Genomic DNA, 72089 nt, shown 5'->3' with positions numbered 1-72089 from the left:
GGCCTATAGTACCTTATATGAAATTAGTCTAGAATTTGCCGTAGAATTAAAAAATGCATAAATGTACAGAGTGTCCAATTTAAAATAACAGAGTTGATAATCCTACTGGGCCCTCTCCGTAATACACCCTGTATATTTACTAAAAGTCTCTTTTGGTATCAATCTAGTACTAGTAAAATTTTTATAATCGAGTGTTATTGTTATCTGTTAGTGATTAGTATTTTATTAGAGGGGCGTAAAGGATATCCTATTGAAATACGGTGAATATAGACAAAATGCTGCGTTCGCAGAATTAATGAACGAATCACTTTCATTCCACTAAGTGTTGCACAATTTATACACGGCTTGTTGAAACTCATCTTCTCCGCGAGATGTGCTGATCAAGAAAAGAATCCGCAAAGTAACTATGAGTGACATATGTATACACTGTAAAAAAAAAATCACTCATATTTCACTCAATTTTACTCAATAACGTATCAGTTTCTGTAGACACCCGATTGAGTGACATTTTCACTCTATTAGTATGAGTACAACTCAGTTCAAATATTGCATCAGAAATGAGTGAGTTTTACTCAAATTCGAGTTACTGCTAACTTATCAATTGAGCGACTTTTGGCTCTATTCTGAGTATATAAAACCAATTTAGAGTTGACGTTTTCTCTAATATGATTTAAATTTAACTATTATTGAATCATTTTTACACAGACTTGTTTTTTCATAAACTAAATAGGGAGTGCAAAAATAAATCACTCATAAATGATTAATTAAGGATATACAGTGTTGAAATTAATTCACTTGGCGGGGCCTCCTGTCCTGGCTGAAACCCACCAGCTGAGCCCCGCCGCTGCTGGCTAAGGCCTGTTCTCCTGGCGATCACGCCTTTCTGGAGCATCTAACGGGCCCCTATCAACTTTGGTCGAGATTACAGAAGCAATATGTAAGTGGTACTCGAAATTAATTGTAGTATATCAACCCCGGGTTCGATCGAAAAAAATATAAACGTAGTTGTGGCCAGAAATATGTGATCGTCATGAGGAATACCTACGTTGTATACATCTATTTTTAATTGACCGGAAGTCGCTGGCTACTAACTTTAAAGAGGGGAAGTATGGTTTAATTTTATAAAACAAAAGCAGAATAAATACACCTAACTTTATTATTTACGTACAACAATCTTCAATTTAGACATGTGACAAATAGAAAGAACAACAAAAACATTAACAACCATTTAACATAAAATGAGAGTGCCAGGCTCACCTAGAGCTCCTGTGGGGAAAGAGCATGGCAGAGAAACCCACGATCGTTGCTCTAACTCTAACCGACAATAAAAGGCATAAATTAAGATCCTTTGCTAATGATAAATAAGATCTGACTCATTTAATGTGTCACTAAATGTCACCTCACTCGAATTAGACATACACACTTCCAAGTAAAACTGAAGAGGTTTGGTGTTAGCCGGCAGGGCCGGAAGGTACTGGAGTCCCATACGGGAGGCAATCCAGCTATAGTTGAGATTTCGGAAGATCTGTTTTAGCAATTCTTTTTTTGTATTTAATTATTATTTTTTTTCAGATTCGTTCCTCACGGGCGAAAATGTTAGTAAATTCAACAAGGCTCTTATATGCGTATGACATAAAGTGAGCACAAGAAATGCTTTATTATTTGTTTTTCGACCAACTTAATCATGATAAAACAAGTTAGATGTGAAACAAAGGAGTTGTTATTGCAATATCTGGGCAATAACGACAATATATACATATTTTAACATGTAATAAATAATGAGCAATCTTTAATAATAATTGTTAACATGTAATAAATAATGAGCAATCGCTAATAATAATGGTAACAATTTTACCTTAGAAAGGTGGCTAAACATACAAATAATTATTATCATGAAACGTCTATAATCATCACAATCATAAGATTATATATAACAATTAACAAGAAAGTACTTAAAGAATAATTACCTGCTAACTAATACCGGTTAAACACTTTTAGTCTTTCGCTACTTATATATTTTCACCGTGCACCGATCGTCTTACTTTTCACTCTGCGCTATCCTCACTTCCACTAACTAGGCTTCCTTTCAGAATTACGCGCTTCGTCCCGTCACCAGCTTCGGCTCTGTATAGTACACATTAGTTCTTCTGGTAGTCGACATACTATTTCAAGGAAGGATTATTAACTAAGTTTTTGCCAGACTTTGACATTCAAAATTAAGAAATAAATTACTACGTGCTTCCAGTTAACTGTCGAAAACTTGATAGCATTTAAATTACTTCGGAAAGCTGACGAGCAGTTAAGCAGGCTCGTCACGTCTGAAAATTAACGATTGGCCATAAATTTAGGGAGTACATCTCTGCGTACGGCGTCATCCCCCCTGCTAAATAATGAACTGGCGGGGTTTACATTCATACAAGTTTTATCAGCACGCAGATAGATGTATATATTATACATGGCCGATGTAAACAGGAGCGTTGTGTGCGGGGGTCACCGCAGTGAAGAGCCCTCGGCGCGAACGCACTTCATGCTCATAAGCAAAATACTCCCCAAGATCCCGACTACACGCCGACTCGTTGCGGGGGAAACGGGGTCATCTGAGATATGCCTACCTACAGTTTTTATCTAACACAAAAGAATTGAGAGTAATATTAAAATCCAATACTTATTTTATTGAGCCATCTTCAGTAAAGTACTGTGAACAAATGTGAGTCAAAACTTTATTTGCAAAATAGATACACTAACTTATAAAAAACAATATAAATATATATTTCTAAATTTAATCTTTATCCTAATGCACTATAAAAAAATTCATTCAGATTCAATTTCAGTGGCCGAAAATATGTAAGAATACCATTGCTTTAAGAGTAAACATTTTTTTGCGAGCCTGTGCACTGTAAAAAAATTTCACTCAAATTTCACTCAATTTTACTCAATAATATATCAATTTCTGTCCACACCCGATTGAGTGAAATTTTCACTCAATTAGTATGAGTACAACTATAATTTTATAAGTGAAACTATTGCAACAGAATTTTACTCAAATCCGAGTTTCTGCTAACTACCAAGTGAGTGACTTTTAACTCTATATGTAGTATGTAGAACTAAATTAAGAGTTGACTTTCTCTAATATGATTTAAATGTAACTATTATTAAGTAATTTTGTACTATGAAAATATCCAGGGGGCGGCGTCCCAGAGCTAGAGCCAAATATTAATCGGGACTCGATATATTATTATTTTTAATTATTGTAATCAAATATTGCATTTAAACGTAGTTTTCACCAAAATAACCGGATTAACGGACACTTGTCCAGCACTAGACGCCACGAGATTACCTAATCGGGACGACGGGAATAAACAAAGACAACGCACGACAACCATAATGAGGACATTTACTCAGATTTAGCACCAAATATCTGCGGAATTTATTTAACGGGTAAATACCGGGTATTTGAGTGAACATACTCAGCTTTAGTTTAAATATTATCTCAAGTGAGTAAAATTATCAAAATACTCAATATTGAGTGAAAATGTACTCAATAATTTCACTCAATGGATTCACTCCGTACCTTTATTTCTTTTACTCACACCGATTTTTGTCATGTCTTATTAATTAGCGTATCTTCTCTTGTTAATCTTGGCAGTTTTGTCTTTTTTATTGTTTTTATTGTTGCTGTTCTGTATCAGTTTGTTCATCGAATGTTGTTTCTATAAGTGGTTTTATACATTGTAAAAAGGTTTGTGTGAGTGAAAACAGTAAAGGTTCGGAGTGAATCTACTGAGTGAAATTATTGTGTATATGTTCACTCAATATTAGGCATTTTGATCATTTTACTTATTTGTGATTATATTTAAACTAAAACTGAGTACTTTCACTCAAACTATAGGTACTAGTGAGTTTAAATGTATATTAATTTCGAGTAATTTGAATGGCGCCGTGAAGATGGCACATATTGCTTCTGTAATCTCGACCACAGTTGATAGGGGACCATTAGATGGTCCAGAAAAGCGTGATCGCCAGGTGAACAGGTTTTAGCCGGCGGCGGCGGGTTTCAGCAGGCGGATCTCAGCCAGGACAGGAGGAGGCCTAGTGAAATGAATTAATTGCAACACTGTATATCCTAATTAATCATATATGAGTGATTTAATTTTGCACTCAATATTTAGTTAATTAAAAACCAAGTCTGAGTAAAAAATTACTCAACAGTTAAATTTAAGTCATATTAGAGAAAAAGTCAACTCTAAATTGATTTTATATACTAAGAATAGAGTCAAAAGTTGCTCAATTGATAGTTAGCAGTAACTCGGATTTGAGTAAAACTCACTCATTTCTGATGCAATACTCGTAGTTTCACTCAGTTGTACTCATACTAAGTGAGTGAAAATTTCACTCAATCAGGTGTGGACAGAAACTGATACATTATTGAGTGAAATTGAGCGAAATTTGAGTGAATTTTTTTACAGTGTAAAGCAATGGTATTTTTGCATATTTTCGGCCATTGAAATTGAATCAGACCTCTGTCAAAACAGAGTATCTTTTGTAAATTGCTAATTGATATGCATATCTTGTAATGTAATATAAAGCTAACAATTGTTTTTGTTTAATTTTTTTCACGAAAGTAAGTATTTTCTTTTATTTGATAACCGGTATCTCTAGATGAGATTCTGTTTCGGATGATTTCTCGTTATTTTATTACACCCTCTATAAAGGTTAAGTTTTGATTGTTTCGTTGTTACCAAGCAATGTTCAGAAGCAAGCAAATGAAGTAAAACGCGATCGCCAGTCTCCCCTACCGTAGCTCAAAGGGAAAAATGCACCGCTTCCAGTTAATTTGGTGGCAATCGCACGCGTAAAGAAAGAAACCCTACGAACACTATTAAAAATGTAACAATAAAATATAGCATAATAATTGTCTTCAAAGCTTTGAAACGTGCTTTTAAACATCACACAGACTCTCAAGCACCGTAAATTCAGCGCAAATTATATACTAGAATTAGAATTACATATGCTGTTTTCTTCAAATAAAAGAATGAAGATTCCGTTGTTTCAATTAAATTTCTTTGTACCTGCGCGTAAAAAACTATAAAGGCACGAAGAATTTCGCAAGTGCGCCTTTCTTTTATATTCTGGATGGCATGCATCAAAAGTTTTATTCATAAAGTAAGGGGTGCAGGAATATATATCTTTTTTGTACTTCTCTGCGCGCTTTTTCCTCTTTTAAACCAATAATAGAAGCTGAGAAGGGGAATAGTTTGCTGGTCTTTTCGTTTTGTAAAAACTTGTACCACGAGAAGTATCAAAAAAGATATCAGTACAGGATCTGAGGATGTACGAAATCATTAAACAGCAGAAATTGTTTAATAACATTGTTACAAGAGTTCTTATGCCAATTGTTTGTCTTGACATAAAAGTCACACGGTGCAAAATATGGCGAATATGGGAAGCGGTTGACAGTTAAAATGCGATTTTTGGTAAAAGAATCGGTTAGAAATGTCAATCGATGAGATAGCGCATTATCGTGCAACAAACACCGACTTACGACGAATACGATGCACCAATCTCTTCAAAACGTAAGGATGGAATTGTGCATTAACGGTTTGATCCGGTGGAACGAACTATTTGTAGACAGTGCCTTTGGAATTGTAAAAGCAAATCAACATTGTTTTCACTTTTGACTTTTCCAAACGAGATTTTTTGGGTTTTGGCTCGTCTAGCGCATTCCAATGCTTGGTTTCTGGATCATATTGAAAACAACGTTTCATCACCATTCACAATGTTGTAAAAGAAGTTTTTATCATTTTTAGCCTCCTTTCGAATGTTGATTTATGAGCAATTTTTGGTCGTCAGTCAACTTGTGCGGAACAAACCGTACGCACACTTTTTCGGTAGCCTAAGATGCTCAGTTCCTGTTTCATGAATTTCAATGAAGATTTTGTCCTCATCACCGTTCTTAAACCATGTATAGCATTGATGAATGGTGCGGAAGGAGAAGAATGGCCAGATGAAATTGAAAACCCACCTGCGGTCATGGATTAGCAGATTGCCAATCAGACTGTAACTGAAGATAAAATAAGATGGGCACTGCAAACCTTATCATCCTTTAAATCGCCAGGTACTGACGGCATATACCCAGCCCTTTTACAATGGGACATGGATGCCGCACCTAGAACGGATTTTTAGGTTGTGCTTCGCACACCTTTATATTCCAAAGGTTTGGAGGGCAGTGAGGGTTGTGTTCATTCCCAAAATAGGCAGGTTGGATTACACCTCCTCATCAGCCTGACCTCGTTTCTGTTGAACACGATGGAAAAGCTGTATGAGCAATATATAAGGGATATTGTGCTACTGGATAAATAGCCACACCCTAACCAACATGCATATACTCCAGGGCAATCTACCGATACTGCCCTTCACCAGGTGGTGAGCAGGATCGAGAAAAGAAAGAGTCCACCCTGGGGGTATTCTTTGATATAGAAGGGGCGTTTGATAAACCGACCTTCCAAAAAATCAACTCAGCTCTCATGAAGAGAGGAATTTCTCCTACCATCTGTAGATGGATTTCAAATATGCTCACTAAAAGAGCTATACAAATCAGTGTGGGGATGCCTCCGCGAGAGGAATTGTTGTTCCGGTCCCTCCAGTGTGCTTTCGATGTCAGCACTTATTGGAATTATTAAGGAAAACATCCACAAACAGTTTATGAAATAGCTATCAATTTGCTAAGGTGTTCTTAGTATACCTTAAGCTACCTGGCCATATGTCTAGATCAAATCTTTGCCTAGTGAAGGTATTCAAACTGGACACTGCTGGCTAAGGAAGCACCATGGGGAAGTGTGAAACACCTCTTTGTAGGGATTGTGAACAGGAAGACTAGACTGTGCTAGGAGGAAGGAAGTACGAGTTTCCATATGGAGTTACCGTTCTGTATAGTAGAAGAAGTTCTTGAGGTAGTCGAAGTACGAAACAAGTGGAATTAAAATGATTTGTTGATCTGGTTTAAAACCATCCGTTTGCTCGTGTACAGTTTCTTTTAATATGCCATTTTAATATATATTCCGGTGTAATTTCTTGTTTGCAGTTGGAAATTGGTCGTAAACGCCGCTAAGTGCAGTTATAGTAAATTTGTAAATTTTATCTCCACAGCCGCACACGTAATTTTATTGCTCGTATTAGGGACTTAAAAGCGTCAACTAAATATGAGCTATGTATTCCAGCTTTGTAATTTGTATTATAATGTGAATATGTAAATTGTATAATAATTCCGATACATTGTAAATTTATTGCGTTATTAAATTAAATATGGCGAATTCTAAATGAATGCTACTAAATTGTATGGAATATTCTAGATTTTATCGCGTTGGTGGTAATTATAACAGTAATTACAGACAGTACTTTCGACAGTCGAATTACGGGACATTAATTTCTAAAATTAATATTAATATATTAAATTTTAACATGAGCCTTTTGAAAAGCTAACAACGGCACCTGAACGGGATATTTGATTCGATATAACGGCGTAATGTAACAGAGAAATTATCAGTTTTATCTTTAGTGGTTTTGTTTCTAATTTTTCACCTCCTTTAAAATAATAATCCTCATGGATTTCCTAGAAGAGTAATAAACGTATTTACTGTCCTTTGTAATTCTAAAGAGCGTTCAAATAAAAACGTGGTCGAAGTTGGCTCTGACACATTGGACGTAGGGAGTAGCTTATAGCGACCAACTTATCCTCATTTCTCAACGAGGTGTATAGCAGCTGTCAGTTTCAATAACGTTAATGACTATATAACTTTATTTTAAAGAATAATTGTGATAGCAATAACAAACAGTTAAAGGAGCTGCGGAAAGTGTCCCCCTCCTTGTTATAACAATAAATTAAAGCAGCCGCTGAAAGTGTCCCCTTCCTTGTTCCAAGCACTTTTCACACCTGTTCCTCAAAGAATTAAAGACATTTTCTAAGATGCTCGGGGTATTGTTAATTTCACGAATCTTGTCTATAAGTCGAGCCTGCAGATGGTTTAAATCAGGAATAGGCAGTTCAAAAATAGTGTTTTTAAGGTAAGGCCACAAGAAGAAATCACACGGCGTAATATCACATGACCTCGGTGGAAATTCATGTTCAGCATTGAGACTTATTAGTCGATTTTGGAAAACTTCCCTCAACATATTCATCGTCTCGCCTGCCGTATGTGCCCTTGCGCCATCTTGTTGAAAGTAAAAGTTTGTAATTTCGTTTTATTCCAGCTGGTTAACAAAAGGAGCGATAATTTCTTCTCTATACCTTTGCGCAGTAAGAGTACCATTAAAAAAAATAGGTCCATAAATCCTCCTTCGATTGAGAGCGCACCAAACTCCAATTTTCTGAGCGTGTAGAGGGCCCTCGACAAAAAAGTTATCTGGTTTTTCAGAAGACCACATTCTCATATTCTGTGAGTTTACGTAACCACTTAAATGAAACCAGGCTTCATCAGAAAAAAAGGTGATATTATGAAGTTCACCGTAGTTGTTTAAAAACCATTCACAAAATACAGCCCGTCGCGGAAAATCAACTTCATGAAGTTCTTGCTGACAAGTTAAACGATAGGAGAACAAACGCAAATCTTGTTTTAACACTGTGTGGCAGGTACCGACTGATACTCCCACCATTTGTGATAAAACACGTACAGAAGTTCTTGGCGCATTTTCCATTATTTGTTGGACATTTTCTTTTAATTCTTCAGTCCGCTTTTTAGGTCGGCCGCTTCCTTCTTTTCTTGTTACACTGCCCGTTTCACGAAAAACATTAACACAACGCTGAACTGCACTTTGAAAAATTTTGTACTCAACAACGCCGGGAAATTGATTTTGAAATTCTATGAAACATTCCTCAGTAGAATACTTCCATATTCCATCAATCTTGCGTCCATTTCTAAAGTAAGACTCTATGATAAACACTTTTTGTTCTTGAGAAAACACCATTTTAAACGCTTTTTAAAACGAAAATATTCAAATTGATAGCGGCGATATAGCGCTTTGACAGATGACGTTTAAGTTCATTTGCTATACGCTACGCCCTACGTTCAAATTTTCAGAACCAACTTGACCAAGTTTTTATTTGAACGCTCGTTATATACCTACAATCCGTACAATAGAATTCCAAGAAATTAATAAGCCAATAAAGTTCTGTTATCGGAACTACTGTAACAATTTACCGCGGCAGGGGAGTACCTTGAAAATTTCCGCATTATTTTCGGAATATTAAAAGTAATGCACATTTTAAAAGTAATTTGACTTATACACGGTGATTAGTTTTCGGAGGGCTGACCAAGATTGTATTTTTTAAACGGAACACCCAGTATTTGAGTGGATATTTATATTTTACATAGAATTATGCAACTATTTCTTAAAAGTACTACTAGTATGTGTCAAAAATCAGTCGGTTCAGATATATTAATATTTTAATATAAAAAATTACATTTTCGATGTTACACTTGATCGTTGCTGATATATTCTTTTTTTGAGATACGACCTATGCAATCGTCACACATATTGTACTAGGTTCACCATAAGTTCTGAAGTGGTCACTGTTTTTAAATATCATACAAGGTGTTCACAACATCGTAACAAATGTTATCTTTTTCAAATGCAAAAATTTTGTTTTTTTCAAGTGGATCACCCTGTATTTTTTAACTGGATCTGGGCCTTCTTAAAATCTACTTGGTGTTATTGTACATCAGTTCCTCATATTTTACGGTATATTTAGTAATTTCTTTATTTTTTATGGCATTGATATGGCAGTGAAACAAAAGAAATGTTTGTAGAGGTCTTTTAAGGTGGCCATATTCCCGGCCGAGAAATAGTGAAATTTCTGGCGTTTTTAGGTACTGAAATCTTTGAAAGTAAAACGTGTAGAACAAAAGTAAGCACAAAAATAAAATCCTTGATGTTTTGTTTATTCATTGTTACCATTTAAATTTACTCAATTAAAATAATAACTAAAAAAAAAGTGTTTGTAAAACATGCGTTTACTGTTACTCTAACCCCACATTTTAAGAATTATTTTCACGTACTTATAAATAAAAGTAATCAATTTTATATGTAGGACTAAGCAAGTAAATGTTATAAGAATATTTACATGTAGAATTATATATAAAAAAGTTAGTATTTTCGAAGATTTCAGTACCTAAAACCTTGATGGTTTGATCGTTTTTTGCACCTGTTTATTCGTTTTACTGCGGCGTCTTTGAAAATACTCAGGTGGCATGACATAACATTCCTATTATTTGATAAGCTTTAGATTATTCAGTTATTAAATGTTTGAAATTATTTGTCTTTGCGGAAAACACTATTTAAAGAATATGGGGCCCTTAATATCTCATGAGCCGCGAAATGCGCGAAAGGCGTGGCGTATCCTCATAATTCTTCTAATAAGCACGTTGTGAAAACATTGACTCAGAACTAGACCATGTCCACCATTACAAGTAGACATGAACTAAGGCGCTCGGGCATCAATAAAGTCAACTGGCGAACGTTCGTTATATATATTTTTATTGTTTAAATTAAATAATAAAGAATAGGGCATTTTATTATGATATTTGTAATCGGATCAAAGGTTTATTTACGCTAGAGCTCGAGAGAGACTGTGAATAATAGGTGTAATGTTTTTAGGACGTAGAATAATTTAGGCGACGGTCGGAATTATGTTTCTGCGCATATGAAGGTCAAAGCTCATAAGATTTTAAAACATCTCTAACTGTCAATAGTTTTTCCTGTCATTAGCTTTGACTGTTGAAGTAGCTTTTTTCTGTGATTCAAATAGTTATTCTTAATTAATTAATATTGTTTGTATGGTTTTGTTCTTACTTGTCCGTAATTAATTTCTCAACTCTTATCCTAATAGATGGATGGATTGGTCAAGGTGGGCCACCGTCATGACCTCCTAGGTCATATGGCCTTACACCACTTGACTTTTTTTTTGTGGGTGTAAAAAGGTTGACGATAGGATAAATAGAATAAGATAAGCTTGTCTTGATATTACACCAGAAATGGTACATGACATTCACATTGATATCGTTCGCCGAATTAACTTGTGTATTCGAGAAAGAGGAAATATTTTTGAGCATCTATTGTAACACTTAATAAAACTTTGTTTTATCAATAAACATATATTTTGCTGTATAAATCTCGTTCAATAAAAATTCAATAAGAATAAGAAAGATGCATAAATTAGGATCATTGCTCTCTGCAAAAAGTGAAGATACATTTTAAGCAATGCTTCTTTGCTTCAACTCTTTAGCCCTAGTATGTCGACGCGATTTATGATAAAAAAATTAAAAATAAAGAAATTGCGAAAAATATCGGAAAATACGAGGCACTGATATATAACACATATTACGAAAGTTGTAGATTTTGAGAAGATCTTTCACATCTGTTAAAAAATACAGGGTGTTCCATTTGAAAAGAACAAAATTCTATGCGAAATATAAATATCCACTCAAATATAGGGTGTTCCATTTAAAAAATACAACTTTTGTCAGCCCTCCGAAAACGAATCACCTTTTATAAATCAAATTATTTTTAAAATGTGCATTTCCCGCACCTATTTTGAAATATTTTGCCTCAATTATTTTCTAGGGATAAATCAATTTTGCCACAGGTTGACTCACCCTGTATATATAAAGCAAATTTTTTGTATTAAAATGTGTTTTTATTGTGTGCAGTACAAATCATAAATAAACGAGAAGATAATACAATTATAAATACGCTGGTACAAAAATGGAATAATATAACATTTATTGATGCCTTTTTTTGATGATCCCACAAGATTTTATTATTTTTCGTCTTTCTTTTTTGACAGCATAAATCAGTAAATATATATGTTACAATTTTTTTTTAATAATATTGTTTGGAAGATGCCTAGAAATACGTCTTAGTTTTAATTTCGGTAAGGGGAAAAATTGTCTATAATTTTTATATTGTAGGTAAATTAAAATCTCCACAAATAATTTTTGTTTACTAACAATCGCTAGAGACGAATGCAATTGGGATCCGCGATATATTTCCGTAATTAAGGGGTCCGTTTTAGCAGTGAAATTTAGCCATTGGTTGGTTTTTGATAGTACGACTCTCAACCCGTCAGCATTTTGCGGTCGACAATACAATTAACAGCCTCCCCAGCCAGCCAGAACCTTCTACAACCTCCACCACGCTAATTAAAACATCTACAAACGAGATTTTTAGGGTCGGCGACATTGCCACTATAGCCGCGAATCTCAGAATTACACCAGACATATCTCTGTTCCCCGCCAACAATATGCGCCGTTGGATTTTATTTAATGTAGTTCATAATTCTCTTCGCGGCTAATTTAAAGTTTTTACTTTCTATATTTGTTTTTGTTTTTTTTTTATGTAATTCGTTTAACTTGTTACGTTGGTCTCTGAATTTTATTATCCCTTTTCAGATCAATCCAACAGAATGGCAGCACCAACATATTGAAATTCAGTAAACATTTACCAATAAAAGTGATTTGGTTACCCATTAAATAACTTCAATTGTCAATTTTTTGAGGTTAGGATTTTGGAGTTCCTTAAAATGGTTGTATTATACAGAGTGTCTGGGAAAATGTGGGAAATCTCTCGGGAGCAGATAGAACCTGAAAAAATAAGATGACAATTTCCTATAAAATATTTTAAATATTTTCGTACAGGCCCTCCCTTCGGAGAAATGTCCCTGAACGACGCCGCTGGAAATCGGTTTTTCTTAAATAATTTTTAAAGTACTTAATATAATTTAATAAAAATTTTATGTGATGGACACTAGTAAGTACCTCTTATTTTTAGTTTACCAGGGGCGGACTAAGCTTTGCAACTTAATGCCTAAATTTTTAACACCCTGTATGATAAAGACTTTAAAATAATAAATCTGCGTAGCTTCAACCTTAGACTAAAAAATGGTACTCTTGTTTTTTGGCTGAAAAATGAACCGTTTATGAGAAAAAGAATATTAAACGAATTCATATTTTATTTTTTATAAAAAGGACCATGAATTATATTTTTTCATTCTCGACAACAAAGTGCGATACGAAAGTCATTCAAAACACAGGAAAGTTTCATTTTAAGATGTTTAATCCGAAAAAATACAAAATTAAAAAAAACGTAGTGGTGTCCTAGGAGGCACCTTAACGAAATTAATGAAAAACTTCATTAGTGGGTTCAATATGGACTCCGTGAAGTCTGATACACTCGCGGGCACGATAAATTGAGAACTACTGTACACGCCACAATAACTCAACATTGTTCCTTGTCACATCACAATGAAACGTGACTCTCTGTAGAAGTTCCTTCTACACCAATTGTTTGAGGTGTTCCCAGAGGTAAAAATCCAGAGGCGTTAGGTCGGGAGATTGAGGGGGCCAGTCAATAGGTCCTCCTCTACCTATCCAACGGTTTGGATAGACGTTATTCAGGTGCTCCCGCACACCAACGCTGAAATGAGGTGGTGCCCCATCGTGCATGAAGTACATGTTTTGGCTGATTTCAATTGGTAAGTATTCTATTAAATCTTGAAGAGCGTACTGAAGGAACTCCAAATAAAATTCGAGCAATACGAATGGTCCAATAAAAAAATTGCCAATGATTCCTACCCAGATGTTATTTGATTGCAACTGATGTTGATGATGCGAAACAATATTGGCATGAGGATTTTCATCAGCCCATACATGTGTGTTGTGTAAATTGGTGATACCATTTCTGATAAACCTTGCTTCGTCCATGAAAAGAATAGTGCTAATGAAGTTTAGATTATTTCGTTGCTGATCTAATAGGCAGTTTACAAACTGCATTCTACGAGGAAAATCTTCAGGAATCAGTTCATGTATTTTTTGCAAATGGTATGGATATAACAGCTGTTCTTGAAGAACATTGTTTTCGTAGTATTAAACTGTGCTGATAATTTTCGAGTGGTCGATGATGCCTTCTACAGCAATTAAAATATTTTCCTCTAATTGCGGCATACGTACGGTTCTTCTGAGACCAGCATCAGTACTATTTTTTCGAAATTTTCCTACAAATATGAAGAAAGTCAATAATATGTATTACCTTATTAACTGGAATCGCCCACCATTCTCCCTTAGACGTTATATCACCACGATATCCAAAAATCGGTAAATTAATAACGAAGTAAAGGATCACTGTGTCAGCGATCTCACTTTGTTGTCGAGAAAAAATAGAAATCATGGTCTTTTTTATTAAAAGTAAAACATGAATTCGTTTATTATTTTTTTTCTCGTAAATGGTTCATTTCATCGACAATAAACAAGCTACCCAGATTTATTTTAGTCTTGATCATACAGGGTGTTAAAAATTTAGGCATTAAGTTGTTAAGCTTAGCCCGCCCCTGGTAAACTAAAAAAGCTAAATATATTTCAAGGATACTATTTTACAGCAAATATTCTACATAGTTTGACGAAAGTATATACATTTGAATAGAATAAAATAACATTCATGGCAAATAATTCCATTTTAAACTATCTGCTCATTTAATCCAAATACTTTTTTTTTCACTGCAGGTTTCGTTTTAGACATTTTTTGCCCACTGCTGTACGTAGTATTTTAGTAGTAGGGTCATATTATTAAAGTGTTTATTAGCAAAATAATGCAAAACTAGATGGCATAAAAATTTTTTAAAAATAGTAATTTTGTTCGTTTTCATAAAACCAATTTCTCATTGAAAAACCGGAACAATTCACAGCCACACACAAAAAAAAAGTTGGGTATACTTTTTATGCGACATATATTTTTCGTAGTAATTTGGCCTTTCAGGTGGAATCAAATTTGTAGGCAGAGTAATAATTTTAGGCCGAGTAGGCGGCATTTTTTCGGCAAAGTCACATTTTTAGATTGAAGGCATAAGCAGATGCAGTGATGTGCTGTGTGGCAGTAATGTGTCCTTTTCCTTGAACTTTAAAATTATTAAGAAATAAGAGCATCTAAATGCCATAAGAAAACTGCATAGTAGTTAAAAAAATCTGATTGGAAAACCATAAGCCCATGCACGACTAAATAAATGAAAGAATAAGGTAGAAACTTGTTTGTCTTGTCCCATGGAAACAAGCACATCACACTACACATCATTACATGTGTAGAGTCCTTAAGTCATTTTTTTAAGCGAAGTCACATTTTTAGACGGAGGGGAATCTTTTACCTTGATTTATGAAAATCTGGCTCCAGATGTGTGATTAATGAAGGTGAGATCAACCAGCAATCCTTATGATGCCAAATTTTACTGAAATCGGTGGATTTCAAAAAAGTACACCCGCCATATTGGATCAGCCATCTTGAATTTTTACAATGTGAATTCTAATTTGTAATCAGCGACCCAAAAAACCCCTTTATACAAAATCTGGTCAAAATCCGCTCAGAATTTGAAAATAGCGATTCCTGCTCGGTTTTTTGAGGTTAGAAAAAAAACCACACGTTCTAGCTCAATTCTGACAGTGGATTTGAATTCAGCAGAGTCTTTTACATAAAAATATACTATTTGATGTGGAAATAATTTTTTTTCCAAATTTTCTCAGTAAATTTTCATCAATTTTCACTATTTTTCGCAAGTTTTTTGAGGTTAGGAAAAAATTGTGACGTGATGGGCCAATTCTGACCTCAGATTCGTTTTCAGGAGGCCAAATTACTACGAAAAATATATGTCGCATAAAAAGTATACCCAACTTTTTTTGTGTGTGTGGCTGTGATTATTATTAAGAACGCAACTCGGAAATAAATTATGGACAATAAATTACTCTATTGATTATAAAATGAATATAATTCGTTATAAAAAGCGGGGAAAATAGAATTCTATTCTTTGGTCACAGAAACTTAACCTCACGAAAGTTAATAAAAGTTTCCCAATATATATTCCGGGGAAATATAGAAATTGTATCGAATATAAGTTTTCATTCTTATATTACTTATTTTTGTTCTTATTGTAAGAACAAGACATAGAAAAAGTATCCCTCATATTATATGTTTTTTCCCGTCACACACAGCAGGAGGGTATCTAATACTGAGTATATTGCGAGTTGAAAAATCGATATTGGGCCTACACGGGAAAGAAAGGGTGAGAGGCTTGTGAAATATAAAGACATAGGCACGCGGCAGGAACTACGTTGCTTTGTTACTGACCTGCCTTCGCGTCGCGGCGCTGCCGGCGTCACAGACGACTCAACAACAGCAGGCCTTGGGCTTTGATCTGGAACATAATGAACTGATCGAGAAAAATCACGGGCGTTACGGCTTTTTCGTATGAATTACGCCGTACGCATTTTTTCGTTACTTGGTATCGTTCTCGTAAATTTTGTACGTTTTGAATAGAAATATGTAAATACGTCGAATTTTTATTATTTATTTGGAGAACTACTCTTAATGTTAAAATAAATTTACGGAATTGGTGCTTTGATGTTTAACATGATGAGTCACGTACGCAATTTTATGTTTTCCTTAATTGTAATCAAACAATTTATTTTTTCGTCCTGGTCGTTTTCAAGTTAAATGTTACAGAAGATGGTAATTCATAGTTTTTCAGATCTCTATAGATTCTATTTATAATACATGAGTCCTAATATTAAAACAATTATTTTGATTCTACATTTTCATTCTAAAATATCAAATGATGTAACCATCAAATTTTTAATATCTTGAAATCGACAAAATTATAACTGTTTATAAACCGTAAAGAGTTAATTGCATAAAGTACACAATACATTTATGAATTTATGACAGAAAAGACAGAAAATGGCGATGTATTAATTTCTTAAGAAAAAACAAAGCCCAACCGATATCTATTGAACGTCATGATATTCAAGACTAATAATTGTTCATATGGATGAGACGTACATTTATTCTTCGCACACTCAATGCTTGGTATGATGAATGAAACATCCTGTAAAGCTAAAAATGTTTTCTTTACATGATCCGCATGTATCCAAGCAACTTTTATTCAAACCATTTTTGTATAAATTTTACAGTTGCAGAGGTGTAGAATCCGTCTTAGGTGGAACATCCTGTATAGGTTATGCTGGATGGGAAAATGGTTTTATACCAAACGCGAAAATAATTTTTTAGACAAAAACCAAGTCATGGGACTATCACGGTAATATTGAAATTATAAAAACTGGTACAAACGAAACTTATGCCTTTGCTGCCATGATCTGTGGTTGACTATGTTCCACAAACAAATATTTAAGATTTTCCATGCCAGGGCTTAAGGATTTTTTTTTCTTATTTGACTTTCACCTTGGAAATTTTCCGACAGTTCCATTCTTATACCTAATAACGAATTGGGTTCATGTATTTTATTGAATATCCTAAAATGAATAATGTCTGATTTTTCTCCATGTTTCTCTTATTATTGGGGCTTAATTCGGAATATATGTAAAGTGATTAGTTTTAATCCATTCCTTTATTGTATATATGTAAATTTTGTTTTATAGAAACTTTGGTATAAGCTTAATGCTCCATAATCCTAACGTAGCAAGCCATTTTTATCGTATTGCCTGTGCACTGCCAATATTGATTAATTTTCCCGGAAACTCAACAGTACAGTTGATTTTTGTGTTTGTTTCGGTTTGGCATGGAGTTATTATTGCTTTTTTACCGGCGAACTAAAAAATACAAACAGCGACTACAAAGTAAAACGTAAAAATAATTTCTGATAAATTGAATATTTAAAAATTCTGCTGTATTGCTGTTATTTGCGAACCTAATGTGAAATTTCTGTGTGCAAAAGAACCGTATTTTTTCAGCTGTGACTGTAATCAATTGCATTGCATACTGTTTTCCAATCTCGTTCGTTTTTACTTACGCGCACTTGTTGTTTTGAAATGTTTCATTTTCGAGAAAAATATTGCACGTTCTCTATGATGGCAAAATGTTATTTTACATCTGATATATTTGTTAGATATATTAAACTAAGTAAAATTTCTTTGCAAAAATTAATTTTAAGATTTTCTTGTATCGCTAATAATAAAAGAATATAAGATTTTTGTAAGAAAAATAGTTGGTAGCATCAGAAACGAGACGTTTAAGAAATATAGAGAACAAAACTATGCTGGATGAAATTAAAAATGAAACACTGATACTTTGATCACAAAACCAATAGAATGAAAATAACAAAATTATAGTGACATATTGACTTAAGATAAAATAATACTGCTGCGTGGTATATAACGTTCTATCGCTTCTTTGTGGTTCATGAAATAAATGTTAGGTTCTATTTTTTGTTATTTCTTAATCAGTTGAGATTGACATTATTCGAAATCTTGCAAAGTCGCTTGGTTGTTTGGATTTTGTCATTTCTAAGGTGTTTATAAACAAAGCTGCATAAAAGTTGCAATTTTGCTGGGTTTGAATTATTATTTCTAAATTAGTGATTTTCAAATAGATAGTGCAACAAATGCTGCCCGCGAATTTTTATTGCCCGAGAAAGTGCGCTACGGATGAGCATATAGAAATTTCAAAGAATGGTGCCAGAACAAAAATACTGGTGTTTCTGAAATGTCACTGCTAGCATATTTCATGGAGAAGTCAAGAACTTTAAAGTCACTAGCGAGTTTGTGGAGTGAATACTCAATGATTAAGTCAACCATTTTCATAGAGGAGAACGTGGATATATCAAAATACCCCAAGCTGAGAGCATTTTTGAAACGTAAGAATGACGGCTATACACCTAAAAAGTGAAACGTTTTTACAAGAGAACAAGTCGACGATTTTCTCGTTCAGGCACCCGATAACACATATTTCCTAATGAAGATAGTGATGGTCTTAGTCATTGCAGGAGCATGCCGTTCTGATGAGTTATGCAAATTTACTTTGGACAACGTCCATTTCAAAAATTCTGGTGACATTATTGTAGTTACAATTCTAGATTTTAAAAATGGTATGTCACGTACGTTTACAATTACTTCTCGTCTGGGTTCTGTTTCTCACATAGAAATTTTCAAGAAGTATATCAAGATTAGATTAGAAATTAAAACTGAAATTTTACGCTTTTTTATGCGCTATCAAGCAGGTAGATGTTACAACCAACCAGTCGGCAAGAATACCCTTTCTATGATTCCTAATAAGATTGCACAACTAGAACATCCTGAAACATATATAGGCTATTCATTCCGAAGAACATCGGCAATTTTACAGGAGTTGATGTATCAGCAATCAGGAGACATGGTAGATGGAAATCAGCCACAGTTGGAGTAAGTTATGTTGCTGACAGTTTAAGTAATAAAAATGAAATAGGATTCTTTACAATGACACTTGAACTCCAGGTTCTAGTAGTACGTCGCATCATGCTTTTTTAATGGATCAGTGAGATAATATTGAGCCTCTGGTGACTGAAATGGAGTGGTCAAATCATTTTGAGAAAAATGAGACAATTAGTAAACACGAGGGGAATAATTATCCATATTCTATTAATGTTACTAAATGTAATAACTGTACTGTTACTATACCTAAATATTTATTGATAATACATAATTAATAAAATGTACAACTGTCATGTTGATGCTGTTAAATTGACAGGATCAATTGTTTTTTCGAGAAAGTGATTTCGAAGGTGTGGACATGCCGAATCCAAATTGGACACTAAAAATTCCTTTTTGGTAATTCCAAGAATGAATAATGTTCCAGAAAACAAATTTAGACTATTATTTAGACTGAATCGTGTTCAGTGTTCGGTCCAAGATGAACTGCTGGTGAATCAATCATTCTCTAACCATCAATTTTCGATATACACTAATTCGGTCATGATACAGTGTCGATATGACAGCTGTCAACATTCAAAAGTCATTTCCAGTGTATAATTTGGAATCTGCAACTTCAAAAACCCATTGGAAAAATATTATTTTGACAATATCGATTCCTTTTTATTGATTAACGTCATAAAAACTATCGGAAATGACTTTCTTAGAAAGAAGCAATTCATTCTCTCATTTTGACAGCGACGATATGACAGCTGTCAACTGCCAAGAGGCATTTCTGATATCAAATTCAAAATCGACGATGTCAAAAACCACTTTCCCAGCAAACATTATCCAAGATCTCGAGTCGCTTCGTCAGTGCGATACCTTTTTGGCAGCTGTCAACTGTTAAATTGTATTTTTGACCTTAAATTCGTAATCAGCGACCCAGAGAACGTAAGGATCTGTGGCGGAAATGTCACCACATTCTCGTGCTTCAAATAAATGAGAATTTTCCCAATGATGTCGAATTTTAAACTAAGATCAGTTAATTTAAACAAATACTGTATATTTTTTAGAATGCATAGGTATATTTTAAATCATCCGACAATAATCAAATTTCTTTCATAGGTTTTAGGTAGTTTTAAATGTCTGTCGGGATATTAAAATATTTCAGCACTGACAAATTTTTTACTATTATAAAATAAGTATGCGTGGATTATTTTTTCTTTGGCAACATCGAAACGCGGGTCTGGGATAAAATAAGATTAAAAGTGTTTATTTAATATAGTTAAAATTAACGTGACTCATCATAACGAATGATGTATTATGCTTTCAGCATTTTTCAGGATTGTAAGGATGGAGCCGACAGTGTTTGCATATGCAGTTGTTCGTATCACATACATGTACATAAATCGTTATGCATCTGGAATAAATATACAAAATACATGTGCATACATATGTAAACGTAATACTATAGTCAACGGTGATAAAAATGGAGCGCATGTCGCTGTAAAAAAGCTAAAAAAACACCGCTTCATTATCAAAGTGTCGAACCGTATTGAACATGTATGATTCATGTTTCAAAACGACAACTTCAATGCAAAAATATGCACTTCTCTTGTCATAAACAGGACATATATTGCACTATACATTATTAATACGCTATGAAAAATGAATCAAAAGATCCATGCACATCCACTTCTTTGCAGTCTTTTGTTTACCTTTCAGCGACTCCCTTTTTTCCATTTTGCCTGAGACGGAATACGACCAACTAATTAAAAACGTAATCTTACAAAATAATAAATATAGTTTCGTTTTTATTGTTCCACTGGAAACAGTACTCTTTTATTTTCAGTCTCTACTAATTAACTGAAAATATTTTAAAAGTTCGTAACACAATGTAATTCCATAACGTCAAATTCAAAAGGAGCTTTGCTTCGAATATATTTTCATTGTTTTCTTTAATTTGTGACTTCGAATGCAGAATATTTATGCGCATTTTGTCCTTTTAAATAAAAATGCGTACAATAGGGTAATTCTACCTAATATACACTTAACTGTAGATCGAAAAGCAGGCTTAACCCTATTCAGTAAGTTTATGCGAATACTTTTCAGTTCAACTCTTTTATGCGGGTAGAAACCGGGTTTGTATGCAATTAAATTTTCACCGTAACTAATTAGTACCTTCAAATAAATATTTTCATACTTGTTTTATTAAAACACTGTATTTTTGAGGCATTAATTCAAGTATTATTATTATAAACAAAATACTGCAAATATTTGTTATACTAAACTAATGCAAAAAATTAAAGGGTCAAAAGAATTTTAGAAATTTTTCCGTGATTTTTGACAGACTGTATTTAGATGAAAAATTGTCGTATCGGGAATATTTTGAAGCTCTAAGATTCTAGTTTTCAGATCTTTCGCTCGAAATTTTTTAGGAGCTACGGTTATTATGGAATTCTAAGAAATAGCACGACAAAAAAATTATGCAAAGTCCACGGACTTGGAAAAACTTTTTTCAGCTAAGCCGTTGCGTGGATCAGATAGCTTGATTATTCAGCTTCATTTTCCTTTTTTTTTTAATTTCGATACGACCATTTTTCATCGAAATATTGAACTTTTAATGGAAAAGGATCCTTTTGTCTTCAGTAATCGTTATCTCGGCAACAAATGATCGTACAGAGAATTGAAGGGCAGTTTCGAAAACTAGAATAAATTTCCTATAACATGCTGCCGAAGTCCGAAAATACCTATGTAACAGCGTCAAGAAGGCCTTGCAATTGTTTTAGTACAACGTCGATACATAGGATTTTACAAAAGCACGGCACAGCACATCCTTATCGCATTTAATTACACCAAGAGTTACTAAAAGTAGACTTTCAGCAGAAACTGAAATTTTGTCAGTGGACACTTGATATGTTAAATCAAGATGATTTTTTTTAAAACGGGTCATGTTCTTCGATGAGGCTACTTTTCATAAAAATGGTTTCGTTAATAGTCATAATTGCCATTATTAAGACACAGTAAATCCTCACCAATTCCAGACAACTCATAGCCAACGATGGTCTTTGAACGTGTGGGGAGCAATTTTGGGAACCCATGTCATTGGACTATTATTTTTTGACCAGCATCTAACCGGACCAGTTTATTTAAACTTTTTAACAAACACTAGAAGATTTGTTAGGCGACATTCCTTTAGTTACACTTCGAAGAATGTGGATGCAACATGACGGTGCTCCACCTCACAATATCGCTGCGGTTCATCAGTGTTTACATCCAACAGATGGATTGGGCGCGGGGGACTAGTGAGTTGGCCTTCAAGGTGTCCAGATATGACTTCTTTTTATGGGGATTTATAAAAAGTTTACGTTACACCACCAACTACCACAGAAGATATGTGGCAGCGCATTACAGTAGCATTTCAAGAAATTACGCCAGACATGCTGACCAATGTTAAACAGTCTTTTAAAAACCGAATTCATTTGTATATTAATCAAAATGGAGGACACTTCGAGCAATTGATGTAAATCATCAGTCTAAGTACTCTTCTCCTTGTTGTGTTCCTAGTTTCAGTTTGTTTCGTTTTGCGTTTTGTTTTAGTTGTTGTTAGTGGTTTATTTTTGTTTGTCAAACCACTTTTTAAACATGCCAGTAAATATTGACACTGTCAGTTCCAGGCCTGATAAAATGTGAGAGAAAAGTGGTTTACAAGGCTTTCTTGACGCTGTTACATAGCTACTTTACGGGCCTTAATTTTTCTGGAAACTGCTAGAGATAAATATGGACAATCTTATATCAGTCGAAAGGGCATTCAATTTTGCATTTACCCATGACAATTAATATGCGTCTTCCACTTGGAAAAAAAAATTTTCATCTCGTAAGATTATTAAATGTAGGTCTCAATATTTCCGAGTATGAATAACGAACACGTTTTGTTGGCAGATGACAAGATCGAGTAATTTCAGCCAAAACGAACTGTGGAAACTGCAGGTTTAGATGCTATCTAGCCTCATTTAGAGAGCTTAAATTGTGTTTTTTTTCAAAAACAACTGATTATCTTGAAAACGGTAAGCTTTAAACACCATAGACATTTAATAAGCTCTACCTAATATTAATCAATGAATTCAAAAATGCAATAATATACAGGGTGTTCCATTTAAAATAACAATGTTATGTAGCTCCCTTGCGAAATGGAAAACTGAAAATATTTTCTTTACATGGCTTACATGATTCCAGACAATTGTTATTTTTTTTTAATTTTATAGTTACAGAGTTACAGAAGAATCCCTTTTAGGTGGAACACCCTGTATAAATAGGTATTGTGTAAAAAAACCTGCTGTGGTAAAATCTAGATTTTTTCGTATAAAATGTATTAGTATTTATAAAATATAATGCTTTTTAGCTAAAAAATGCGATTCCTGAATTCGCTGCTAATATACCTAAATTAATTCTTATTTTTGTACCTATGTTTTAGCATAAAGTATTAAAGGTTCATTTTTAATATAATATCTCTCTTTATCTCTATAAAGTATTAAAGGTTCATTTTTAATATAGTATCTCTCTTTATTAAATATTTACAATACCAGATTTTTTTCGATAAAAGTGCAATGCATAATTTCGCCAGTATAAATTAATTGTTGTTTTACGTAGATGGTTTCATATGGAATATTAAAGGCTCATTTTTAATACAGCATCTAATTCCATTTGGGTGGTCGATAAAAAGTAATTCCGAAAAATAAGTGGAAATAAATGACTTGAAACTGAGGCGATATAATCCCCTTTAAAATTAGGATTAAATCATTCACAATATTTACATTAATAATCCTAAATCAATTAGGTCGGCCATGAAGAAGGCAAATAAAAATTAATAATTAAAATGTAAACAGTAATTCTTTTAACGAATATTAAAAGTATTAAAGTGGATGAGCAAAGTTATTCGGTAAGAGAGGTAAATTCTGGTTAATATTTATTTCACATTTATCAAATTGAACGTTTCCACAGGGAATTGAACTCCGTTCGGTGCGCTTCGTATAAATTTGTATTCTATATTTTAAATTAGAATATATACGCAGACGAGGGCACATATTTCATGTAAAAACGTATCTTGGAAACTTTCGAAAGATGTACTAGCATTTGAGAAATTTGCATATTATGGTGAAACTTTAGAATATATCTTTAAATATTAGCGAGAAGTTTTGAGCGGCAATATATAATGTGTATTGCATTAGTTTTAATATAGTACGGCAAGGAAATTACCCCGTCTAGGACTCCGATTGTAAATCTACTTAGTATCTGCGAGTGCAAGCGGCATCTGCACGGATTGTAGATCGCTCAACGAAACAATTAAAACGTTAACGAGCTTCTAACTGAGAGCCTAACGACCCGCTCAAACGTGTCTTACGGGGACGGCCAACTATTGATGACGCTGTTGCTTATAATTTTGCTTATACTCTTCATCCAACCCATTTATTGGAATCGACAGTGCAAACCTCAATATGTCATGTACTCTGTCCTTTTTTTCATTTCCGCTATATTTTATTAACAGACTGTAATTTCACATTAAAATTTGTCCATCTTTCTAACTTTCCCAAAGTCTTTACAACTCTGGAAACCTTTTTGCAAATTTGACAACTAATCTTTTCAGTTGTTTCATTCGCAGCGTTCCTTCTATCGAAAATTCCACGTAACTCTCGCACAGTCTCAGCTACACACTCTCCGTACTTGTAATGAATTCAAGGATCAGATTCGGTCTGTACAATTTCAACTGTGACAATTTGTTGCGGGTTGCCTAAATATGTGACGTCACACTTAAAAGTCTCTTGCAAAATTCAAGAGGACTGTGGAAATCAGCTGTTTCAACGTTCGAACACTTTGCAGTGCGCCGGCTGGCGCGTTTCCTGTTGCGAAGTAGGACGCCGAGTTAACGGGAGTTAAAGGGTAATTTACTTATTTTTTAAAAGGTCGAGTAGTTTTATTTCTGATTTTCCGTCATTTTTTAGGCCTTCCGAATATGTGGTGAAAATTAATGACGTTATTACTGAATCACTCTGTATATACTCATTTCCAAAACCGTCTGCTGACGGAGTTGCACCACTTTAAAAGGGGAGGCTAAAATTCTTACAGTTGCAGAAACATAAAATGCAATCTCATCAAAGACTTTCTTGCATCGATATTTTTAGTCATCTTATTTAATTATTTGGTTGTTTAACATTTAATAAACAGTTTTGTGAGTGCATGTTTGGATTAAATTTTTCGGAGTTGTAGCATGGTTACAAGTAAGCTTATATACATATTTTTTCATAGTGAACTTTAGTTCAAACTCTGTTTTTTCGTTTTTTAATTATATTTTAGACGTATTTTAGATATTTATTAATCGAAAATGAATAAAAAGGGGGTAGTAAAAGTAATAAACTTTCTGAAAAGAACTCAATTAAAGCACCGTTAATTTTTAAAGACCGAGCGGGTGGGTCACTCGATGGCTCATATTAAAATTTATTAATAAAATCGTGATGAAAGAAACCGCGACGGATATATTGCATATCTGGGACAGTTTTAGGTTGGCCTAACATGTCATTAAAATTCTTAGCAAGACCAGTGAGATGAAGAAGTAAAGAATGCTATTGCTTCTAATTACTGAAGGATCTAAGGAGTTTGGTGTAAACTCAATGATAGATCGTTGGGATTCCAAGAGGAAGCGCTAGCGAGCTCCACCCCACTTAATTACTGCCCGTCTTGGATTACGGAGAAATTAATTTCTCGGGAGAGCTGGAGCATTTCTCTATATAATATATTAAATATTGCATTATATTAAATTTTCCATCTGGATATTCTCGACGTAATCCGCTTCGCTATTGAAAGTTTTAGTTCGCTCTGCTCGGGCGCAGTGAAGTTGTTACTCGAGCATTCGTAATATTTTAAGATAATGTGTATCGTTAATGCCGTACGGTAGAAGGGATCCGGGAACATATCAGGTATTAGGGAGGGAGCTGTAAACTTCGTATTACACATTTTTAGATTAAGCTGGTGGGATTTACCTTTCGGTTAATTACTAATTCATATTAGGACTCCAGTTCTAATAGGTATTTGTAAGACGTTAGAATTCTTAAAAGATTTCTCCACCTTAGATTAGATAATATTTGTATGACCTACCTGAAAACTGAACTGAAGTTTTGTCACCTCATTCATTTTTTGTGAATTATAGTGCAGAATAGACAAAATTTGTTTTTCTTATAGAGAAATAGCACGTTGCTATATTTCTTGTTATTTGAATGTTATTTAATTTAATTTTAAAGTTATGTAAACCACAAATTAATGCTAAACTGTTATATGAATCACTAGTACTAGTAAATATTTATTACTAGTAAAGTACTACTACCTTTTTAAGACTGAGAATGACTCAGACTAACAAAATTAACGTTATAACAAATTCATTAGATATCATAAACATCTAAATATAAAAATATTTACATATAGACATTTTTACAATTTTGCAAAAAAAAATTTAATAGAAAGGGCTTTTTATAGTGTAAAAAAATATCTTGAGGATAAACCGTATATATAGATGTTTATGATGTCTTAGACAATAATATGAAACATTTGTGTTTTTAATAAGTATTTTCTTTTTTTTTCTTTTTTCTTCGACATTTTTATTTCTGTTGTATTTTAAACCAAATTTGTATTTTATTGCTGTATATTTTTAAAAATTAAAAAATCAGATACAGAAAAATATTTTCTGTATCTTTTACCTACCTTTAATATCATTTCTTGTAAATTATGACATAAATGTACTTATGTATATACAGGGTGTTACGAAATTCGCGGACACGAACTGTGGGATCATGTTAAGCTAGATAAGGTCATAAAAAATGTCTCTATCATTTTTCAATCAGACCGATATTTTTCGAGATACAGCAGTTTTAAATATCCAAAAATAATAAAAATTTTCAATTTTTAATCATTTGATAAACAATTATGACAAACGAATTGTTCAAAATTTCCACCACCTGCTGCTAAACATGCTTCAGCACATTGTGCTTCTGCTTGAACGGAGTTGCGTACCATCTCTGGCGTTATTTGTTGTACTGTTTGAAACAGACGTCTCTATAACAATTAATGACAATTCAGAAAGCATTTATCAATACTTTGACATCGTTAGAGTACAGTAAAAGTACCTGTCAATACAAACTGCAAAATAATAGGCCACAATTAATTATTCAAATCCTGAATATTATGATACGAGTATGGCTCTCGGAGCTTCAAATAATCGTACAGGTGAAGCAGTGCGGTTGGCTTGGCAGAGGCCGTCCATTTGCTTAGCCACCTCGTTCTCCAGACCTAACGCCATGTGATTTTTTCTTTTGGGGCTTCCTAAAAACGTGGCAAATTTGAATGAGTTGCAGAACCGCCTATTTCAATCAATACAGCAAATAACACCATAGGTCAGGGGTCGGCAAGTAATTTTAGGCGGGGTCCAGATATTTTTGAAAATTTTTAACGAGGTCCAGAAAAAAAATTCATATTTCTTATTTTTATTTTAGTTTGGACTCAAATTTAATCTGCTTACTAACCATTAAGAACTCAAAACACACAATTGTAAAATACTAGAAAAAATAAAAAGATTGGCAATTAAACGTAAAAAACATTTTTTAAATAATTTATTATAATTAATAATTTGAGTAATTTATACTTTCAAAAAAATTTTGGCGGTCCAGTATTTTACCCTCCGCGGTCCGGACCTGGACCGCGGTCCGCCAGTTGCCGACCCTTGCCATAGGTGATACGCAACTCCATTAGAGCAGTGGCACAATGTGCTGAAGTATGTTTAACAGCAAACGGTGGAAATTTTGAACAATTGTTGTAACTCGTTTGTCGTAATTGTTTATCTAATGATTGAAAATTGAAATTTACACTGAAAGAAATGCGTTTTATTCTTTATTAGAATTCTATATACCATTATAAGACCATTGTATACTATATGTGACAGTTAAACAGGTGAATATTGGATATAAAACGCGTATTGCTAGCACAGTTGTATAGTGACTATAAACCTTATTCTTTATTAAATTATTGTATAACTAGTATACAACGTTTTTTATACCCTTTACGAAATAATAGCAATAACTGTTATTAAAGTGTTCCATATCGTTATTAGAACATCTAGTACTGGTTATAAGTTTTATAATAATAAATGTATTAAACTGTTGTATACTCTGTATGAGTTAAAAACATATGTCATTAAGTTTTCAGAAATTTTATTGGATAACTGTAATTACAAGCTAAGGTTCTAATGTAAACATACATAAAACATACTTTTAAGCATTAAAAATGATGACAAATCGCTCCCAAAACTGTCCAGTTTATTTTCTTAGCAACGATGCACCCGTATTTTCTTGTATTACATGAGAATTTGCACTATAACTCTTCCACCTTAAGAATGAAGCATCCCCAGAAAGGTTGAGCTTCTTTCCATATAATTTTATTTCCTCTGGTTGATTGACTTTATACCCATGCTCTTCTTTGTCACCGTTAACCTTCTGTTCCTCCATCTTATGTAAAACTTAACATCAGCGATTTCTAATAGGACCTACAAAATAATAATTTTTAAGATTTAGACAAGATTTACATTTGAAAAAACAAAACAATTACAAGCCATAAAACAGTTAGATACTTACATAATAATTTTCCATTTCACACAACGCGATATGATCATGTATCCCACAAAACATGTGCATATACTGTCCATTTTCATCAAACTAGACGTGTGTAAGTCGATGCACAGCGGACTGTCGGAAATTTTACGATTGTTGTATTTTCTCTTCTTGAATAAAGATAATAAAAACGTTGTGGTTTTGTGTGTTTATTTTGACAATGATTGAACATCTATGGACAATAAAAGTGGACTGTATAAGATAGTTGACTGCCGTTCTGCTTCATGCATATCATGCTAATGAAATCTTAGAAGTAGAAGGTATGAGCTCGTGCGGCGAACCCTAAATCAGCGGCTGGAATAGCCAGGTTTCTTATTGAGTCGGCGCACTTCGCTCTCGGGTCTGACATATGATTATTATTACAAGACTATGAATATAACTTAACAACGATCATAACCGGTTATGCAGAGGTGACGAACACTTAACCATTATAAGATGCGTTTTACACGTTAAAAACGGAAACATATTCAGTATAAGAACGAATAATTCTGTTAATACAATTGTTATATACAAATTCGTCTATAACACCTAATAATGTATAAGTAATTCATTATAACCTTTATTTCATAGATGCATAAGGTGTATTAAGCACATTGCAGTTAAACTGATTGAATAATGAGTATGGAGATGATTGCTTTTTTTAATAAAAGTTATATATTGGTTATAAAAGTTTTAATATGCGCTATACACATTATTCTAGATAAACAGTTTAATAAGCCCATTTCTTTCAGTGTATTATTATTATAAATGACAAGACACATGAAACCTTAACAGATTGAAATTATTACATATCTTCAAAATAATTATTACCTGACCTTTTTTTCCAATTGCTGACATTAAAACATTCCGATAATGAAGAAATAAATTCACTAATTAGACTTATCGTAGCTAAATTTTACCATAATCTGTATAAAGTGATGTTATAGTAAAACCAGGAGATATTTTCGCAAAAGTACACATTTATTTATCTAAATGCAAATACACTGTCTCCCAAAATGATGGAACAAAATTCATTCATATTTTTATTCTAGTTCAGATTTTAAAAAATTTCTCCTGAAGACGAATTTAGCGATATAAGGTTATACCTACCTTTTTGTCACAGTTGTAAAAAAAAATGTAAAAAATTGTCTTTTATGTCGTACTGACGACTATTTCAAACAAGCATAATATCTTCTGTAGGTGCTTTAAAAATCGTATCTACCTACTCTTTATGAATATTTTCCTATTTTCTTTAAAGCTTAAAGAATCACATAATTTTCACTGACGAAGCAACTTTTTGCTTAAACGGAAGCTTGAACAGGCAAAATACTAGGTTTTGGAGCCCAAAAAGTCCGCACTGGATGCAAGAAAAACATACACAACGGCCGGAAAAGAAATTACCTTCATGGAGTTTTCCCAAATCGATTGATAGGCAGAAGAGGGCCACTTGAATGGCCACCACGCTCCCCTCTAAAAAGCAAAGTGTATTTGAAATTTGAACAGACCAGACACTATCGAAGGATTGAAAAATCGTATCAGAGAAGAAGTTCGAAACATAACACCAAATGTTATTCAAAATATAATTGATAACTTTGAACATTTGTTATAATTAAATAAAAAGTAGACTAAATTATTGTCTTCATTTAATTCCTCCATTTTTTGACAACTATTACAAAAAACTAGATATAAGTATATTGATACTATAAGATATAGTGTCTTATTAAAAAAAATGTCGGTAATGTTATAGGTCTGTCAAACAAGACTCAAAAAATAGAAAAGGACAATTTCTGTTTTATAATTGATCTGTTTCAGCGATTTTTTTAAATTCAACTGGAAAAAAATATAAATTTTGTTCCATCATTTTGGGACACAATATATAAATAACTTTTACAAAGTGATATTTTGGTTGACATATTTAAGAACTTCGAAAAGTTACCTTACTATGAATTATCTCTTACTACATTAAAGTTTTTATTTAGTGGTAATTATTTTATTGCATATTTATATAGAACCAGCATTTATTTTTTTCAACACTATAGGTATTGCTAAAGTAGCAATAATTTATTTAGATGCCATATTTCCTCTCATTCAGATCAGATTAACACATCTTCTTGCATTGAAACTTTTACGCTTAAAAAAGAATCAGATCGTAAAACTAATTTTGCACTGCATGTAGTTTCATTTCTTTAAATATACTAAACTAATTTTAGATCTTATCCCCTGTACCCTTATGCCCTTCCTGTGTCGAAGTAATTACAGTCCTAATACATCACTTACAAACTTTATCGATGTTGCCACCTTAACATTTACTGTGCAAATGATTTAGTGGCTCGTTCGCCATCTAACTTTAAAATATCGTCAATTAGTTTCGGAGTTATTATCCCGCGGGCTATTTTCTCTTTGTAAGTTTACTTTTTCCTCGAACACACAGAAATTCGAACTTCTCTGTTTATTTGGCGGTTGGCTGTATTTGATTTTATCCACATTAGACGGAATACGACCTCTAGGAACGGGAAAAATGTTTACTGTTATATTTTACTTAATATGTTGCGCGTACGAAGCATATAATTTCTATCTTGGTTCATTAATTAGTTATACATACCTATATATATACATACGTACATAACTATTAAGAGGAAATTAAATCATAAAGCTGACGGGAAACTATTAGAATTAAAAATATTCCTGAAGTATACAGGGTCATCTGTTCTAATTTAACTGTTGTGTTATGTTATACGGTTATTACTTAAAAAAAGTAAATACTAAACGTTTCTGTAAATCTTAATAATGACTTTTATTATTTTTTTAAGTAAATCAGTCTCAACGAAACATTCTATTCTATGCTTTCCGAGTAGTTTTTGATCCAAAATGTGATTTGTCATTACGATGACATTAGGACTGATAAAATATTGTCTGAAGTTATTTATGTGTGCCATAGTTTTCGATTTTTTCTTTATTTCTTATTTATTTTTTTTTACAATTGTTTTAAATTTTTTCAAAGGCAGCAAAATATCCAAAAAATAAAGAAAAAAATGACCGATAAATTTGGAAGGCGTAATTAATGTTGTGAATAATTATCATGTGGGACAATCCTCGCTATATGTCTCTAGTAGTAGATATATAGTGAAAAAGTGTATCGATCATACAGGTTTTGCATTTGAAACTCACCTTTTTCAAAATAAATTCGCCCATTTATAAGTCGAATATTGGTGCTAAAATACGAATTTAATATTTTACAAAAATAAGTATTAATCATCTTTTGACCATTTGTTCCAAAATGATTGGCCCAATACCCTCTTTACGAAAAAAAGCAAATAGACTAAACAAAAATGTCAAGCAGTTACATGTTTCACAATACAAATTCAAATTTTTACAAACCAAATTCACTTTTTTGAAAATCAAGTGTGTTAGGTTAATATACGTATAGAAACAAATGGTGAAAAATAATTGATTGTTTCAATATATTTTTTTAAATATTATACTCACATTTTACTTCAATTTGATGTGGAAGAGGTTGGATATATTTACAAATGAGCGAATTTTATTTAAAATAGTAGATGGGAGTACTGAGCTTGGACAAATGGTGAAAAATTATTGGCTATTTAGAGTATATACACGGTATCTCAAAATCATGGAACAAAATTCATATGCCTTTTTCCAGTTGAAATTTAAAAAAATCGCTGAAACCGGTACAATTATTATTTTCTATTTTTTTAGCCATGTTTGACAGACCTATAGCATTACCGATATATTTTTTTAAGACGCTCTCTAAAGACGAATTCAGCGATATAAGGATATACCTAAATTAAATAAAAACAATAATTTACTGTTATTTTTTATTTTATTACAGCAAAAGTTCAAAGTGGACCCCATTAACCATGTACAATGCTCAATTAAGTGTTCAAAGTTTACATTACATTTTGAATAACATTTGGTGTTATGTTTCGAACTTCTTCTCTGATACGATTTTTCAACCCTTCGATAGTGTCTGGTCTGTTCACATACACCTTGTTTTTTAGATAATCCCACAAAAAAATCTAGTGGGGTTAAGTCAAGGGAGCGTGGTGGCCATTCAAGCGGCCCTCTTCTGCCTATCCATCGATTTGGGAAAACTTCATTAAGGTAATTTCTTACATTGAGGCGAAAATGTGGAGGAGACATCACCAGCAGGCATATCGTGCTCATTAGGGTTAGGAAAAATTAATTTTAGGGCTGGAATCAGCTGAAAACGCAAAAATCCAAATAAATGTCGCCTATCAAATTGCCCTTAAAGAAATATAGTCCCAGTATGCGATTTCCTACTATTCCAGCCCAAACATTCAGTTCTTCCGGTTGTTTATGTTTTCTCCAATCTAGTATTTTGCCTGTTCAAGGTTTCGTTTCAGCAAAAAGTTGCTTCGTCAGTGAAAATTATGTGATATTTTAAGTTGGGTTGTCTCAAATAAATTTCTAATTTCCTCGTAAAAATGCAATCTTCTGTCTGTGTCATCTGCGCATAGTTCTTGTAAGACGTTAAGTTTGTAAGGATACCACTTTTGAGACTTCAGAGTTCTGTGAACTGAGGACTTCGACAAATTGAAGTAGGCTGAGATAGATCTAATGAATGAGTGAGGAATTTTGGTAACGGCGACCATCACATTTTGACGGTCATTTTCGCTTACCGTTCTTCTCCTTCCTGGTCCAGGCAAATCTTTTATACTTTCGGTTTCTTCAAACTTTTTGGATACTTTACTTATTGTAGTTCGACTAATTCTCTGATTGACTACGGATTTTATCTCTGCATACAATCATAGTTAAAGTTTCAATTCTCTGTTTTTTGCTTAAACGGGCAACTATTTTTCAAAATAATTTAACAACGAATGAATTGGAACTAAAACGATTCACGTTTGGTTCTGGTGAATTTTATGTGTTTACCGATGTGTTTTTTTGAGAAAAAAAAGCTTTAACATGAGTAGAAAAAGATTAATAAGGAGTACGTACGTTTTTTAAGTACAGAAGAGATAATTGTTTGAAATAGTCGTCAGTACGACATAAAATACAATTTTTTTGACAACTATGGCAAAAAAGTAGATATGACCTTAAATCTTTAAATTCGTCTTTAGAAGAGCTATTTATTTATACTATAAAATATAGAGTGGTCTATAAAAAAAATGTCGTTAAAGTTATAAGTGTCAAACATATCAAAAAATAGGAAATATTGCAGAAAAGTAACAATTTCTATACTAATTGATCTGTTTCAGCAATTTTTTAAAATCTGAACTGGAAAAAAATATGAATTTTGTTCCATCACTATGGGACAAAGTGTATTTTTGTACAATATTTCCAAATACGGAAAATTTATTAGAGTGCAGTATCTGTAAGATAGATCCACTATATTTTACCATATCCTCCACGCTATTAAAGAAAGGACCATAAAATTTTATGCGACTGTAATCCTAAAAAAGAATATCCAAAAATATTCATTAAAAATTCAAAAAATCTGCAGTTTGTATTACTATTTTTTTTTCTTAAATTGTCGTGCAAGAAGATCAATCCAATAACAGTTCGTAAAGCTCAAAAACTGTTAAACTGTTCGGCAAAAAAATTCAAAACATCTTTGAAATTTCGTCCACAGCAATCTTCATCTTCGGCTCTGCTATTGCTATTGGACACTGCTACCGTTAGCTGCTCTGGACCTTCTGACCGAAAATTTGATTCTCTTAACTGCACTCTGGTTTTGTGAGCGACTTCTTGGTTCGAATTCAGAACATGGGAGAAATCCCCAAAAATAAAGATTAAATTAAAATGCATTTTATAAAGCGTATAGCCATATTTAACTTAGGAGATTTACATACTAAAGTGCATTTTAATATGAAACACAAAGTTCGTCCTTGAGACGTATCCTTACCCCTTGATTTAACCGTTTAATTTTTTTTATTTCTATACTGGAGTTTTATCTATTTTATATTCTTAATGATTTAATTTCAAAGTGTACTTTAAAAAAATTAAATAAAACATTAATTCGCAAAAATTGTTTAAAAGTAGAACGAAGAATCTAGTCTAGAGGAGGTTTTAAAGAAATAATATCCAGGAAAGTATTCCTAGTACGACCCCTAGTGCATTGGCGGCTATTATGCCGCCACATACAACCCCTAATAACTCATCCGGGATCTTAAACCCTTCACCGCCACCAGCAGCAGCCACCGTCGGCCGTCGGGACGCGCTAGATCGACGTAGGCCAAGACACCACCAAGGCAAGGCAGGCCGCTATCGATCCAGAAAACCCGGCCTAGCGAAACCCGCCTGGCTACCGAATTATATAGTCTGGAAAATTGATGTCCGCCGATTTCATTTTCAGTCGATTTCACACCCGCATTGAAATGTGTCGGGAATATAATTCCGGGTCGAATAATTGAGTGAAATTCAAATTAAGCCGTGTTCGGCGGACCACACGTGCAAGGTTAGGGGGCCGTGCTCTTCTCCTCCGATCTGCTCGCCCGCGCACTGTCTAAATTACGGATTCAGCCATTGTGGAAATGTTTGCATTCTGATAATGCGTTCACTTCTGTACCTTGTTCACGTGACCCCTGCAGATGCGACGATGTTAACTTTTAATCGAATTCGAGTAGGAGGGTCGGTGATTAACTAGATGTTTAATTTCTCAACAGCGTCAGACGGTAAATTTCCTGTTTTTTTAAGTCTGGACACACAGGTACCTTAAACAATTCTTTATTCCTAAGATATTGACTCACACTAATCAATATTTTGCACTAGCTTATTTATTACTTTTTACTTAATGTACTATTTAACCCATTAACGCTCAAAATCGGATTTTCGAACCATGAGCACCATTGCACCCACTAGATTTTATGTTTTTGGTGCTCTTTCAGATGGTGTCCACAGAATTTGAAAAAAAAACATTCAGATCACGGAAACGGACTACCAAGTTAAAAACACCGCAATTTTTTTTTAATATTCAATATTTGTACCGTGTTTTGAAGACTTTATTGTTAAGGTACGTGCCTAAAACCAATAGGAAGGGTACATAATATCTCTCAACTTAGAGGATAGATGATGTGAGGTGGTATTTGATTTTATGACGGTTTTACTTGAAAAAGGTGGGTTTTCTTGGAAAATCTCAAGAGGTAAAAATCTTAGAATTGGTCAAAGAACGCGTTGAAATTCCAAGAATATTTTGGGCCATTTTTCAAATTTTCGGCTTGGACAATTTTGACCAAGTAGCAGTTGTTTTCAATTTTTTTTTCCGGCACATCTTCAGGAAAACTGTTCCGTTTGTAGCAATTTCTTTGTGAATATATTTAAAAAATGAATTAGATTAGTTCATATGTTGGCAGTTTAATTATTTTTATTATCTATTGTCCGAAAATTGTAAGTTATCCAAAGATGAATAATGAATCTAGTACAAAATGTTATAGATTCAGTTCTGATTAGAAAGGATTAAAAATTCACACTATTATTAGTAGTTCCTATCTATAGGTGATTATTAGTCAGCAATCTGCAAATAAAAACTAAGAAAACAGTTCATATCCCGGACAACCATTTCTCGCTGAAGAAAAATATCATGATTTAGATAGGTATATTTTTACCCAGGAAATAGCAGATATCTAATCTCACTTTTTTTCTTTGATTATCATCTCAAAATTATGAGACAAAATAAATTTCAAAGTATATTTAAAATCGCCATAAAATTCTTCTGGATATTCTGATTTAAACATCTCCCTAACCCTTATAATAAGTGAGATACATATTAAATTTGAGACCGACTGTATTATTATAATTATAAGTTTTTAAGATCAAGCCATCTTTTTGTTAGATTTCGTTTTGTATTTTTTTATAACTGAAGTTAATTAAGAAAATTGCGTAATATGTTTATCATAAAAAAATATTTTAATAATGAAAGTTTTGTTTTACTCTCCTGTAAATTATGATATATTTTTTGGAACAATGTTTTCATTTCATGAAATATTCTGAACCTTATAATTTTTTAAATTTTCCAAAGTTTTTGCGAATTACCTAAATATCTCCTTTGCATCTTCTTGAAATGGTTTTCAATTTTCAGTGAGAGTAAATGCAGCTTTCCAAAATTTCATAGCTAATTTGCAAATGCAATACGTCCTTTCATCTAGACGCAACTTTGTGCATACCTAACATTAAGTTCGTCTAATTTCATAATTTTTCTCCGCTCAATTCAGCTTATTTGTGGTTTTTGTTTTAATATAATTATGACATATTCATTTTCCATTTTTTATTATACCCTTTAAAAGATTGTTTGAATTTCGATCTTTTGACGCAAAGAAAGAATTCGGAATTATTTTATTTTAAAATTACCGCGTCAAATTACCTACATTTTGAAAGTTAGCACGTTAAAACAATTTTCTATCCTGCTGACAACAAGTTGTAAACGTAAGTACACAATCGATTCCATTGAACGTAAACAATTCCAAATTTCATTGCCACTAAATCCATCATAGTTTTCACTTAACTACTATCCAATGGACTTCCGTTGGCAGTGCCAACTTGGCATAAAAATCACTGAGAGTAAGTTGTGGAAGATAGAAGATAAGCGCTCTTATAGTTTTCATGTAGCTTTCATAGATCATTAGAAAATTGAAAAATGTTATATAACTAAACATTATAAAATTAAAATTCTTAGTATCCACGTTTAGTTCGACCAGACCTGTATATGGGTATGGCTAAATAAATATGATGGGAACAAGTTTTTCAATTATTTCAATGCCGAGCTGCTGCTTCAGCGACCGAACTTGGTTTTTCAATTGAAATTGGAAAGATTATACGTTTGACCAAAAACATATTTTTGCATAGACTGACAAAAACTATATATTAGCACCAATCAATACAGCATATTAATTTATGTAATACGTAAAAATGTAAAATTTCTAATATTTATGCTTACAGAATTATTAATTAAAAAAAAATAATTTAATGATCTGTAAAACCTACAAGGTAGGTTTTCTTAGGTATTCTTAGATAAACCGGGAAGTTCCGGCATTTTAACATTATTTTGAGAAATTTTGAAGTAACAAACAACAAAATAATTGACTTTTTAATGACAAGGTATATTATAAGTAGGTATTTTATGTTTAGTTAACATTTTATATTATTACATATAGAAACAAAATGCTATTTGATTAGAAACCTTGTTAAATATCGTATGGTCAAAATATTGACAATATATTTCGGCTTGAAGATAACATAAATTGTATTATAAATTTATAATAAAAAAAATTGCCCTGTGTCTTATTGACGTGTAATGTAATCCCTACAAATGCAAATTTAATAAGACTATATAAGAATTTCATGAAACTACACCCTTGTTTCTTCTTTAGAGAATATTCCACAAGTGGCAAAAATTTTTTATCCGCCCGAGTTATAAGAATGAGATTTGTAGTGCGTTTCACGTCCTTTATATAAAGAAATAACCTAATTTATCCGAATCCCTAAGACCTCGATCAATCGTCTGCTTGTCTGTCATTGATCTCGAAAAGGAGAAAGGTTTAAGTTTGTTCATTCCCTTTTTATATGCCACTGCCTTTCCTTTCATATTTTTACTTTACTAACGCAAAACTTTGTGCAGTATAACAAATATACTGGATTGTTTCGCCCCCCCCCCCCTTTTTTTTCTCCATGGTGCAGTTAAATTTAATTTTAATAAGAAAATATTTTCAAATGAAAGACATTGATAAATAAAGAATAATAAGTAATATTATTTCGGTATGTCATAATAATAATAATAGTAACAACAAATATTTCTATACAGGGTGTCCCTAAGCGAATGAACCACATTTTAACGGTAGCTTCTTGGATGAAGTTGCCTTACTACTATTTTCTTCCTTAAAAAGTTACGGGCACTCAGAGAATCTTTTTTTCCATTTGTTTTAAGTGTACACATACGCAATGGAATTTTTACCGTGCTTGTGATTCATGGATACCAAGCCTAATTTTATTTACACGTTCTGTAACAAACTCTTTGTATTCCCATGGTGACAGAACTAATTTTCCATTGTTGTGTCATTTGGCTCCTTATAGACACATTTATTAACACAAATCTCTTGCCTAAATATTATAAGGTTCGATAAATGGTACGGCAAATATAAGGGCATACAAGTAATGCCTTATTTCTAAAAAACATTAATGAATATTGTTAACAATATCACGGCGACGGACCACACAGGCGGAGAAACAAGGAATAAATTAGGGGCACCCGCTGACGCATTTCCTGGCACCAATTCCGATTTTAATAAATCATTTACATAATTTGGAATTGTCATTCTGATATATTTTTTTTGTTCTTTTCAGGTGAGTTCACGTTTCTTGTACAAATACTCTGTTCACGTAAGTAATTAGACTAATCAGACACATTTCGTTTACGCAGGTCATAAGGTTTTGAGTTAAACAAAACCGTTAGTAAATAACCCATAAATACATTCGGGAATTAGGAATAAAAAAAACACATTTATTTTTTTGATATGTAATAACAAACATTTTCTTTAATTGCTTAGTTTTGGTATATTAGTATGAGTAGTGTTTATTTCCATAAGCAAATTGAATCTGAAAGAAGGATAATAAGATGTAGTAGACTTATACAAAATGTAAAACTAGACGAAACATTAATTTTATTTTGTTTATAAAAAAATACACTAAATCTGTAGAATGTTAAAAGTGATTGACAATTAATTCATTCATTCCAGTCGAATTAGATCACCTTGAAAACTTAAAAAAATATTAGTAGACATTATTACACTTTATGTCTTGAAGGGTATATAGAATGATAAATCAAAAAACTAACTCCAAAGAAATAACGCTAATCTGGCAAGTTGCAAATTATTGGCAAAATTGCGTGTTTTTGTTTCACTTTTTTTACTGCCCATGAAAATCTAGATGACCTATCGGAAAATTTGTTATATTAGGTTGTAGGCAATTAAATTACCTATAATTTAATGTAGGTACCTAAAGTCATATTTTACCAATTTGTTAACTGTAAAGGTTGAATGTGGAAAATCAGTTTTTGAAAAATGCATCCGGAAAAATGCATTTTTTTAAGTCACTTAGAAAAAATTCATAACTTGGTTAATAATGCCTGAAATGGACTCAAATCAGGGTCCTGGGGGTTTCCGAGGTCGCTGATCCCTTCAAATTGATCCATCACCCACCTGGAGCTTAAGATTGATGATGAACGTCATCTCCGAGGCTTCTCCTTAATTTCCTTTTAAATGCAACGAGACGACACCCGGGGGTCTTTTGGGTCGTTGATTCCTAATTTGGCGTCGGCGAGCACCCCTCGGACACCTGGTGCACCGGAACCCGGACATGGACGTCATCTCCGGGAGTTTCCCTGTAATATTCGCCTAATCGAGCCGAAAATCGCATCAGGGGGTTTTTCGGGGCGCTCTTCTCGAATATGGCATCGGCGACCACCCCCCGGACACCTGGTGCACCGGAACCTGGACCTTGAAATCGGCGTCGTCGCCAGAAAAATCAATAAACAGTGAATTTTCAATATATTTGAGACTGCCGTTAATGCTGCAATAACTTGTTTGGAATTGTTGATCTCATTTAAAGTATGCCAGATGAAAATAGAGGAAATAAATTGAGTGAATGTCACAATGTATGCAAGTGTTGTTTCAAAAACAAATCAAATTCATTTATTTCCAAATCAATTGCCGTTTGTAACCTACTCTTAACTTCATTTTAATTTAACTCAAATATAATATAACTCCATTTTTTCCTAATCTAATCAACTATTAACTATTAATTTGAAAATATTCTACTACATATCATTTTCACCATCAACTGACGTAATACTACGTTGTTAATCTTGTTGCTCATCTTCATCATAATTTCGACTCGTTTATGCGAATTTTACAGGAAAACTCCCGGAGATGACGTCCATGTCAAGGTTCCGGTGCACCAGGTGTCCGGGGGGTGCTCGCCGACGCCAGATTAGGAATCAGCGACTCGAAAAACCTCCGGGTGTCAAGTCTCGTTGCATTCAAGAGTGAAATTCAGGAGAAGCCTCGGAGATGACGTTCATCATCAATCCTAAGCTCCAGGTGGGCGATGGACCAATTTGAAGGTCATATTCGGGATCAGCGACCTCGAAAACCCCCAGGACCCTGATTTGAGTTCATTACAGGCTTTATTAACTGAGTTATGAATTTTTTCTAAGTGAATTTAAAAAATGCATTTTGTGCTTTATTTCCTCGACTACATTTTGTTATAAATAAAAAAATTAAGAAGATACTTTAGTAATATTCAGTAAATCGTCAAAATGGTAATTTTATTGTAGCACGTATTGACAGTATAAGAAATAACATATTTTTTAATGTACAGTTTATCATTTGTTAGCAAAAACGTGACACGGTAAAAACGGGGAGGAAATATGATCGACACCGACATTATAAATTTTCATAAACATTTCCTTGCAACGTAGCGCGTGAAATCTGTAGCAAAGTAAGTGCTTTAACGTATTTAACTGACATCGCAAGTAATTTAAGTTAGTATCATGTTCCACCGGAATTGACAGTCTTTGGGGTTGTTGAGTTAATCTCTTGTGAAATGTCAGCTTTAGTTTTTGCTCGGAAGTGAGCGCGAAAGTGCAGAGTTTCGCGCCGGCACGATGCGACGCGACGCCGAGCGCCTGGCTCGGCCGTGTTTGTATGACTTTCTGGCGGCGGCGGGCGCTAAGTGGATAAATAAATATTTCAGCGTTGGTTTGCTTCATTTTCAAGCAAATGGAAACGCTTGTTTTCACACCTGCAGATATATTGTGTCCGCTGTTTCCTCTAAATTGAAAAGCTGTTCCGCACAATAGATAAAATAAAAAATATAAACACGGTACTGTTAAAAACACAGTGGGCTTCACCGCTTCTCTCCTGGAGAAAATAAAATATTGTTTCATTCGCCGTCTACGCGCACGAACTATTACAACCCGCTTTCACAGTTTTAATTAAATTTGCTAGAAACATGAATATTTTTTAATAATGTCCACACTTCACCATAAATATGTACCTATCTATCTATAGTCTTTCCGAAGTCAGTTGAACATGTATAAAAACGCCTAGCAATAAAATTTAATGAGTATCATAATCGTCCCTAAAAAAGTTTTCTGCTAAATGTACAAAATTATAATAATTTGTATACAGGGTGGCCAAATGTAAACGAAACAGAGCCATTTTCAGGAACTGCGTCAAGATTGTAGAAAAACGCTCAGACCCGTCGATTTTAGATTAAAGGGGGACATTCTTTACTGGTATTTTTGACTCCGCCACTTTCACCCCCAAGCAAGGGTAAGCATCACCCCAAAATATTTAAATAGTTGAGTAATATTTCTTTTGAAAGCTCTTACAATTCTCTTTACAACAGACTTTAAATTTTATAATTCCGTCCAATACTTATTAAGAATTTTGATTTTAAAGTTGAAACTTATGTACAAACTGTCAGTCATTCGAGTTAAGTACGCCAATGGTATAAATTTAGTATTTCTTACGTTACATTGGTTTTTGGCGATTTGTTATCACTTTCGTAAAAAAAACACAATTGTAAAAAACAGAAATGGTTGCTATACACACACAATGAACGTAAAATTAGTGGATTTCAAATTATTTTCTAGTATTATTTGGAAGCGTTGGTTGGTAGTTTATTTAATTGTGTTTTTGAAAATTAAACACTATGGTTTATTCCATTGCGGAAAGGGTAGATATCATTTCGCTTTACTTTATGAACAATAAATGTGCGAATAGAACAGCTCAGTTATTTAATGAACAACATCAAGATCGACATGTCAGGAGGAAGTATGTTCTAGAGTTAGAAAAAAAAATTTCAAGAGACAGGGAACGTAGCCAATAAAAAACGAGAAATTGAAAAACCTGTAGTTAATGAAGCTAGTGAAGTTGCAGTTTTGAGGCAAGTTCATCTTGATCCTACATTAAGTACGAGGCAGCTGGCATCTGTGTCTGGGATTAATCAAACTAGCATACAAACCATTTTGAAGAAGAATAAATTCCATCCATACAAAATACATTTAGCCCAGGAACTTCATGAGGATAGTATGACCGCCGTTTGCAATTTTGCGAAATAATGAGTGAGCGAGCAGGAAACGATCCACAGTTCCTTTTTAACATCTGTTTTTCTGATGAATGCAGTTTTTACTCGAACGGGACGATAAATCGTCACAATTGCCGCTATTAGTCTGATTCAAACCCAAGAGTTTTTCACGAGGTGCATACACAGCAACCGGAAAAATTATATAGCCCGTATGGGCTGGAATTTTAGGTGACCGAGTGGTGGGTCCTTTTTTTTACCAGGTAATTTGACTGGCCAAATGTATTTGCAATTACTGGAAGACGCTATTGACCCTGCCTTGACTGATATTATTGAAAATGTTCCAAAATATGATGAAGATCATTTGATTTTTCAACAGGACGGTGCATCTCCGTCAGTATTTAGACCAACGTTTTTTACGGAATTGGATTGGGAGAAGAGGTAGCATTAAGTGGCCTCCACGATCACCGGATTTATCGCCCCTTGATTTCTTTTTGTGGGGATACCTAAAAAGTAAAATCTATAAAACACAGCCAGTGTTGCTGGAAGATTTGCGTCAAAGAATCGTCGACGAATGCCGTCGAATCACTCCGGAAATGCTTCGGAATGTGCGCGAACGTTTCGAACAAAATCTTTATTCTTGTATGGAAGCGGGCGGTCATCAGCTTAAACATTTAATCAACTAAGTAGTAAGTAAGCAACTAAACATAATTTCAATTTTAAAATGTAAATTTTTTTCAAAGTATTGGGCGGAATTATAAAATTTAAAGTCTGTTGTAAAGAGAATTGTAAGAGCTTTCAAAAGAAATATTACTCAACTATTTAAATATTTTGGGGTGATGCTTACCCTTGCTTGGGGGTGAAAGTGGCGGAGTCAAAAATACCAGTAAAGAATGTCCCCCTTTAATCTAAAATCGACGGGTCTGAGCGTTTTTCTACAATCTTGATGCAGTTCCTGAAAATGGCTCTGTTTCGTTTTCATTTGGCCACCGTGTATAATGTGTAGAAAATTTCTACTATATGTTCATTTGACCAACAACATATTTTAATTATTTATGTCCTCAAACAATTTTATTATAATTGATGGTAAGTTTTTTTTTGTTGACAACTGAATTTATGGCCACGTCACTCGGTGCGGATGTGTTTGTGCCGCGTTAGCATGCGCGCTCATTCTTCAACTGGGCGATCAGACTTGTATATGGGTATGGCTAAATAAATATGAGAACAAGTTTTCCAAATATTTCAATGCCGAGTTGCTGCGTCAGCGACCGAACCTGGTGCATACTGCCAACCTCTTGGTTCTTCAATTGAGATCGGAAAGATTATACTATACATTTTTATGTGAACGTATAAAAACGTAAAATTGAAAAGACTGATTAAACTTTTATATAAATACAAAAATATATGTTGTACTAGTATTTCTTCTTAGAAAGGGGTAGTAAGATGCAAATATCTTCGGACTCTGAACTGAAAGTTTGCCATCATTGCAGGAAAACGGAAAGAGTGTATAGGAAACCACAAGCAGGGATTTTTCTGATCTGAGGTTATAACTACTTATCTTTTATATTCCATATTGATAAGTTGCCGCCCTAAGGAGAGTATCATCGAAATTACATATTTTTTTGAATATCATTCCTGAATACATTTTATATCAAGTGGAAGCCTTTTATTTTCTCAACGATTTTCATTATTAAAGTTTTCGATACCTCTTCCCTTTCCAAAGATATAAAACGATATATACAGTGTGTCCCCAGATGAAGTACCGCACTCTTGTAAACATTTTTATTGTTGATTTTTCGAGAAAAAGTTATCTTATCTTGGGAAGCCATTGACAGTAATCAAATATGTAATAAAACGTACAGAGCGTCCAAAACATTTCAAAATGTGAAATCTTCCCTAAGTAAAGTCCCTTTAATTTTTATTTTCGTTAAAAACTGTATTTAACAAAGTTGTTCGAGAACAAGAGTTGGTTAAATATTGCAAAATGTGATTATTTTTCTATTTTGACTAAACCCCGTATCTAATCACGTTAAATACAGTTTTTAACAAAAAAAAAAAATTAAAATTAAAGACACTGCTTAGGAAAAATTCACATTTTGAAATATTGTGGATGCCTTGTATATTTTATTAAATATTTGATTACTACCCATGGCTCCCCAAAATAAGCAAAACCTTTTATCAAGAATAACTTTTTTTCGAAAAATAAAATCAACAATGAAAAAGTTGGAGACACATTGTATACAGGGTGAATAATGGATAACCTTTTAACCGTGGATGGGGGGCCCTAATGTCGTTCAGAAAATAGACTTTTGTCTTAGTACAAAGTCGCTACGTTTTTCAGTTATTTGGTTTTTTTTTTTCGAAATTTCCGCAATAGGTTACTTTAGTAGTGTTTTTCTCGATAAATATCATTTCATATCTTTTGAACGGGAACAGATTTGAAAAAGATTTTTAATAAAAATTATAGAGACAAATGAGAACTTGACTGATATTACTTAAAAAAAAGTATGTGTGAGTTTGGGAAACATAATTTCGATGACCATTACAGCCCTTAGAATGGTAAATTTATCCAAGATGGAATTTAAAGTCAGTCACTTGTATAATCAAACCATGAAGATCCCCTCTCGCGGTTTCCTATTTACTCCTTCCGTTTTCCTATAATGCTGGCTAATTTTGAATTCTGGGTCACCATATACAAGTTAAAATTATATTTATTTGACAGAATGCAATATTTTATTTCAAGATTAGAAATAACATAAATTATTATCTTTCCATTAATGAAATTTCAAACATTTCATGTTTTTTTTTACTTTCTGTTGAGTTTTTTTAAATATCTATATCTATTTATGAACTAAATATGCTAGTGACATATATTTTTTAATTCTACGTTATAAATAAAGTTTTACTAATTTAAAAATTAATCATTCCATTTTCTCCAGATTAATTAAATGTAAAACTTCTAAATTATTGAGAACTAACGAAACAACAACACAAAGGTAAAGAAATATTTTAGAACTGTTGCTTTTTGAAAATTCTTTTATGATATAGTGTATACGAATGTCATGAATGCAATAATTAATGTACTTATAATGTCACTTTGTCAGACCTATTGCATCGAAACTGCAAAGTTTTCAGTCACGGATATTGATTTTTTTTATATAGAAAACCGGCGTTAAATGGAATAGAAATATAACAAATTTAATTTCCTTCTATTTTATTAAAATATTTTTTATAATTTGAGAGATATTTTGTTAGTTCGGTGGCTAGCCTCCGTCAGTCCATTTTTTGTAGAAAATTTCATTTAAAACATTTTCCCAATTTTGTACTGGGAACGATACATATTTTTAAAGCTGAAACAGCAAAAAAAATAAAAATAAATTTACTTTTGTTTGAATGGCAGATTTGAAATAGAGACTCATTTAAAACAAATTGGAGAAATTGTAACTCCAGTACTTAATATTTTTCCATATAAAATGTATTGTGATGCAGAAGATACAATTTTCCGTGTTTGAAAGAATAGTATTATAATTAATTATGTTATAATTTTTAATTTGGGAGATATTTGATATTTTTGAGGTTGCTGCAAGTGTCAGATTTGTTAAAAAAATGTGTGAAAATAATTTTTAAATTCAAGAGGAAATTTAAAATGTGTATTACACTACACACAGAGGGTTCAGAAGAAATGCGACCGACATCACGCTCAATATATATATTTTTTAATATGGATGATCTGGCGCGACTATTATTTTAGGGACTATTTTGCACTATTCTGGTCTATTTTGTATAAGAATGGAACACCTTGTAGTTTCTTGGCAAATGATAAATATCAGTCATTAGGCGAAAAAGTAAACGAAACACCGGTACACCTTTCATTCCAGCATGGTACTCGGGCAATAAAACGGTCTTTTTGAGTCGAACAATAGGATCATTTTCATAAATTACAGCCGTAGAAATGGCGGACAATTAAAAATAATTAAATTTGCGAAACATAACTCCTCTATATTATCCCTCGAAGATACAATCAGAATTTTCATATATACTCCTTAGAGGTACAGGCGGCCCATTATACCCAAGACGTAATGGTATATCATTTACAAGACGCAATAATAATTTATATGGAGATGCAACATTTGATAAAAGTGTATATAAATGGGTGTTCGAGCGGAAATAATATTGTAAATTATTCTCAGTGGGGTTGAATCCGCAACGAATTAATAAATTCGATATCCATTGAGCGCGAAATAAATAATAAATAAACTATAAAATTTTAAGACCCCAATACGTTACAGATTAAATCAGTCATAAATGCACGAACTTTAACGGCCCTGATTGCAGATCATATCTGCGGAATTTGTTTATCGGAGGCGAAGAAATAAAATCAATTTTATGATAGGACTGTGTTTTCTCGGAACACCTGTGCTTTTACTTTTAATTGCTGCATTAATAACTAATAAGGCATGATGCGAACAGGGCACACACAGGCAACAGTTCCAGGGAAGTCCGTTCGCTTGTATTATATTGGTACTTGTTGTTAATTTTAATTTGTCTCTAAAACACTCATACAAAAGCCGCCGGGAGTCAATTTAAGCTAATGTATTTTAATTACTTTCAAATTTATACAATTTACAAGGAAGAAAACTCCTAGTGGGGGCTATTAAAAATACTATTTTCGTGACCCCTTACTCAAAAAATATTTTGCTCGAGAATGAATAATAAAGAGAGTTATTTACATTTTATTAAAGAGTACATACAACTCGGTGATCTTTATAAACGTCGATTTTGTAATTGGACCAAAGTTAAAACCACAGTTTGCCGCTAACACCTATTTAAAAAAAAATGGTTTAACATAATAAGTCTATTGCATTTTCATATACAATAAACACGGGCTCAAACAGCGGTATAACTTTCTTAAGGCTGGTCTTTTCTAGTCAAGAAATCGCACTATTAGTAAGACAATTATAGAATAAGAAAATCCATCTAAACTTTTAATTTTTCGCGGTGAAATATCACGGAAAACATAGGTACTCATGTAAACATCGGAATTTACCTTTCCTGTTTTGTCGAGAATTTTGTAAAAATGTTCAATAACAACACTGAAAAAAAGTGTTTGGATCAAATGAGCAGATAGTTTTAAATGGAATTATTTGCCGTAAATGTTATTTTATTCTATTCAAATGTATATACTTTGTAAGTAACGACACTAAAGCAGCTATGTCGTTCTTCTAACTACATAATGATGAGGACCATAAATAAGTCCCAAATCGACCCATGTCTGGTTTGCTTAAGACTGAAATTAAATCTGTAGCTGTTAATTGTCAAATTTGAGTATAAATTCATAGCTCACTATTGAGTTTCTAAATCACAGTACTAGAAAACCTTTCTTAAAATAAACTTATTCTCCTTAAAATTAGCAAGGTTAGACATCCCCATATGTACCTGCTTTTTGTCGGTTCTTATGCGGAACACCCGTATAAAAAATGCCAGAAAACAAAATACATTTTGAGGTGTTTTGGGAAAAAATAAGTTTCACCAAACTATCATAAACACCCTTTCATATCAAATTTCATAAAAATATTTTTAAAAGTCAGTTATCTTGAAGAAATTATTTAATAGTTTTGGAGGCAGGTCATCAAAAATTATACAAGTAAACAAAATTCATTAGAGCCCTGATGGTAGGAAGCGCAGTGGCAAAGTAGTGGAGTGCAAAATGGAGCTCTATTTCTTTACTATGGGTTAGTATCTGCTGCCTGCATTTCCATATGATTTCATGGCTCTGTTGAAATTTGTCCAGTGGTACTAAGGTAATTTAATCTAAATCGATTTATTTTCATCGAAATGGCTACTCTTCGAGCCCAATCACTTCCAGACACTCGTAACCACTTTTATAAACATACTGTAATAGGAACTCGATCCTTCCTAATCATGTATTTGTATTTTAAAGAAATTTACTTTTCCAAATATGTGGAAGAAATCTAAAGTTTGCTCTGTGTTTAAAAAAGATAAAAGAAGTGATATTGAAAACTGTCGACATATAACAGCATGGCCATATTTCCCATCATCTGCAAATCTAATTTCTGAAGCTCGGCATGGATTTATCGCTGGTCGCTTAACAGTATAGAACCTTATACTTAAAACACAATTTATTAGCAAAATTATTGTTAGAAGTCATATAGGTGTAATCTGATAAAATCCGTATATTAAAACTTCATTGATATTGATTTCAAAATTAATCTACTTATTTTTCATAAAATCAACTATATGTATAACTTCAAGGATTTAAAACGAATTCGTTCAAACAGCAGGAGTAACTCAAGACCCTATACCTGGTCCCGTATGCTGATATTCTTTATTAATGATTTTATTACACATTTACATGTCATATACTCTTTATACACAGACATAGTTTTGATAGGATTAATGAATTGTGTCTACGAGGCGTATCCACAAAGCAAGAGTACCCAGTTTTAAAAAAATCGAGACGGCAGTATATTTATGAAAAATTTACATATTCAGAAAGGTACAGTAAACATTATTTCTGTCCTCGCCTCGCAACTGGCGGGATTTGGAATAGCGGCACTCACTTCAACACGCCAGTACAACAACAGTTCTCAACTGACTGAGACAAATGAGCGCGCGTTCTGCTCCCAACACCTTGGCCTTGAGTGTAGTGTTGCTAACTTTGTCGAAAACAAAAGCCAGAGCATCAGAGTCTCAGGACTCCTACTTTGTGTATATGCCTCACTCAAATTTCACTCAATTTTACTTTCTTGTCCACACCCGATTGAGGGAAATTTTCACTCTATTAGTATGAGTACAACTGAGTGAAACTATTGCATCAGAAATGAGTGAGTTTTACTCAAATCCGAGTTACTGCTAACTATCAGTTGAGCGACTTTTGACTGTATTCTGAGTATATAAAACCAATTTAGAGTTGACTTTTTCTCTAATATGTTTTAAATTTAACTATTATTGAGTTATTTTTTACTCAGACTTGGTTTTTTATTAACTAAATATTGAGTGCAAAAATAAGTCACTCATAAATGATTAATTAGGATATACAGTGTTGAAGTTAATTAGACGCAATACAGCGTGTTCTTCAAATGATGAATTTTCAAATTAGGGGAAATATTGTAAAAATAATGTCTCAAATCTACATTTTTTTTATAGTATATATTAACCCTTGAAGTTAAGAGATGCAAATCGGTATTTTATAATTATTTTTTTTGCGATTTATTAAATTTGTATAATTTTTGGGTAAAAGCCGTGTTATTTGAAATTAGGTCTACAATTATGTACAATTTAATTAATAAATACTTCCATATTGTTAACGTTTTGCACCACTTTATATTTTCTTCAAATGTTAATTTAAATTTCGTTGTCATAAACTACTAAACAGTCATGGTGGTTTCAACACAGATTTGTTTTAAAGACAATAATATAGATCTCGATTGGTTCACTGAGCGGACAAATAAATGGCCATAGTGTACGTTACAAATACGTAATTATAGATAACAATTTAACTATCCGTTTATTTAACCAAATATTAATCGAATCTTAATATATTGCCTTCTAAGTATTGTGATTAAATCACTGCATTTAAATACAATTTTCACTAGAATAACCAGATAAATTGATACTTGTTCAACTCCAAAGCACACCATACGCCATACTGCCATCCACCACGCCACAGTCACGAGTTAACCTAATGGGACGATGGGAACAGACAAAGACAATGCATCTGGATATGAAAAATGGTGGGATCAATCAGTAATGAGGACATTTACTCGGATTTAGGTACAAGTGTAACAAATAGAGACATTTTAGATATGGCCATGCCGTCAATAACTGAAATAGAAATTTAACAATGCAGATGTTGCTTTAAGTCTTCGCTGATGCATTTATGACGTACTTTATAGCCGTTGTAGAGGTATTTTAATAACGGTAATTTTGATAAATAAAATTTTTAGTAAAATAAACCTCGGCTAAACGTACTCCGCCGCGTCGATCTGATTATTTATATAAGCCACTTTGTGTATTTAAAGCGTTCGCCGTCTACTGCGGATTTATTTAGTTTAATTCGTTTTACATTCCTCCAATAAAAGTTAATGACATATTATATTTTATCGATAATAAAATACGCGATATAAACAATACAAACAATGTAAACAGAATGATCTCATAAATTGCAAAATACGAGGGGCAATTTTAGATATCTTCCTTCCGTCCATCTCCAGACTCGTTTATTACTTTAAACGCCATAAATATTTATAGAATTCGCCGGTATTGACGTTATTTAGTTTTATTTATTATCAAATTTGCTTCATGCACTATGCATCGTGGCTTATCACGAATTCATGTATTCAATTATTTAAATTGACGACCGGGACGCCCGCTAACTCAACGTGTATACACCAGAATGGGAGCAGCGAGAAAGAAAAGATGGTAATTGACGTTGAAATGTATGTTTTTGAATAAAAATACCTACAATTTCGGCTACTTTATGTTTTGCTCTCTTTAATAACATGTTAATTTGGACCGTATGCATATTTATCGCTTTTTCTTTTTCCGGGCGCCGTCCTTTATTAGTTTTTCAAATGCCTGGTGATACGGAAAATGAGCGCCGTATATGTTCGAGAACTGCGCGAGTCATATTTTTACCAAACTAGAAAGTTTTCATATACAAACGTAAAATTACCAGCCGAGTTTATTAATATAAATACCTACATAATATATATAAAATATAAAGAGTGTAGATTACTTAGCCACGTCCGGAGTCCCGCAAGGATCTGTTCTTGGGCCCCTACTGTTCAACATTTTTATCAATGACATAACCAATTGCTTAGATATTAATTGCCTTCTCTATGCTGTTGACTTGAAAATATTCTCAACCAACATTGTTAATTTTATACGTCTTCAAAATAATTTGATTCAAATTGACAACTGGTGCAAATTGAATAGTAGTCCAGATGGTATCTGTTTCAAAAAGTCCTTATTTGAGTGAATCGTATATCCACGGAGATATCATTAGAAATGAAAATTTTTCTATGCGCATAAAAAAAACGTGGGCTTAACTTTTGGCGGCACAATATGTTAAAAAAATTCGAAATATGTCATATTTTTCTTCCTATTAAATTATGTATATTTTCAAGAGTTGATTTTAGGCGAATATGGAAGGGGAAAAATGTTTGTAATTAATTTTTTACAAAATATGACTAGTTGCAAATCGAATAACATGATTATTATTGTAAAAATCGAAAAAATTGCTAAAAATAGGGTTAAAAAACATTACTTTTTAGGGAATTTTTTTGAGGTCTTTAAATTGGGTATAGGGCCTTCATACTTAGCTCAAGAAAACTTCATGTTATGTAGAATTATCACACCAACTTTCATCAAAATCGGTTTGATAGATTTTGCATAATAATTTTGCAATCCAAATTTTGAAAAAAAATATGCAAATTTTCAAAATTTGCAAATTTTTTCATCGATTGGTCAATTAATTACGTAGTTATAGCCGATCAAAGTTAAATTAACTCATTATATTACTAATTTTCGACATATTTTGAAAATAGTTGTTGTATAAACAATTTTAGAATATTTAAATAAATTTCTTTTTGATCTTTGATAAACAGTATATGTTTATGCACTTACCTTTGATACAACAAAAAAATAAAGTTGATAATTAAAGGAAATTTAAAGATAAATAATTATCGGACTGTTGAAAGACCAATAATTATTAACGATAGGCATTTGAAAATACGCTAATTTTTTTTTTAAATCGCGAGACATCGGTTTAAGAAAAATCACCAAAATCGGATCTCTAGAAGCTGAGATATTAAAAATTTTTATGCGCGTCGCGGTTTTGAACTCACCGATTCAATTTCGAGCAGGCCGAAGCGGCCGCGCTCTCTGCTTCCCCCATCACCACCACTCGTACGATTTTCTTGAATTTCTCGCTTGCATAAATAACTTTAAACACGTTTTAAAGTAGGTTGCCGATGAAGAAAAGTATTGTAATCTTAGACCTGGTAAGTACTCGGAATACCAAAGGTATTTTTCGAAAAATTAGTCCGGATGTCCCAGTACATTTAGTGTAAATGACGGTTAACTTTGATTGGCTATAACTACGTAAGTAATTGACCAATCGATCTGTTTTTTTATTTGTTTATCTGAATTTTTCAAAAAGAGAGCTTGAGAGCCCTTCTATATGTGATTAAATTTTCAAGTACCTAAAGGCCTTGGCTTTCGCTGTGCAAAATTTTGAAAATTGCAATTTGTTTTCAAAATCTGGATTGCAAAATTATTATGCAAAATCTACGGAACCGATTTTGATCAAATTTGGTGTGATGATTCTACATAACATGAACTTTTCTTGAGCCAAGTATGAAGGTCCTATACCCAATTTAAAGACCCCAAAAAAATTCACTAAAAAGTAATGTTTTTTAACCCCATTTTTGGCGATTATGATTCATTCGATATGTTACTAGTCATAATTTGTAAAAAAATTAATTACAAACATGTTTTTTCTCTTCCATTTGCGCCTAAAATCAACTCTTGAAAAGATACAGAATTAAATAAGAAGAAAAATATTACAATTTCCGAAATTTTTTAACATATTGTGCCACCAAAAGTTAAGCCTACGTTTTTTTTATGCGCATAGAAAAATTTTCATTTCTAGAGATATTTGAAAGCCAAAAAGCTAAAAATCTCCGTGGATATACGATTTACCCAAACTAAAACAGATACCGCGTAGTCTATAGACTTCCTATGAATGCTGAGAAGTGTAACATAATGTCTTATAATTTAAAACCATCAAAAATAATGTTTGACTATAATTTTAGTGGTGTTACTTTAACACTTTTGTCGATGTCGGTGTTATTTTTGATGATAAGTTATTTTTAAATTCGCATATTGAAAAAATAATATCTGAAGCTTGTAAGTGGTATGGTTTCATAGTTAGAAACAGTAAAGATTTTGTCCAAATAAACACGCTAACAACCTTATATTTTTCTTTTGTTAGAGCTAAGCTTGAGTATGCTGCACCCGTTTGGTCTCCTATAATTTATTTGTACAGAATATCGAAGCAGTACAAAGAAAATTTGTTAAACATAATAAATTGACATTCGTTGAAAAGGCTTGACTTAAGGCGTCAGTGCCACTGTGTACTATTTTTATTTTTTTAAATTTTGAGTAACCCGATTGACTGTTCAGATCTTAATTTTTACGTTCCAAGGATCAATATTTAAATGTTCACCTATTTACACAATGTGTAATTATTGTAATTTATTAGGCAATTGGATATTTTCAATTCCAGTGCTACCAAAATAAAATCACTATATTTTAGCTGATGTGTTTGTAATAATAATGTTTTCTTTTTATATTACTTACAAAATATCTTTTCAGCATGTTTTTGTTTTATTGTACTTTTATCCATTGTCGTTTTTTACTCTTTTAATGTTTCTACTGTAATTTTGTAATTTCTTTACCGTCATGTTCTGTCATTGTAGTCAAAAATATTTTAAAACATTATTTTAATTCTCAAAAGATGTATCACGTAAATTTAGATTTATATACTGTTGAAATTTTTATAACTGCAATAGCTGCAACAACTGCAATTTGAAATAGTAATTAGTAAATTTTTCAATTCTTCAACAATCTGAATGAGATGGATCAAAATAGGGGTTTGCAAGCTTATCAAATCATCAAATATAGGATAATCAAACATATTATTAAAAAAATAGACACGCAGATATCCCAAAATAATCTATTACAATAGAATATTATGTATATACATATATCTATTTTAAACTTACTAATTCATGTATTTACATTAATGATTTGCATATCATCTATAATTATTATCTATTTTTTTTGAGTAATTATGTTAAAACATCACTATTGACTTTTGCTTTGACGTATACATTTTTAATTTAACAAATAATTAGTAAATTGTCGAGAATATCACAATACTATTTAATGTTTTCAACAAATCATTGTGTAATAATTAAACAGTACGCAAATGCGATGTACTTATTTTTTCATTAATATAAAGAAATAACTAAACCTTTGAACAAAATTGTTCAAACTGACGACACGTTAACAGTAAAACATAAATTAAAGAAATCAAATAGCAACATGCGTTTTATAGATGTATAAAAAATGGTATTAGAATAACAAAGTTATTACGACTGGACTGTAAAGACAAAAAATAATGATACTGGCATGCATACGTGTCTGCCTGTAGTCATGTAATTAAATAGCAATTATCGTATCTGCCAACATTAAAATCAAGCATTAAACTCTGGTAGCACTACAAATAGGCGAGTTTAGTTATCAGGAGATCTTTTAGCTCGAAGGAATATACATGTTCGTGAGAGAGGGTCCTTACTTATTGTAGCCTGTTCTCTTCATGATGAAAAAGTAGGTATAGCGGTCCTTTTATGTCGATATTCTTTATTCCTACATCCCTCGTCAACATTTATCGCGAGGCTGACAGGGCAGGCCGCTAGATACGTATCGAATAAATTGAGCGATGCGACGCTTCAGATCAGGCGGACATGTACATATTATACCTATATATTTTATGGTAAGTTCCATGTGAAGTGTTTAGCGTAGAAAATAGACACTGCCCTCTTTTGTTTCATGCAAATACTTACATATACATTCTTATAATGTAAAGAGTGCACTTATAAGCAGGCAACGATTGTGTCACTTTTTGTTTGAATAAAATTACAAGAAAGAAAACCAGGTCTACAGCCTACCCAGTACCACATTCTAGTTGCCCTAACATTTCCGATCTCTACTTACTATAAATATAGTTTTTGAAACTACAAGTGTTTTATTTTAAAATTGTTTAATTACATTTCGATTTGTTAACGAGAAAAACGTTTCCGTTTACCACACAGTAGTTTCTTTCGTGATAGTATCGACTAGCATTCAGAATATCTATTTGTATTTGAAACTCCAATTAATATTTTTAATTAATGGAAGTCATTATTAATGGCACGATAGCAGCATGTGTTATTATCGTTAAACGTTTCGAGATACAATCTTATAAGTTGGTACGCATTGGTACTGGGTTAAAGGGTTACAAACTCATATTGGTTATGAACGGAATAAAGGCTAATCAATATTTGCATGTTTATTAGCACGAATTACAGTTAAACTGGTGCAAAATTTTAAATAACGCCAATTATATAAATCAACCTACCCCGATCGTATTTCTAAAATTGGAAAGTCCTATTGCAAAACTAGATTTCTATATTTGTTCGCCTGGGGTATGTTGCTGAAGTGTGACATCTAAAAATATTACAATAAAGCATATTCGCGGAATGGCAAATACGATCTTATGTAAAACAATTAAAATAGGAATTGAATTCAATATCCCTTTGCATAGTAGAATGTTAAAACGGGATTCGTTTATATAATTCATAGTTGTCAGTTCAGAACAAAAATAATGGACAATGAACAAACCGGATTAGACTTCCATAAATTCTACATCTATTTATATTAATTTATGTAATCACGATTCTATTTTGATCACCTTCTGGTGATATTGAAGAACAAAAATGGACTGTTACGAAAGATTTGGCGTTTGCAGATGTTATTTAATGATTTATTGAATATAAGACAGCAGAATATGCTCGCCCTTTCAGTTTTCACTACTAGACTTTATTTTATGCTTTTATTGTACACTTGGCATAATCTGAGGTAAGTTATAGTAACTGTGTGTTGATAAAATAATAATACTTCAATGATATGAGCGAGGGAAACCGATGAAAAAATTGCTGGCGAATTGAACATGCGGAATGCCACAATCGGAGATAATTAAAACTTAGCGAGAAACTGATAGCGTAGACGTTCGTGGACCGCGAACAGTGATAAAAAGGGCTACTGTTGGAGAAATTACTGTGGATCCAAAAAAAACAGGCATTAACGTATCGAGTTGTGGTTATCAGTGGAACACTATTCTTATTACAGTTTCTAAAATATTGGAATCACATAAACTATCGTTAAATAAACAATTTCACGTATATACAGGGTGATTTCACTCAGTTTTCCGTTATAAAAACAACTAAAAACGTGTTCCAAACAAACTTTGTCACAATATTTTGGAAAGCATATGAAAAGTTTTAAATAGTGCATGTCAGGAATTATATGTCATTTGAAAAACATGTAGAAATATATTTTTAATATAGGTACCTATGTAGAATGTGGTTATGACACTGGGATAAAGTTCGTAAACACTTAATTTAAAAATATATATTTGTTGTTGATAATTAACAATATTAAAAAATAAAGTTGTTCAAATTCTTCCTTTTGTCTAATGAAAAACAAATTCTTATTTCTTAACCGGCATATTGAATGAATAAGTTAACAATTATTATTCCTGTATTTCTTAGAAAATTTAACCCATCTAAGTGATACATTACATATTTTCATAACAAACTTTGTTTGTCGAATGAAATTATAAAATAATAACGGAAAATTGTTTTATTATTACGAAAGGAAGATAATAAGTTGTTACACTCAAGTACTCCAATTATTAGACTATACATTTTTGATACTGATAAATTAAAAAGTTTCCCGGAAATTGACATTAAATATATACAGATGTTGAAACTCATTGATGTGGTATGTAATATTCAAAAGGATTTTATAATAAAGCACCATACATTTTTAATGAACTTTTGAGTACCCCCAAATTATTGCACGGAAATAAATAATGCAGGTGGGAAGATTGTTTCATTATGTCGAATCGTAACAGACCCGTAACTTATTTAACGTGATTCAACTCTTTTCCTGCCTTATAATATTGGGAATTCTTATTATGAAGCTTTTGGGAAAAATACGACAGTAAATCGGTAATAATAAGGTGGTTACTTATTATTCGTGAGCGTGTCGGTAGTATTTGAAGTAAAATATATTTAAACCCTACTTTAATGTTATTTTTCGGACATTTTTGTCTTTAGTGATAAATTTGAGTTTATTTGCATAGTAAGGGCAATTAATTTTTTTTTAATAAGTATCGCTAAATAATAAAAACGTATCGTTTTTTCGTGTAGCGTTCTATTTCTAATAACCACGAAAAGGCAGCAGTCTTTTTTTTTCATTGGCGACACTTTACCGCAGAAATGGCGCAAAATTCAAATCTTGGGTGAATTTTGGAACGCCCGATATTACAAACGACACTATACAGGGTGTCCGTTAAAGAATGGGCTAAACTTTACCACTAGATTCTACGACGAAAATTAATGGGGAAAAATCCTATACAATGTTGCTCCTAAATTTTCTTTAATATATTTCGACTACTTCGAGCTAATTTCGTGAAATTTCGTATCCGGGTTTTTTTTGGGATTTGAATTAATCATATGGAAGTTTTTTGGACCTTCAGAAACAATATTAAATCGATTCTAGTTAAAATGGATACAAACCATGTTTCTTATATCTGATGTACAGAATCAAATAAATAATAGTTTTCGGGTACAATTTAAGTAAAAACACTTGTTTATAATCATAAAAGTAAACTCTTACCCTTTTCCCCCTCCACTTCCCCTCACACTCAACTGCATAACCTCTAAAAGACACTTAAGTTAAGAATTGAATATAAAAGAAATTTTACATCATGTGAAAACATTTATTTAAAGGTCTAGAAAAAATATAATTCTACTATAATAGATTTAGTTATAAGTAAATCTCCCAGCCGCCAGCAATTCACAGGGGACTAACATCAAACTATAACAAAAATATTGAAAATCAACTGTAATATTATATTTAAACTCTATTTTTATGACTGTTTATAAGTTAGAGAAACAAGATGGAGGTACAGGGTGATCGATTTAACTGGAGAAATGAGTTGTTCTGGGAAACGGCTGAGAAAAATAAATTATTTTAGAAACTATTTAATTTTTGCTTACTTTTACTAGAAGTTAAGGCAGAAATACAGTAATTATCTTTACGACGCTAGGCGTCGCGGCACTTAAAAATTTTTTTTCCATCAATATACATTTTTTAATGTCACGATAAAGATCCCTTAATTTTGAATATTTTTTCTATATAACATTTTTTTATGTTACCATTATTTAAAAAGTTGTCGATTCCCAAATCGTACTTTGTTAATAAGACACCATCATAAAACTATATAAACCTATTAAATGACACTATAATTTAAAAGCTTTGCTGTAATTCTCCAATGCAACTAAACAGTGAAAAACAATTGCCAAATTTGTAGCTGTTGTGATAGTTTTTGCCACACATTTCTAATAAATGTAGTAAATTCTATTCGTTGAACTTTATTATTTTTTGAATAAATGCAAGCAGGCTAGGCAAAAAACAGTATTTGTTTTCATATGACATATCTTAATGAGAAGTGACATAATTTTGAAGGTTTTAATAATCATAGAGTTTATAGAATTAATCTTTGAAGTGTTGTGATCGTTCATTAGTAGTAGTTACTGAAATGTAGCAGTAAGTGGATATGCTGTTAATTTTCGGAGAAGCCCAGAAAAATGCATTACGGGCAAGAAGATTATACGCACTGAGATATCCCGAAAGAAATCTTCCAAATCATCATATATTTAGCAAATTGGAAATTGTTCTCCGTCAGAATAAGAAATCATATTTAGTTAACAGGGTGATAAAAAAACAGTAACCGCTGATGAAAATGTGGCAATTATAATAAACTATTTTGAAAATCATCCTGAAGCATCGATTAGAAGGGCTTCGAGACAGTTAAATTTGACAAATAATGCAATTCAGAGTTTTAAAAATTAACAAATTTCACGATTATAAAGTACATAGTGTGCAAGAGTTAAATCATGGAGATTTTGAACGTCGAAAAAATTTTATTTCTCAGGTCTTAGTTGCATTAGATGATGATCCTAAATTGTATAACCACATTTTGTGAACAGACGAGTCATTTTATTAGTCAGGGCATTCCAATTGGAAAAATACTCATCATTGGTCGGACGAAAACCCACATAGTATTAGAGAAGTTCAAAGGCAGGGTCACTTTAGTGTCAACGTATGGTGTGGAATTGTAGGGCTCCATTTAATAGGTCCATATTTTTATGATAGTGTCTTAACGGGACAAAGGTATTGCAAATGAAATTCCAATTATTATAGAAAATGTGCCACTTCAAAATTAGGAGACACCTGAGATTTTAACTGGACGCGGCGCCTTACTATAATGCTGCAGTTGTTCAAAACTATTTAAATTTGCACTTTGAAAATAAGTGGATCAGCACTAATGGCTCTTTACAATTTACTCCGAGAGCCCCAGATCTAACCCCTCTTGATTTCTTCTTGTGCCCTAAAAAATATTGTGTATAAAACTAAAACAAACAGTATTGATAATTTGATGCAGAAAATCAGTGCTGCTTGTGCTGAAATATGTGGCAATATTTTAAAAAAGTAACGTCCAGTGAACTAAGAAAACGTTAAGAATTGTGTTTAAATAATAATGGTGTTCACATTGAACATCTATTAAAACATTAAGTATTGTGTTTATTTATTTTTATGTTTATTTATTTCAGTTGATATTCCTTTTCTATTTACGTATTTCAGTTGATATTCTTTATACTGTTGTGGTCTCCCTTATATGATAGGTGGGTTTGTAATTCTTACAAATTAATGTAATAGTTGTATACTGTAACTTTTTAAATAATGGGAATAATAAAAAAATGTTATATAGGAAAAATATTCAAAATTAAAAGATAATTTCTGTATTTCTGCTCTAACTTCTAGTAAAAGTAAGCAAAAATGAAATAGATTCTAAAATAATTTATTTTTCTCGGCCGTTTCTCAGAAAAACTCATTTGTTCGGTTAAATCGATCATCCTGCACAAGAAAGAAAAAGATATACTTACGGCATGGACGCTCGAATGGAAGGAGATGAACTGACCTATTTTTAAACTAGAAACATTTCAATATTGTTTATATTAAACTGACACATAAATGTTTTTGTGAATTATTGATGGGGCAGAGGTAAAAAAGGTTTTTTCTTTGACTATAAGCAAAAATATTTTACTCAATTTGTACATTAAAAATGTTATTTATATGATTCTCTGCATCAGATATAAGAAAAATGGTTTTATTACGTTATTAAGAGTTTTTGAGCGTTTTGGGTTTAATCCGTTATAGAGATGGGCAATACGGATCTTTTTAATGATCCGCATGATGCGAAATGTATCGATATAAATATCCGCATCAAAAGATCCGCATCAGGGAATCGTATTCACTGTGGATGTACAAGTACAGTTTGTACTTGTACATTTTGTAAATGTGTGGACTTGTCGCTCACTCATTCCCGTTAATTTTTTTGCAGTCATCTATAAATTCATTTTTTAGCAGAACGATGAACTTAAGTAGAAACGAAGCAATAATATATTTGAACTCAAGTTGCGCATCAAATTATTTTCAAATTAATTAATGTTTAAATTTATTTTCGGTCAAGCGATTCAACATTTAAATACGAAATACACATCACTCTGACAATTACTTATTACATTATAAGTTTGTTTCAGACCACAATTTCATATAATTTATTTCAATATTTAGTTTCCTATGCACTAAACTGTTTCTAATGCATCGTATCTCATCGACCTGTATCGGACACGAGAATCAGTTGAGAGTGTTGAGACCGATTCATTCCCAATTCGCATTGATGCGGTGATGTGAACATACGAAATTATTTTTATACCGGTATACGTATGAACTGATTCCCAGTATGCGTGCGCCTCCCATTTACTCATTCCTGTATCGCATACGAGAATCAGTTGATACCGATTCACTTCACTTCAGTCTCAACTTACATTGATGCGGAGATGCGAAACATACGAAATTATTTTTGCATCGGGATCCGCATGAATCGATTCCCACTAGAGATCCGTATGATTTATAAGTATGATGCGGATCTTGCCCACCACTAATCCGTTATGCCTAGAATCGATTTAATATTGTTGCTTTAGGTTAAAAAAACATTCAATATATCAATTTCTAATAGAACCGAAAATCGGCCTTATTGACCCTCCTACTTTCATCTTTTAAAATATCAAAATAAGCTAGGGGTGAAAACAGGTTTTTTTTGGGTCATTCATTGTATTTTAAAATCAGATATCTGTAACTATTTGTTCCTAGTACAACTAATAAAGACTGTTGCCCAAAAAAATGGTTTATACCGAACGTTGGCGTTTATCGAGCATGCTTTCTTCGCCTCAGAGTACTCGTAATTGCATTCGACTGTGTTTTGTAGCTGGATTTTGGATATGAAAATTATCAAGTAGAAAAGGAACGAACGCGGATATTCATACGTTCACCTTAACCGTTATCGGACACATTTTCCGCAACGCATAGTATACGCCGACGTAGCGCAATAACAAACACCGTATATTTACATTTAATTGAATATATATTGCCTTAATTAAATTATTATGGTAGTCCGCCATAGCGAACACAATATAATAATAATATAAATACACACATCATGTCGCCATAACTAATTAACGTCAATAGTATATGATTAATGTGTGCTGACCGGGTTTGCTCAGACCGGAGAGGTTAAACGAGACCGTTTCCTCGCTGTCTCGCTTTAATTGTGCGCTCGGATCGGATCGTTCGCATTGTGAAACGCAGATACGTTTCAGGGCAGCTCGTCTTCCGAAATAATATGATTATTACACGCCGCTCCCAGAACCAACAGGAATACACTGCGTGTCGATAACAGGACAATGTCAACGTTTCCGGTGGCAGATCTATGTTTCCGGGTCCGGCCGACGCGACGCCGCGCTGCGTTTCGGGATGTCCGTCTCGTTGTCGGAATCACACCGTCCAAACTAATTGTTTTGCTTCGGTGCCGTCTTTTTATCGCCCACTCCGGGTTGCCAGACTTTCCAAATTCTAACCGGTTTTCTTTTCTTTTTTTTAAGAGCGGCTTTCAATCAGTATATCCGCGTTGTTACCATTAAGGTGCGTAGCCACTAGTAAACGTATCACGAACAGTTACGGACCCTGCTCGCGAACATCTCGCGTACGTTTCGCGAACATTTCATTAGCAGTCAAACGCTGACTTCTACGAAAACGAATTTTTGTGTTCAGTGTTGTTCACCAAGAGGTTCAGTTAGTATTCTGCGTTTATCGGTAAATAAATATGCCAACGGACAGTTTGCAAAATATTTACGCTAACTTCACGAACAGTAACATTAACTGATCTTCATTCACGTTGTAACAAAATGCAGATCCGTATAATTTATGAGGCGGTTTTCAGAAAGACTGGGGCTCAAGTAGTATGGGCGCGATATTTGTATTTGAAGGGTGGTCTTAAGAGCCTTTGTCGCGGAGACTAATTTTACAAACCGATAATTAGAACAATCACATAACACTTCGGGTTAAGTAACTTCTTGAAGACGTATCACCATGTGACAGTCATCTGTTGCGTCCGAGAGGCGCCAGTCTATGTTGGAACAAAACAAAGGAACCCATTTTTCAATAACGGGCGAAAACGTGAGAAAGGCGTAGAGGTTCCAAATTATAATTGAATCAAATTGTTAAATTGATATTAATTGGAAAAGAAAGTAATAGATCAAATAGCTGGTTTTTAGGCGGATTTTCCAAGCTATAGGAATATATTAAATGAGATTTGACTAATCCGTCCCGTATTGCTACACGGAGTCACTAGAGGAGGGCTAGGGTTACTTGTAAGTTCAGTTAGTCTCATAATTATTTATATAAATGTAAGTCCAGTCAATTAGGTAATTATTAACATAGTATAGTTATACCAAAGCGTCCCGATATTCAGTGAGCCCACCAATAAGATAAGAACAGAAACTTCTGGACCCAAGAAATGGGCGTGTCGAAGCGAGGCGAGGTGTCGAATTCAGGAGAGATCTCCGAAAAACAGGCAGTTTTTTTCCTTGGGTTCCACATTGAGCAGTCTGCTTAGTTTTAGATTCTCGGGTTAATTTAATAATGGATAAAGTTATTCCAAATGTTGCTGTGGATCTCGCATTCCCTGAATCTCGATACGCTGTCGCGTGTAAATGAATCAATGTTTGTTCGAGTTTGTTATGTTACCGTTGTTTTGTTTGTTTTGTTTCATTGTTATTAATACCCTTCCTGGAAAGTTTTGGTGTTTTCTTGTTCTTCCAACGTAAGTGTCACCCTATCAAAAGTAGATATTCACCGAAACTTAACTTGGTGACAGATGAAAATGTGGAAAAATATCAGGAAAAAAGTTTTCTTAATTTTGTTAAGAAGCGAGTGCCACGTTATTGTTCTCTGTTGTGTCAGTTCTGTGGGCAACTTCGCTGACGTTTCATATCAACTGAGTTTCTTGGCGAGCAACGCTGAACACAAAACTTCGTTTTTGTAGACGACAGCGTGTGACTTTCAGTAACGCGTTTGCGAAGTATGCGCGAACTGATCGCGATCAGGCTTGTATAGTCTTTCCGAAGTCAGTTGAACATGTATAAAAACGTCTAGCAATAAAATTCATGGCGTCCCTAAAAAAGTTTTCTGCTAAAGGTAAAAAATTATAATAATTTGTATGTAACGTGTAGAAAACTTCTATTAATTGTTCATTTGGCCAACAACATATTTTAATTATTTATGTCCTCAAACTATTTTATTATATTGATGGTAAATTTTGTTTTGTTCCGTTTCAAAAGGTCTTCAAAACGCCATGTTGTAGTAATATCAGTAAACAAAATATCCTCTTATTTTTCCCTTTCGCAATTGTAATATGAATGATTAATAGAAGGTGCCTATGATAAATTCAAATTATCTGAATCACACCAAATTCAATTTGTCAACCATTTGTCAACAACTGAGATTAATTGTCCTGTTGCCCAGTGCAGCTGTGTTATACACCGTTTGACCGCCCGAGTATTCTTCAACTGGGCGTATAAATTTTTACCACCTCCACGTTTAGTTCGACTAGACCTGTATATGGGTATGGCTAAATAAATATAGGAACAAGTTTTTCAAATATTTTAATGCCGAGTTGCTACGTCTTTTAAATCTATCATTTTCAGAACTGTAGAAAGTAACCTTTAGAAACTAAAAGGCGGGTCACTTGCTAGTTTTAGCATCTAGGTCTCGAGCAGTGCGACAATAAAAATTTTAACAATGTTTTGAATTTAGAAAATTTGTTTATTTTGTATTTGAATAACAATATAAAATTTTAAAGTATAGAGTTAAACGGATATAACGCAATTAGCAAAGAATTTGGATCGTATAACATATACTGAATTAAGGAATTGTAAGGTACTGGGGTAGACGTTCATTCACACTACATGGTGGCTCCGCAATAGCCCCCTAGAGATGTGTTCGCCTTCGAGTCCCGCTTTTGGTCTTCTAGATTTTGCCGCTGGGTGTGATTATTTATTTTTGTGTTAAGGTTCTTCAATTCGAATTTCGCAGTGCGAAAACATTTTCAGTTTCCGAAATTCAAAACTGAGATGAAGCGTTGTCGGCTTTGGCCATTAGGGGCGGTTCAGAGTTTTATGGAATGTTCCTTCGGAAATGGAAACTCAGTAAAAAATTTTGATTTCTGCTGCTCGTTTTCGGCTTTGTAAGGTCGATGGGACAGAATACTTTCGAGTATGGCATATATTAAATTTTGACCAGCTAAATTATGTCCCGATTAGAATTGAAGTACTCCATTTTTAATGTTATTAGTCTCATGGACTTATGTTTTAAGTTTAGAATAAAACAATAACTGATGCTGTCTGTGTTTATTTGTGCTACAATTATATGAATTTTCAAGTGTTCTAAAGTCACACAAGTCACAAGTCTTGATTCTTGGTTTTTTCTCTTGTCTTTCCGATTTTTGTATATACAAATTAGTATACGTATAGTAGCTGTGGTGTAATTTCTTCAATTATTAAGACAATGTCAATTTACATTATAATTATTTTTAGACGAATCAAGCTTGAATAATATTTTAAATATAGACACATGACCTTTATAATGTATGCTTCATTAATCTTAATATTAAATTGACATTGGTTCGCACAAGCAAGTAACTTCGCGCATTTAGAAGAATAACTGAAACATACAATTGTGAATGAGATAATTGTAATTATTCTTTTAGAATTTATCATATTTTTACAGATTCTATCGCGAAGAGAAAACGAGAAAAAGTATCAGTAACATGACATTGTTTTGGGAAGTAAGTATTATTTTAATTTCATCGGATCATATATGCATACACTCAAGCGTCAAGAAAACACTCTGTATGTTTCTTTTATGCCTATTTTCGAATTGAAATATGGAAAATCATAAAAATGAGAGGTTAATCTTCGATTATTTTTAGTCATTGTGTTTATATCTTAGTTTTCCCCTTCACTCATTCTGATTTTGAGGAAATTTTTAACATTCTTGCATTTTTCCGTCATATGACTATCTCCATAACTTTATAAGTTAATTCATTTCGTGATGTGTAAGGCATATATTTTTTATAACAAGATTCTTGTTCCAAAATCAATTAGGTTAAGTTTTAAACCTTGTACATTTTAATGGCATGGAGTTTGAGCGTCATGTTAATAAATTATGATTTACAAGATAATTTATATTAATAATGGAAGATATAAATCTTGGGGCATACGCAAATTTATATAAAACGGGGCTGTTGAAGTTAAACCACGGCATCAGCTTTATTGTTCTTTTGATAATTATTTTTGCATATATAATAACTCCGGCAAGTAATAATTAACCCATTACTACCTGAATGTAGTAGCTGGGAGATTAAACGAGTACCTTGCCACACAACATCTTAAAAGTCCGGGCGAAAACGCCCATTTTTCGAAGATAAATATAAAAGGCGTATAATGCAGACGATCAGGTCTTACATTTATTAAAGTTAATTGCCGATACAAATTATACGGAACATAATAAATTAGATACCTAAGTATTATTTAATTATACGCTGTGCACGTCTAGCACAATGTTTCCAGCCCGTACGGGCATAACCCGTCTCCCTAGCACCACACTGCAACTTATAGTCATTATATTTAATTACTCGACGCCATTGATAAGATCTGTCGGGAGAACATCGCATTTATCACATGGAATAAAATAACTGATACTAAAAATGTATGCGATTGTGGCACAGTTGACTGCAATTTATATAGAAAATAGAACAAACTACACACAGAAAACAGTGTCAAGAAAATTCACACAATTGTGCCAAAAATCGCGAGAGGAACAAATTGTATCAAACTTTCATACAATATTGTCTGAAATTTTAACAAAATCTACAATTAGTTGGTAATAATTTTACAATCTGAACATTTTCATACAATTTTTTCCTGTCAGAATTTTAGGAACAATTGTGTGAATTTTCATGACATGTTGTTGCTTTTGGCGCCACATTATTGTAGAAAATTTTTAAAATACTTTGTTTACAAATTTTATATGAATAATTTTGGGATATTAAAAAAAATAGATAAAACTACTAATGTAATATATTCTTTTAAATATTTTCACAATAAATACTACCTTGTACTACAGACTCAGGAACAGATATAATTTATAGAATTCAATAAGACGAAGTTATTAAATTTACAATAAATTTTTTTTTTTAGAACTTTACGAAAATACATTTTATATATGATTACATGTATGACAATTTTCCGCACAATATAGTGAACAGCTACAATAATACAGTAATGCATATTTATAAGGCATTTTTTTGCGTTTAGGAAAACGTTTTTAGGTGGCGAATACAATGTGGAAATAAATGTAGGATTTGAATACACGATAAAGCATAGCGAACCTTTTATACAAAACCGTGGTGCGAAATGGAATATACATAACACGTTTTATATAATTAATATACAAAAGTAAACTTAAATTTCTGCATATAAAGCTCGTTTAGCGAATAAGCTTTAAAACAGGAACATATTTTCATCCGTTTTAAGTGCTCGAAGCGGATATTTTAATTTTAACACTTTTTTCAAAGTAGACATGGTTATTTTCAATTTGGAGCCAGAATATGAATAATTTAGAGGGAAATCAAATTCACTTGGAAAAATTTTCATATTTTGCTTAGAGATAAATGATTGTATTCTGCTTTTGCCTACCTGAAAGCATTATATTTTTTTTATTTTCCCTGCGAGTTGCGAGGAGTTATATAATAGGTATTGAATAATATATTCCTCTAGTAGAACCTTACAGTCCTGGTATATGTGTCTTGATGATATTTATGGATTTTCTATCAATTTCCTATATATTGTTACTTGGTTTCTAGATATATTATTAACACCATAATTACTTAATTAATTATTAAGGTTTTGAAGTAATGTATTGCAATATTAACTTTGATTTTTTTAAGAATGTTTGGACTTTACAATGGGTCCGAAGGGTATACTTGGCTCATCCGATACATGAGGGTAGATAGCCAAACCGAAAAAGTATTATTGAACTAAAATTTGCAATTGGTAAAATTGCATCTCGCCTACTAATGCATTGGGCTGGAACTTTCTATTAATAGGTTTTCAGTTCGTTGGTATTTTAAGCTATTTTGGCACTTTGGAACCCGCCACAGGTACAGTGCGTCCTCAACGGATTGAATGTTAGAAGGCTGATCTAGATCTAGAATGTGTTCTTGCAAGAAATATTTCAACAGTGTTCTGATTTGCAATAAAGTGAATTTTTGCACATTTTTGCAATATGTATATTAGTAGGTGTATCACAAGTAAAAGGATGCTATATTTATATAGTATATTCAAGTTAGAATTGGAACAACGAATACGGGAAAAAACTATATCCAGTTATTCGGTCTTTTTGTGCTTGTTCTAAGAAACCTTTAGTAAGGCCTTGGAACTGATTTTTCCTCTAAATAATCAAAGGCGGCTTTAAGGCATAGGAAAAGCAACGAATACGATTGATTTCGGTTTGTGTACTCACACTGGTGAGAGACTTTCGCTCTGGTTACTGAACTACAAAATCCCAGAGTTGACGTTCGATCACACTCGGGGATAACTCGAATTCTCGTAGACTGCTGTTTAGTGTAAATACTGACGTCAGGCCTCTCCGGTTTCGGGCGGTTTATGACTGTTGACTTCCCGTCACGTCGCAAAATCTGTTAATCGACCCTTACGTAGGCCAACTCGATCTCGTACCAGTTCTTGCGTTTTTGCAAAGAATTTCAGAACTGGAGTGAAGTTTTGGATGTCTCGTAAGGTTCATCGACGGCCTCTCGCCCACTCCCCCCCCCCCTATTGAAAAACAACTACTCTGCGGACTAAAGTCCAATCCAGCACTGAATTAAAAACGTTCTAAATACCTAGTAAATAGTTGAAGTTAGAATTTTTAGCATTATTTATTAGTCGAGGTGTTGGAAACTTATCATATTCTCATAATAAATATTTTAAATATTTATTTTGTTTATTTTTTACTGGTTCTGTATTCACGCGCATGATTTTTCTCGGCGTTAGGCCTCTCCTAACCTGGCACAAAACGAATTCCCTTTTAAAAGGTGAACAAAATAAATTTCTTCGCCAATCAGGGGACTTTAACGCGACACAGCTAACCCTCGATTCAGTGAACCCTAACCGAAACCGTCGCATGTGAAAAGCTCATGTAAACGCTTCCGCCTAACGTGGCCTCCGGGACCGGCGGCCGCTTTTGGCGGCGGCGAAGCCAAAGCTGTCGCCGGGGTGCGTGGCAAGCAGCAGACCGGCCGACTACAGGTGTTCCCGTAAAAACTCCAGGTGCTGAAAAGGTAGGCGGAGTAAAGGCGGAATGAAGATTAATCGCGACCAGGAAACGCACGGGGAAATTAACACAAAAAGTTCGGGGAACGAAAACTTCGATTGGGGTCGTATTTTTCGGAAATTAATGTCGGTGTTAAACGGTGCCAGTTTTCAAGCTAATTTTTGTGTACTTTAATCAGCGATATACTCTAATTTTCGGAAAACGTATTGTTTGCACTTGACCATATTCCTCGAAGAATTCAATTAAAATGTCTACCCCGGTTACAAGGAGGAACAACAATGATAAACATTACATACAGTTTATGACCTACTTTAGAATAATCCCTTTACAAGTTTATGTCTATTTGACGTTGCTCAGTTTTCTGCAATTATTATTTTACAAATTTTAAAACTGAGCAGTCGAGCTTCTTACAACTAAGACATTGAGATTATTTACATGATCTTAATTTTTTTATCTGTTGCACAAATTATATTTCAGTGTCTTCAACGTAATAAAATGATGTGTTGAACACGTTGTTTCTCTTCATTTTGTTTCCAGAATAGTAAATTATATCCATTCTTTTTGGAATTTGGACATTTTTATGGCGAAACTGTAACTGTTCACACCGTTAGCTTCATCGATCACTGCAGTCAGTACGATGTTCCAGTCTGACAGGCATGTGTTTTATCGCCAGATAGAAGAGTGTTTGGGCATTTCTGTACCGGCAATTGGCACGATTTTGCTTAAGGTGGCCATATCCCTGGCCGAGAAATAGTCAAATTTCTGGCGGTTTTAGGTACTGAAATCTTGAAAACTAAAACGTGTACAACAAAAGTAAGCACAAAAATAAAATCCTTGGTGTTCTGTTTATTTATTGTTAGTATATAAATTTACTCAAATAAAATAATAACTAAGAAAAAAGAGTTTGTAAAACATGCGTTTACTGTTATCCTAACCCCACATTTTAAGAATTATTTTCACGTACTTATAAATAAAACTAAATAATTTTATATATAGGACTAAGCAAGTAAATGTTATAAGAATATTTAAATGTGGAGTTATATATAAAAAAGTTAGTATTTTCGTAGATTTCAGTACCTAAAACCTTGATGGTTTGATCGTTTTTTGCACCTGTTTATTCGTTTTACTGCGGCGTCTTTGAAAATACTCAGATGGCATGATATAATATTCCTATTATTTGATAAGCTTTAGATTATTTAGTCATTATTAAATGTTTGAAACTATTCGTCTTTGTGGAAAACACTATATAAAGAATATGGGGTCCTTAACAACTTTTTAGAGAGAAAAGTTTGTTCCCTTTTGGTACCCCATACTTCTACCGACAAGCAGATGACCCGACGCGTTTGTGGTGCTGTTGATAACCAGTAAATTTGCTGAGACGCTTTATAGTCACTTAGAATTAGAATACAGTAGAAGTTGCACTAGAATATAGTAATCTAAGATTGTTTCTTGTGAACAATATTTTTAACATTCCAAATGTGGCACTCACTGCATTCAGAACATATCCCTCATTTTCGAATCTAATCTACCGCATTCATTTCTGCAGCCAAACTTAGAATGCGTTTACTTGTCAACGGGAGATATAACCCGTACGTCTCCGCGGAATCTCTCCATCTTGGCGGCTAGTCTCTGGGAGAAATGTTTGTCGCAAACGGGTTGATTTGTGTTAATATCGGTGATGGAGCGGGGACCGTATCTCCGAACGGCCTAGGTAAGAGAGACAAGTTACTTAAGCCTTCCCAATCGAGGCATCTAAATATACGGGAATTCCTCGAACATATCATTATTGTCAATTTGGACATAAATGACCGAGCGTCCGGTTGGTTTGTTGATAAATGCATTCGATTGTAAATAGAAGTCGAGTTGCATGCGGAGGTACGTGCCACCGTTTTCAACGTCCACTTGGTGGGTGGCGCGACTCACGACTCAAATAAGGCTCCGTAATAAAATATAAACCGGCATGTATAACGAAACAACCAGGTCGGATCAGTAGATGAAAAATAATAAATGTTTTTCGCATGGTACAGACGCGCATAAGGTTTTGTAACTCACAACCAGCAATTTGGTTTAAAATGTACATGAAAATATTCGTCAAACCTGTAGAAACATTTAGTCCAAGCATTCTGTCACGGATTGCAGAAATTATTACCTGGACAAAAAAAATATTACCGTATAGAAAATTAAATTTTAAATTGATTTTCTTATTCTTTAAACTCGATCCAAAATGGCGAACATGGTTAAAAAAAATCGCAAAGTTGAAAAAACCTGTTTTTCTAAAATAACTAAAAAAATATAGCACGGATTGAAAAATTTTAAATGAGAAAGTTGTAGGTTTTAAAAAGATCTATCGACTGATGTTTTGAAAGTATCGATTGCTTTGTTACTTTTCGAGATATATCGAAAAAACCGTTAAACATCT

Source organism: Anoplophora glabripennis, unplaced genomic scaffold, assembly GCF_000390285.2.
Source record: "Anoplophora glabripennis isolate ALB-LARVAE unplaced genomic scaffold, Agla_2.0 scaffold76, whole genome shotgun sequence".
Lineage (NCBI taxonomy): Eukaryota > Metazoa > Arthropoda > Insecta > Coleoptera > Cerambycidae > Anoplophora > Anoplophora glabripennis.
The sequence above is the reverse complement of the archived record's forward strand: the minus strand, read 5'-3'. Positions refer to the sequence as shown.